The 66,686-nt window shown below is 37.4% G+C and overlaps 1 protein-coding gene across 1 annotated transcript; it reads left to right on the top strand.

The window, feature by feature from the left end:
* The first annotated feature begins 14,987 nt into the window (after nt 1–14,987).
* LOC111157919 (acid sensing ion channel subunit family member 5) lies at nt 14,988–54,150 on the top strand. Its single transcript, XM_022519659.1, has 11 exons — nt 14,988–15,004; nt 23,935–24,044; nt 26,587–26,893; nt 36,074–36,311; nt 37,879–38,004; nt 40,484–40,633; nt 42,026–42,173; nt 44,514–44,570; nt 46,835–47,003; nt 52,386–52,477; nt 53,960–54,150. Exons 2-11 carry the CDS (start codon nt 23,990–23,992, stop codon nt 54,148–54,150), a joined length of 1,533 nt encoding a protein of 510 aa, XP_022375367.1. The 5' UTR covers nt 14,988–15,004; nt 23,935–23,989.
* Nucleotides 54,151–66,686: the final 12,536 nt, after the last annotated feature.

Below are 66,686 nucleotides of genomic sequence, written 5' to 3'. Positions count from 1 at the left end.
GACACACTGGACCAGATGGACATCACAGATATATTCAGAACATTCCATCCCAAAGCAACAGAATACACATTCTTCTCTAGTGCACATGGAACATTCTCCAGAGTAGATCATATCCTGGGTCACAAATCAGGTCTCAACTGGTACCAAAAGATTGGGATCATCCCCTGCATATTTGTAGACCACAATGCTCTAAAGCAAGAACTCAATCACAAGAGGGAAGTTGGAAAGAACTCAAATACATGGAGGCTAAATGACATCCTACTTAAGAATGAATGGGTCAACCAGGAAATTAAAGAGGAATTGAAAAAATTCATGGAAACAAATGAAAATGAAAACACAACTCTTCAAAATCTTTAGGACACAGCAAAGGCAATCTTGAGAGGAAAGTATATAGCAATACAAACCTTTCTCAAGAAACAAGAAAGGCCTCAAGTACACAACCTAACCCTACACCTAAAAGAGTTGGAGTAAGAACAACAAAGAAAGCCTAAACCCAGCAGCAGAAGAGAAATCATAAAGATCAGAGCAGAAATCAATGATATAGAAACCAAAAGAACAGAGGGACAAATCAACAAAACTAGGAGCTGGTTCTTTGAAAGAATTAATAAGATTGATAAACCCCTGGACAGACTTATTAAAAAGAAAAGAGAAAGGACCCAAATAAATAAAATCATGAATGAAAGAGGAGAGATCACAAACAACACCAAAGAAATACAAACAATTATAAGAACACATTATGAGCAACTATATGCCAGCAAATTTGACAGTCTGGAAGAAATGGAAGCATTCTTAGAGAAATATAAACTACCAGAACTGAACCAGGAAGAAATAGAAAACCTTACAGACCTATAACCAGTAAGGAGATTGAAACAGTCATCAAAAATCTCCCAACAAACAAGAGCCCAGGGCCAGAGGGCTTCCCAGGGGACGTCTACCAAACATTTAAAGAAGAATTAATACCTGTTCTCCTGAAACTGTTCCAAAAAATAGAAATGGAAGGAAAACTTCCAAACTCATTTTATGAGGCCAGCATCACATTGATCCCAAAACCAGACAAAGACCCATCAAAAAGGAGAATTGCAAACCAATATCCTTGATGAACAGGGATGCAAAAATTCTCACCAAAATACTAGCCAATAGGATCCAACAGTACATTAAAAGGATTATTCACCAAGATCAAGTGGGATTTATTCCTGGGCTCAACTTTGGTTCAACATCTGCAAATCAATAAATGGGATAAAATACATTAATAAAAGAAAGAACAAGAACCATGTGATACTCTCAATAGATGCTGAAAAAGCATTTGACAAAGTACAGCATCCTTTCTTGATCAAAACTCTTCAAAGTATGGGGATAGAGGGTACATACCTCAATACCATCAAAGCCATCTATGAAAACCCCACTGCAAATATCATTCTCAATGGAGAAAAACTTAGAGCTTTTCCGCTAAGGTCAGGAACATGTCAGGGATGTTCACTATCACCATTGCTATTCAACATAGTACTAGAATTCCTAGCATCAGCAATCAGAAAACAAAAAGAAATAAATAAAAGGCATCCAAATTGGCAAAGAAGAAATCAAACTCTCACTCTTTGCAGATGGCATGATAGTTTATGTGGAAAACCCAAAGCCTCCACTCCAAAACTGCTAGAACTCATATAGGAATTCAGTAAAATGTCAGGATATATAACCAATGCTCAGAAATCAGTTGCCTTTCTATACACCACCAACAACACAGAAGTATGAGAAATTAAGGAGTCGATCACATTTACAATTGCACCCAAAACAATTAGATACCTAGAAATACACCTAACCGAAGAGGCAAAGAACTTGTACTCAGAATACTACAAAGTACTCATGAAAGAAATTGAGAAAGACACAAAGAAATGGAAAAACATTCCATGCTCATGGATTGGAAGAACAAATATTGTGAAAATGTCTATGCTACCTAAAGCAATCTACACATTTAATACAATCTCTATCAAAATACCATCACTTTTATTCAGAGAAATGGAACAAATAATCCTAAAATTTATCTGGAACCAGAAAAGACCCCAAATAGCCAGAAGAATGTTGAAGAAGAAAGCCAAAATTGGTGGCATCACAATTCCAGACTTCACACTCCATTACAAAGCTGTCATCATCAAGACAGTATGGTACTTGCACAAAAACAGACGCATAGATCAATGGAACAGAATAGAGAGCCCAGAAATAGACTTTCAACTCTATGGTCAACCAATCTTCTACAAAGCAGGAAAGAATATCCAATGGAAAGGAGACAGTCTCTTCAACAAATGGTGCTGGGAAAATTGGACAGCCACATGCATAAAAATGAAACTGGACCATTTCCTTACACCACACACAAAAATAGACGCAAAATGGATGAAAGACCTTAATGTGAGACAGGAATCCATCAAAATCCTTGAGGAGAACACAGACAGCAACCTCTTTTTTTTTTTTTTAATTAAATTTATTTATATTTTTTTAATAAACATATAACGTATTTTTATCCCCAGGGGTACACATCTGTGAATTGCCAGGTTTACATATTTCACAGCACTCATCATAGCACCTACACTCCCCAATGTCCATATCCCCACCACTCTCTCTCATCCCCCCTCCCCCCAGCAACCCTCAGTCTGTTTTTTGAGATTGAGTCTTTTATGGTTTGTCTCCCTCCCAATCCCAACTTCATTCATTTTTTTCTTTTCCTACCCCCCAACCCCCCCAGATTGCATCTCCACCTCTTCATATCAGGGAGATCATATGATAGTTGTCTTTCTCCGATTGACTTATTTCGCTAAGCATAATACCCTCTAGTTCCATCCACATCGTTGCAAATGGCAAGATTTCATTTCTTTTGATGGCTGCATAGTATTCCATTGTGTATATATACCACATCTTCTTTACCCATTCATCTGTTGATGGACATCTAGGTTCTTTCCATAGTTTGGCTATTGTGGACATTGCTGCTATAAACATTCGGGTGCACATGCCCCTTTGGAGCACCACGTTTGTATCTTTAGGATATATACCCAGTAGTACAATCGCTGTGTCATAGGATAGCTCTATTTTCAGTTTTTTGAGGAACCTCCACACAGTTTTCCAGAGTGGTTGCACCAACTTGCATTCCCACCTACAGTGTAGGAGTGTTCCCCTCCTTCTGCATCCTCACCAGCATCTATCATTTCCTGACTTGTTAATTTTAGCCATTCTGACTGGTGTGAGGTGGTATCTCATTGGGGTTTTGATTTGTATTTCCCTGATGCCGAGTGATGTGGAGCACTTTTTCATGTGTCTGTTGGCCATCTGGATGTCTTCTTTGCAGAAATGTCTGTTCATGTCCTCTGCCATTTCTTGATTGGATTCTTTGTTCTTTGGGTGTTGAGTTTGCTAAGTTCTTTATAGATTTTGGATACTAGCCCTTTATCTGATATGTCATTTGCAAATATCTTCTCCCATTCTGTCAGTTGTCTTTTGGTTTTGTTAACTGTTTCCTTTGCTGTGCAAAAGCTTTTGATCTTGATAAAATCCCAATAGTTCATTTTTGCCCTTGCTTCTGTTGTCTTTGGCGATGTTCCTAGGAAGAAGTTGCTGCGGTTGAGGTCAAAGAGGTAGCTGCCTGTGTTCTCCTCAAGGATTCTGATGGATTCCTTTCTCACATTGAGATCCTTCATCCATTTTGAGTCCATTTTCATGTGTGGTGTAAGGAAATAGTCCAATTTCTTTTTTCTGCATGTGGCTGTCCAATTTTCCCAGCACCATTTGTTGAAGAGGCTGTCTTTTTACCCTTGGACATTCCTTCCTGCTTTGTCAAAGATTAGTTGACCATAGAGTTGAGGGTCTATTTCTGGGCTCCCTATTCTGTTCCATTGATCTATGTGTCTGTTTTTGTGCCAGTACCATACTGTCTTGATGATGACAGCTTTGTAATAGAGCTTGAAGTCTGGAATTGCGATGCCACCAACTTTGGCATTCTTTTTCAATATTCTTCTGGCTATTCAAGTCTTTTCTGGTTCCATATAAATTTTAGGATTGTTTGTTCTATTTCTTTGAAAAAAATGGATGGGATTTTGATAGGGATTGCATTAAATGTGTAGATTGCTTTAGGTAGCATAGACATTTTCACAATATTTGTTCTTCCAATCCATGAGCATGGAACATTTTTCCATTTCTTTGTGATTTCCTCAATTTCTTTCATGAGTACTTTATAGTTTTCTGAGTATAGATTCTTTGCCTCTTTGGTTAGGTTTCCTAGGTATCTTAGGGTTTTGGGTGCAATTGTAAATGGGACTGACTCCTTAATATCTCTTTCTTCTGTCTTGTTATTGTAAAGAAATGCAACTGATTTCTGTGCATTGACTTTATATCCTGACACTTTACTGAATTCCTGTACAAGTTCTAGCAGTTTTGGAGTGGAGCCTTTTGGGTTTTCCACATATAGTATCATATCATCTGCAAAGAGTGATAGTTTGACTTCTTCTTTGCTGATTTGGATGCCATTAATTTCTTTTTGTTGTCTGATTGCTGAGGCTAGGACTTCTAGTACTATGTTGAACAGCAGTGGTAATAATGGACATCCTTGCCGTGTTCCTGACCTTAGCAGAAAAGCTTTCAGTTTTCCTCCATTGAGAATGATATTTGCAGTGGGTTTTTCATAGGTGGCTTTGATAATTTTGAGGTATGTGCCCTCTATCCCTACACTTTGAAAAGTTTTAATCAGGAAGGGATGCTGCACTTTGTCAAATGCTTTTTCAGCATCTATTGAGAGTATCATATGGTTCTTGTTCTTTCTTTTATTAATGTATTGTATCACATTGATTGATTTGCGGATGTTGAACCAACCTGCAGCCCTGGAATAAATCCCACTTGGTCGTGGTGAATAATCCTTTTAATGTACTGTTGGATCCTATTGGCCAGTTTTTTGGTGAGAATTTTCACATCTGTGTTCATCAAGGATATTGGTCTGTAATTCTCTTTTTTGATGGGATCCTTGTCTGGTTTTGGGATCAAGGTGATGATGGCCTCATAAAATGAGTGTGGAAGTTTTCCTTCCATTTCTATTTTTTGGAACAGTTTCAGGAGAGTAGGAATTAATTCTTCTTTAAATGTTTGGTAGAATTCCCCTGGGAAGCCGTCTGGCCCTGGACTTTTGTTTGTTTGGAGATTTTTGATGACTGTTTCAATCTCCTTACTGGTTATGGGTCTGTTCAGGTTTTCTATTTCTTCCTGGTTCAGTTGTGGTAGTTTATATGTCTCTAGAAATGTATCCCTTTCTTCCAGATTGTTGAATTTGTTGGCGTAGAGTTGCTTATAGTATGTTCTTATAATTGTTTGTATTTCTTTGGTGTTGTTTGTGATCTCTCCTCTTTCATTCATGATTTTATTTATTTGGGTCCTTTCTCTTTTCTTTTTGATAAGTCTGGCCAGGGGTTTATCAATCTTATTAATTCTTTCAAAGAACCAGCTCCTAGTTTCGTTGATTTGTTCTATTGTTTTTTTAGTTTCTATTTCATTGATTTCTGCTCTGATCTTTATGATTTCTCTTCTCCTGCTGGGTTTAGGCTTTCTTTGTTGTTCTTTCTCCAACTCCTTTAGGTGTAGGGTTAGGTTGTGTACTTGAGACCTTTCTTGTTTCTTGAGAAAGGCTTGTACCACTATATATTTTCCTCTCAGGACAGCCTTTGTTGTGTCCCACAGATTTTGAACCGTTGTGTTTTTATTATCATTTTTTTCCATGAATTTTTTCAATTCTTGTTTAATTTCCTGGTTGACCCATTCATTTTTTAGAAGGATGCTGTTTAGTCCCCATGTATTTGGGTTCTTTCCAAATTTCCTCTTGTGATTGAGTTCTAGTTTCAGAGCATTGTGGTCTGAAAATATGCAGGGAATGATCCCAGTCTTTTGATACTGGTTGAGATCTGATTTATGTCCCAGGATGTGATCTATTCTGGAGAATGTTCCATGTGCACTAGAGAAGAATGTGTATTCTGTTGCTTTGGGATGGAATGTTCTGAATATATCTGTGATGTCCATCTGGTCCAGTGTGTCATTTAAGGCCTTTATTTCCTTATTGATCTTTTGCTTAGATGATCTGTCCATTTCAGTGAGGGGAGTGTTAAAGTCCCCTACTATTATTGTATTATTGTCAATGTATTTCTTTGATTTTGTTATTAATTGGTTTATGTAGTTGGCTGCTTCCATGTTAGGGGCATAGATATTTAAAATTGGTAGGTCTTCTTGTTGGACAGATCCTTTGAGTATGATATAGTGTCCTTCCTCATCTCTTATTATAGTCTTTGGCTTAAAATCTAATTGATCTGCTATAAGGATTGCCACCCCAGCTTTCTTCTGATTCCATTAGCATGGTACATTGTTTTCCACCCCCTCACTTTAAATCTGGAGGTGTCTTCGGGTCTAAAATGAGTTTCTTGTAGGCAGCATATTGATGGGTTTTGCTTTTTTTATCCATTCTGATACCCTGTGTCTTTTGATTGGGGCATTTAGCCCATCAACATTCAGGGTAACTATTGAGAGATATGAATTTAGTGCCATTGTATTGCCTGTAAGGTGACTGTTACTGTATATTGTCTCTGTTTCTTTCTGATCTACTCCTTTTGGGTCTCTCTTTGCTCAGAGGACCCCTTTCAATATTTCCTGTAGAGCTGGTTTGGTGTTTGCAAATTCTTTCAGTTTTGTTTGTCCTGGAAGCTTTTTATCTCTCCTTCTATTTTCAATGATAGCCTAGCTGGATATAGTATTCTTGACTGCATGTTTTTCTCGTTTAATGCTCTGAATATATCATGCCAGTTCTTTCTGTCCTGCCAGGTCTCTGTGGATAGATCCACTGCCAATTTAATGTTTTTACCCTTGTATGTTACAGACTTCTTTTCCTGGGCTGATTTCAGGATTTTCTCTTTTTCGCTAAGACTTGTAAATTTTACTATCAGGTGACGAGGTGTGGACCTATTTTTATTGATTTTGAGGGGCATTCTTAGCATCTCCTGGAATTTAATGTTTGTTCCCTTTGCCATATTAGGGAAATTCTCTCCAATAATTCTCTCCAATATACCATACCTTCTGCTCCCCTCTCTCTTTCTTCTTCTTCTGGAATCCCAATTATTCTAATGTTGTGTCATCTTATGGTGTCACTTATCTCTTGAATTCTCTCCTCGTGGTCCAGTATTTGTTTGTCTCTCTTTTGCTCAGCTTCTTTATTCTCTGTCATTTGGTCTTCCATGTCACTAATTCTTTCTTCTGCCTCATTTATCCTAGCAGTAAGAGCCTCCATTTTTTATTGTACCTCATTAATAGCTTTTTTGATTTCAACTTGGTTAGATTTTAGTTCTTTTATTTCTCCAGAAAGGGCTTTTTTCTCTCTGGAGCGGGTTTCTCTAATATCTTCTATGCCTTTTTCAAGCCCTGCTATAACCTTGAGAATGGTCATTCTGAACTCTAGATCTGTCATATTAGCAATGTCTGTATTGATTAGGTCCCCAGCCTTTGGTACTGTCTCTTGTTCTTTTTTTTGTGGTGAATTTTTCTGCCTTGTCATTTTGTCCAGATAAGATTTGCTTTCTCCTCCTCTGGAATTCCGCTGTTCTTCTTGGTGAGTTAAGTTGGTCTTGGCTGAGTTTCTTGTTGATCTTCTGGGCAAGGGGCCTGTTGTAGTGATTCTCAAGTGTCTTTGCCCCAGGTGGAATTGCACCACCCTTACCAGGGGCCGGGCTAAGTAATCCACTCGGGTTTGCTTTTGGGAGCTTTTGTTCCTTGAGCACTTTCCGTAGATTTCCAGAGGACAGGAATGAAGATGGCGGCCTCCCAATCACCAGCCCAGAGGAGCCGAGAGCTCAGGGTCCCGCTCCTCAGTGTGCCCTCAGAGAAAACCGCCCAACCGCCACCATCTCCCTGGCCTCTGGTCCCGCTTGTAGGAAAGCGCTCAATTGGTCACACTGGGAGAAAAGCGCCCGGTTGCTTCCGTCTCCATGGCCTCTGGCCATGCTCCCAGCTCACCCAGCCTGCTACTGGTTCAAGGTAACCCCAAACTGAGAGCTCACTCCTCGGCTTTGTCACTGTAGCCAGCTTCCCTGCTCTAATACCTGCAAGCTCTGCAACACTCAGACACCCCCGGTCATTCTGTGACCATGCGGGACGTGGGGTTATGCTGACCTATGTGGGCTTCCTCCCGGTTTAGCCTCTGGAGCGATGTCCCTCCGTGGAGCAGACTTTTAAAAGTCCTGATTTTGTGCTCCATTGCTCCACCGCTTGCCAGGAGCCGGCCCCTCCCCCCGAGGTCTATCTTCCCGTCACTTTGGATTCACTTCTCCACAGGTCCTACCTTTCAGAAAGTGATTGATTTTCTGTTTCTAGAATTGTTGCTCTTCTTCTCTTTGATTTCCCGTTGGATTTGTAGGTGTTTGCAATGGTTAGATAAGCTATCTAGCTGATCTCCTGCTACCTGATGTAGTCTCAGCCTGCTACTTCTCCGCCATCTTGACTCTACTCTCTGAGGCAGCAACCTCCTTGACCTCAGCTACAGCAACTTCTTCCTAGAAACATTGTCAAAGGCAATGAAGCAAGGGCAAAAATGAACTATTGGGACTTCATAAAGATCAAAATCTTTTGCACAGCAAGGGAAACAGTTAGCAAAACCAAAAGACAACTGACAGAATGGGAGACGATATTCACAAATGACATATCAGTTGAAGGGCTAGTGTCCTAAATCTATAAAGAAATTATTAAACTCAACACCCAAAGAACAAATAATCCAATCAAGAAATGGGCAGAGGACATGAACAGACATTTCTGCAAAGAAGACATCCAGATGGTCAACAGACACATGAAAAATTGCTCCACGTTATTTTGCATCAGGGAAATACAAATCAAAACCACAATGAGATACCACCTCGCACCAGTCAGAATGGCTAAAACTAACAAGTCAGGAAATGACAGATGCTGGCAAGGATGCAGAGAAAGGGGAACCCTCCTACACTGTTGGTTGGAATGCAAGCTTGTGCAACACTCTGGAAAACAGCATGGAGGTTCCTCAAATGTGTATAGAAGCACTGTCCACAATAGCCAAACTATGGAAAGAACCTAGATGTCCATCAACAGATGAATGGATAAAGAAGATGTGGTATACATATATACAATGGAATACTATGTAGCCATCAAAAGAGATGAAATCTTGACATTTGCAATGACATGGATAGAACTGGAGGGTATTATGCTGAGCGAAATAAGTCAATTAGAGAAAGACAATTATCATATGATCTCTCTGATATGAGAAATTTGAGAGGAAGGGCAGGGGGTTGTGGTTGATAGGGAAGGAAAAAATGAAACAAGATGGGATCAGGAGGGAGACAAACCATAAGGGACTCTTAATCTCACAAATCAAACTATGGGTTGCTGGGGGTGGGGTGGTAAGGATAAGGTGGGTGGGTTATGGACATTGGGGAGGGTATGGCCTATGGTTAGTACTGTGAAATGTGTAAGCCTGTACAGACCTGTACCCCTGGGACAAATAATACATTGTATGTTAATAAAAATAATTTAATAAAAAAATAATAGCAAGTAGGAAAATCACAAAATGTTAAAAGGAAGGAATTCTTAAAAAACAAACAAAAGTGATGGCAGCTCTAAACTTTTTTTTTTGTCAAGTTATCATTTTGACTTGAAAGAATTGTGGCTTATTTGAAGCAAAAATTTCCTGTCATCTCAGTCTAAAAAGCCTATCGTAGAAGAGCCATGGGCTCTAAAAACCACAGTTGTTGCCACCAACCAAGGATAGGTGTAATTTTTTAAAATATTTATTTATTTATTTATTAGAGAAAGTGAGGGCATGAAGAGATTGGGGAGAGAAAGTATCTTAAGCAGACTCCATGCTGAGCACAGAACCCGATGTGGGGCTCAATGCCAGGCTCGATCTAGCCACCCTGAGACCATGAGGCAAAACAAAAGTCAGATGCTTAACCACTTGAGCCATCCAGGAGCCCCTGGGGAAGATGTTATTTTACAGAAGAAGAACCATTGCTCTCTTACTGATTGTTTGGGGTTGGGGGCAGCTGCAGGCTATTTCATTGTTAAATCCATTTCATACATCAATAGCAATTTCTCAGCAGCTCTATAAATACACTTGTGCCAACTGATACAAGATTTCTTTTAGCTGCCTGCCTTGTTTAGTCTGAGAAACACATTGTCCTTGGGAAGGTTGGCATTTGCTTTGTATACACTGAATACTTCGGATTGTCATCCTAATTGAGGAAAAAGTTTTCCTCCACTCTCTTAGGGTTTCTGGCTGTGTCTGAAAATTAAAATGACAGGCAGATTAATGAGAGAAAAGGGTACAAATGTTATTGAATTTGTACATGTAAATGGGAGCCTTCATTAGAGAATGAAGACCAAAACTAACCAGTATGGGAGGCTTTTATACCTTAAAAAGAAAGAGAGAGAGAGACTGAGGAAGGAAAGGAAAGAAGGAAGGAAGGAAGGAAGGAAGGAAGGAAGGGAGGAAGGGAGAAAGGGAGGAAAGGAAGGAAGAATGAAATGACAAGACAAAGGGGTTTGGACCAAAGGCTATATATGGTGAAATAACTAGTAGATAGTTTAACAATTCATTTGCAGATTATTCTGGTGCCTTCTCAAAGCTGGTAAGAGTCTATTTCCAGTAAAATGAGAATTTATTTCTTGTCTTTAAGCAGAAAAGAGGGAACCTTTTCTGCATTTACTGCGCTTAATTGCCTTCAGCTTAAAATAACTTTTAAGACAAAGAAGTATATTTTGAGGTGACATATTCTGGTTTCCTTCATTAATGACTGCTTGTTCACTTTGGTTGTTCATTGTATTTTTTTTTAAAGATTTTATTTATTCATTTGACAGAGAGATCACAAGTAGGCAGAGAAACAGGCAGAGAGAGGGGGGAAGCAGGCTTCCGACTGAGCAGAGAGCCCAATGCAGGGCTCAATCCCAGGACCCTGAGTTCATAACTGGGCCGAAGGCAGATACTTAACCCACTGAGCCACCCAGGTGCCCCTGTTCTTTGTATTTTTATCTAATTAGGTATTTAATGCATATACACACACCCCAATCTTATTCACTTAGCAATTCTTTTGAAAACCCCATTCTCTCTTCAGGAGAGAGGATATATCAAATTAAAAGACCTCACGGAGAGAATAGGTCTTTGAATTTTTTTATTCAAACAGAAATATACGTATCATAACAACACATTAATACAAAAATGCACCAAGTCAAAAACGAAAAAGTCACTGGAGGTCTACTTCCCAGAAATAACCAATCATTAACTTGAATCATATGCTCCCTGAATTTTCCCATCCAGAAAAACAATGGTTTTTATTTATTTTTTTTAAAGATTTGATTTATTTTTTTGAGAGGGAGATTGAGTGAGACAGAGTGAGCATGAATTGGGGGGAGGAGCAGAGTGAGAGGGAGAAGCAGACTCCTCACTGAGCAAGGAACCCATGCAAGGCTCGATCCCAGGATCTGAGCAGAAGATAGAGGCTTAACTGACTGAGCCGCCCAGGCTGAATCCCAATTGTCCTTAATATTATAATTTTAGGCAAAGCTTTCTTTGCTTCTGTTGAAAAATAAAAGTATATTTACGAAAACGTCTATTACACAATTCTTCAACCTCAGCCAAGACACGTTCATATCCTAAGCAAACTGGTATTTCTTGCTTAGCGGATTATTCTCCCCATACTGAAAACCTCTGAAGACACTGATTCCCAAAGATCTCTCCAGTGATAGCTGTTTCTTCTCTCTCAAGCCCTTGTACCATGAGGAGGGATAGAAATTCTACTCACTTGTTTTCAGACTTTTCTACTTTTCTCCCTAGAAATTCCATTACTCACCACTATCATTACTATCTGCTGACTCCTCCTTGTTTCTCTCTGATTTTACCCACCTGCTTATTGTCTTTCTCTTCAAAAGTTCTCCTTGTTAGTTCTTGGAATTTTCAATATATGTAAAGATTATCCTACCAACAGCCTGGCCATTTAGTTCCCTGAACTCTCCTCCTCCCCTGAGGACCTTGAACTCCAGTGTCTCTCAGCCAGTCACTCCTGTACTAATCACTCAGACCCACATTGCCGGTGCAGGAGCTATTAGCCACCTGTAGCTACTGTACCCTTAAAATGCGGTTGGTCCAAACAGAGATGGGAGTGGAAAGCATACAGCAGATTGCAAAGACCAAGCACTAAAAGAAGAATGGAAAATGTCTCTTTCATATTTTAAGTTGATTATGAGTCAAAATAATACTCAATTTTGTTACATAAGATTTATTATTGAAATCAATTTCACCTGTTACAGCCCAGGAAACTTTGTACTTGCCTGGTGCTAGTACTACATTACTGGACTCATTTTAAATTCTAACCATGAACCTCAAGTGGGCTCTTTACATTGCCAGAAGTCTTATGATACTATCCCAGGACGTTTATTCTATTAATGTCCACAGCTTCCCCTCTTCCCCAACTGCTATATCTATTGCCCATTGATGATTCTGATTTTATTTTCACTGAAACATTTGAAATAATCAGAGTAATTTCCATTTTAACTGTGTCATCACCTCCTAGCATGGACCACCAAATACTCTGTGTTCCAGCTCTTTTACCATAAATGAACTATCCATACCAAACTCTCTACTTGTGTATTACATCATGGTCCACCCTGACACAAGAGCTTTGCTTCAATTATGCCCTCCTTCTCCCATATATTTGCACTTTCACTCTTAAGTGCATCGTATCTATAAGCATGCAAACTTGCTGTTATATTTGAAACTTGTGAAAATTTTTATTGACCGCATTTTGCACATCAGCACAATTTTATTTTTCCCTTTAATAGTAAAACTCCTCCAGAGAGTTGTTTCTATGCACTGTCTCAAACTTCTGTTCTTGAATTCTCCTTTCAGCCACTGGAATACCCACCCATAACTTCTCTATCACAGCCACAGTGCCTAGCACCCCATGTCAAATTTCAGGCCTCATCTTGCTTGAACCATCAGCAGCATTTAACACTACTGATTACTCTTTCCCTATGATTCACCTTCTTCATTTGGAGACAAGAATATCCCCCTCTCTTGGTTTTCCTCCTGTCTCATATTCACTGGTCATTCCATATTATCTTCCCTTTTCCCATAGCTTTTAAAATTGGAGATCAGGGGTCAGTCCTTGGTCATCTCCTCTTCTCTAGTTATGCTCCCCAGGTTGGTGACTCACTCATTCTAATGATTCTAGATTCTAATCTAACTTTAAATACAACCCAGTTGCCACTCATTCTCAAATGCCTATCTCCAACCCAGACCTCCTTTCTGAACTCCAGACTCCTATCTCCAAATGCCTATTGAACATCTCTACTTGGATAGCTAATAGACATTGCAAACTCAAAAGGTCCAGAACTGAGCTAATCTTACCCCGTCTACAAAATCAACTCTACAAAGAGTCTTCTGTATCTCATTTGATAGTAATTACATTCTTCTGATTGCTCAGATCAAAACTCCTAGAGTCATCCTTGACTCCTATCTCTTTCTCACAACCCACATGTAAGCCACAACAAAATCCTCTTGGTTCTACCTTTAAAAAGAATCCAACAGTTTCCTGCAACCTCCTCCAGCACCCATTCCCTCGTCCCACCCACCCACCATGCACGCATTATTCCCAATACCTGAAGCAAGAATAAATGTAAATTGGATCATGTCATTCTTCAGACACCTACAGAAATTCTCCATTTTATTAAAAATAAAAGATAAAACCTTCACAGTGGTCTACAAGCCCAGCATTATACATCCTCTCATTACCCTTCTGACCCTCTCTCCTCTCTTTCTCTTACTATAGTCCACCTACTCTGGCTACTTTGCTCCCCATCAAAAGCAAGTAGCTTCTACCCAGGACCTTGGCTCTAGCTAGGCAGAATGTCTAGAATGTTCTCCTCTCTAGTAATTCCTTAGCGCTCTCAAGACTGTTCAAATTTGACCTTTCCAAGTATGTCTACCCTGCCTACCCCACTTTTTACAATAATTGACACCCCCTCCTCAAACTGAGAACTCTTGATCTCTCTTGTCATGTTTTATTTCTTTTTTTTTTTTTTCCATAGCACATTTACTATTCCATCTTGTTAGGTAACTTACTAGTAATTAGGTTTATTGTCATCTCTACTAAACTAGAGGCTCCACAAAAACAGGGATATTTGTTTTGCTCATTGGTGAAGCCTCTACAGCTGGAGGCAATATCTGGGCCATACTAGTTATTTTATCTTTGTTGAATGAAGATAAATATCCCTGGGAGTTCAATGCTAACCCCAAGTACAATGTAAAAATATTTTTCATTATTCTTGATTTACAGAAAATGTTACAAAGAATTTGGCCTTAGACTATGACACAGATGTTCATGAATTTTCTTGCCATTGCAATAACATTTATTTTGAAAAACTCTATCTATTCTGGCATTCAACTTGGTTGTCACACTTTTTTTTTTTTTTTTTTTTTGTCATAGAGCTGCACAAAGGTTTCATCCCACATACCACCTCAGCGGTCACCTTTGAAAGACATAGCTGAACTAGGCTATATCATCAGGCTTAAAATTCTTGTATTTGCCAAGGAAACTCACAGCTTTTTATAAATTCTCACTTAAAATTCATCTGATTTCTCTTCAGCCTATGTGCTAAGATAGCTATTACAAATCACCACAAATGTGGTCACTTAATACAACAGAAATTTATTATCTCACAGTTCTCTAGAAGTTTTAAATCAAAGCATTGTGAGGAACATATTCCCATTGAAGCTTCCAGGGGAAAATCCTTCCTTGCCTCCTCCAGCTTCTGGTGGCTCCTGGAGTCCCTTGGCTTGTGGGCATGTCACTGCAATCTCTGCCTCTGTCTTCACATGGCTTCTTCTGTGTATATCTCTGTGACCACCTCTTCTCTTCTCTCTATAAAGACACAGAATATTCAGGGCGCCTGGGTGGCTCAGTGGGTTAAGCCTCTGCCTTCAGCTCAGGTCATGGTCTCAGGGTCCTGGGGTGGAGGCCCGCATTGGGCTCTCTGCTCAGTGGGGAGCCTGCTTCCCCCTCTCTGTCTGCCTGCTGCTCTGTCTACTTGTGCTCTCTCCCTCTCTGTCAAATAAATAAAATAAAATCTTTTTAAAAAATTAAAAAAAATTTTAAAAGACACCAAATATTGGATTTAGAGTCCCCCTTAAATACAGAATGATTTCATGTTGAGATCTTTATCAAATAACATCTACAAAGACTCTATTTCCAAATTAAGGTCCATTAAGGTTCCAAGTGAATAAGAATTTGAGAGGAAACTATCCCACTGTAGTGTATAAATCCACATGGTTAAAATTTTTATAATCATTTATATTATATTACTCATCATGATTTGTGCCTCTTGAATGTTCAACTTTTAAATTTTGCCATCTTTGAGTTTGTTTTTGTTTTGCTTTGCTTTATTTTTTGTAAGATACACTCTGCACACAACTTATAACTGTTTTTTAGAATAGTCCTTGAAGGTATGGAAACAATGACAAATAAATATTTTTGTTCTAAGTAGTTGGAAGCAAATTCATTTCTCTCAAATGTTCTGTTGCACAAAAAGATAAGCAATTAGAGAAAAAAAAAATAAAGGAAAAAAAAACATAAAATTGCTGCTAAAATGTTTGTATAATTGGACCCTGTCCAGATTACCTTGACCCATGTGCTGTATGGACACAGAATTTTGCAACTCCCTGGCCCTACCAGTTAAGCATTAGTGGAGTCCTTCCCCTTACCTCAACCAATAACAGGAACATTTTCAATACTGTGAAGAAAACCACAGAGGTGTATAAACAGGGGCTGTTTCACTGACAGTCTGCTGTAGCAGAGTGACCAACAGAAACCTCCCACAGACTGAGCCAATAGTAGACCACAGCAGAGAAATTGAGTAAGAAAATCACAAGCAGATTCTCAAAAGTCTTTCATTTTCAAAGTTGCCAGCTAGGGATGGGCTTTTTTTTTTTTTTTTTAAGATTTTATTTATTTATTTCACAGACAGAGATTACAAGTAGGCAGAGAGGCAGGCAGAGAGAGAGAGGGAGAGACAGGCTCCCTGCTGAGCAGAGAGCCTGATGCGGGGCTCCATCCCAGGACCCTGGGATCATGACCTGAGCCTAAAGCAGAGGCTTTAACCCACTGAGCCACCCAGGCACCCCAGGGATGGGCTTTTTAAATACATGGATAATTAGAATAGATCCACGGTACATTTAATATATGTCTGTTAATGATAATATCGTAGATATGTAACATTTTCTTGTGTATATTACTTCTGCATAAATTATAAAGCAGTTCCTTCTTATATTTGAAGATCAAGGGTGAACATTTCATTCAATCAATATATGAAAACATACATCAGAAGAATTCTGTTTGGAGAACAAGTTCAACATCTTATTAGACAGCGCCCAGGTAACCAGAAAGATTAAAGAAATACATAATATGCTCTTCACTGTTGTTCTGATCCAAGAAGTTTGGTTTCTAGTACACCTACTAGAAAACTATAAAATAAATAAGGCATAAGCAAATTGTTGAGTTATTTAAAAGGAACATCCATAAGTTAGTATATCTATATGTTGCTTACTTATACTTTTCGTAACAACCCAAATAACTGAGAGCTGAGATGACCTTGAACCCTACCTCTTCTTCTACAACTATTGATTTTATTGCCTTTAATTGATTAATCTGAACCTAGAACATCACAACTTTGCCTTCTCAATTTGACAGTGTTTTTCTTCTAAAATATATTTGAGTTACTAGCTTTTAATTGAAGATTATAGAAAATGAGACATCAGTAAGCACAGTAACATTTAGTTAGTCCTTCCAGAAAAGGTGCCAATTTAAAGAATCCCTTCAATGAGTAACCACAGGACTATGATTTCATGTATAGATCAATAAAACAATCCATTGGTTAAAAAAGAAGCAGGGAAATCAGAAATTAATACTCTTGTTTCCAGAAGAATGCCAACAAAAATAATGCTAGAAGGAGGATATCATCATTTCGGAAACACCATAGCAATAATTAATTCAGACAAGAGTTGTTGATTTATGTTAAAACTCATTCCATGACAAGTTGGGAACAAGACATCCTAACCTCAGAGAATAGCTCCCAGGATTACTCATTAATTATAAAAGGGAACAAGTACATTTACAAAGGACAAATCTGACAGCGCCTTAACCAAGAGATCAACTGTGCTGCCACCAGTAAAGGAGAAACTAAGATCACGTGCTTCTTGATGTGATACTTTGTGAAGAACACACATTACAGTTGTGGCTCTCCAGTGGCCGTTCATTATTTGACTTGAACCTGATCAAGGAGAAGAAACTATACTTGCAAGAAGTGAGAGGAGTTCCACAAGACACCTGACACCGATTCTTCAAAAATAGCAATGTAACAAGAAGACAAAATAAACTGATGTCCATGGGGGGGCCCCTGAGTGGCTCAGTGGGTTAAGCCTCTGCCTTTGGCTCAGGTCAATATCTCAGGGTCCTGGGATTGAGCCCCACATCAGGCTCTCTGCTCAGCAGGGAGGCTTCTTCCCCCTCTCTCTGCCTGCTTCTCTGCCTACTTGTTAACTCTCCTTCTGTCAAATAAATAAATAAATAAAATCTTTAAAAAAAGAGAAATTTTTAAAAATTGATGTCTAGGAAACTGTTCTGGATTACAGGAGACTAAATAGACATGAAAACTGAATGCAACCCATGATCCTTGATAGGATTCTGGATTGGGGAAGTAAAACATTATAAATTAAATATCTTCTGTTTGGAGAAGCAGTTGGAAATTCTGAGAATGGAGTGCATAATGAGTAATGGTGCTGTATCAGAGTAAAGCTTCCTGAATGAGATTTCTATATCATATTGCTGCAGGAGGATTGTCCTCCCCACCTCCCCCCCCCCGCAAGAGATAAAGAAGATGATGCATTTAGAAGTGAAGATAAAGCAAATGTGGGAAAATGTTCACAATTATTGAATTCTAGTAAAGAGTATTTAGGTATCCATCACACAATTCTTGCAACTTTAGTGTAAGTTTGCACTTTTATTTTTTATTCTTTTAAAGATTTTTTTTTAATTTATTTGAGAGAGAGAGAGAGAGAGAGGAAGAGGAGGAGGAGGGGGGACAGAGGGAGAGCAACAAAGAATCCAAATGGACTCTGCACTGATCGAGAAGCCCGACAGTGGCTTGATGTGGGGCTCCATCTCTCGAGCCTGAGATCATGACCTGGGCAGATACTAAGAGTGGGATGCTTAACCACCAGACACCCCAGTTTGTCCTTTTAAAAACAAAAGGTTGGAAAAAATTACACTAATTTTCTAATGTTAATGTGCATCATGAAGAAAGGCTGGGAAAACTTTCTATACATTCACAATATTTATTGACTGCCTTCTACCTGCCAGGCATTTTTCCAAAGTTGGATAGATAAGCAAACCAAATAGACAAAGAGCCCTGCTTCTGTGGACTTCTGTTCTCTTTCCTCATGTCTGAGCTCCCTCCTCTGTTACATGGGTGAGGGTGGGGATGGCAATAGGGTTAGACTTGGTGATGTATATCGCGAGGTCCCTTTCTACACTAAATGCTGTCATTTAAGATGCATGAATTTATTTGTGTTGAATAGATGTGATACGGTGGCTAATTTTTTTTTTCAATTAGTGTTTTAGAAAAGATTACAGTGCATTGAATACAAAAACACTAACTCACAACACTTACACACAAGGTGTAACAGAAAAATAGCCATATCACTTCTGCTTTTTGTGTTATTACCAACCAAAGCAAGACACCAGCAGAGTATTTACTGAAAATATGCTAAGTTGTGGGTTGGCTTTGGTTTTTCTTCCCAAAATTATTAAGAAAAAATATCTATTTCTAATAAAAGAAAAAGTATTCTTCACCTTCTCTTCCTTTGCAGATCCTGTACTCTTTTCCAAATCTGTCTAAATATAAAAAGAAAAAAATGGATCCCTATTAATGGTTATGCACTGTCCTAAACAAAACATAAAATCAGAGTTTTTTAAAATTTTTATTTTTTAAATTTCTTTTCAGTGTATCAGAATTCATTGTTTATGCACCACACCCAGTGCTCCATGCAATACGTTCCCTCCTTAATACTCACCACCAGTCTCACCCAACCTCCCACCTCCCTCCCCTCCAAAACCCTCAGATTGTTTTTCAGAGTCCACAGTCTCTCATGCTTTGTCTCCCCCTCCAATTCCCTCCAACTCCCTTCTCCTCTCCATCTCCCCGTGTCCTCCGTGTTATTTCTTATGATCCACAAATAAGTGAAACCATATGATAACTGACTCTCTCTGCTTGACTTATTTCACTCAGGATAATCTCTTCCAGTCCCGTCCATGTTGCTACAAAAGTTGGGTATTCATTCTTTCTGATGGATGCATAATACTCCATTGTGTATATGGACCACATCTTCCTTATCCATTCTTATCCAACCATCTTGGTTCTTTCCACAGTTTGGTGACTGTGGCCATTGCTGCTATGAACACTGAGGTATAGATGGCCTTTCTTTTCACTACATCTGTATCTTTGGGGTAAATACCCAATAGTGCAATTGCAGGGTCATAGGGAAGCTCTATTTTTAATTTCTTGTGGAATCTCCACACTGTTTTCCAAAATGGCTGCACTAACTTGCATTCCCACCAACAGTGTAAGAGGGTTCCCCTTTCTCCACATCCTTTCCAACACTGTCTTGTTAATTTTGTTGTTTACTGTCTTGTTGATTTTGGCCATTCTAACTGGTGTAAGGTGGTATCTCAATGTGGTTTTGATTTGAATCTCAGTGACGGCTACTGATGATGAACATTTTTTCATGTGTCTGAGAGCCATTTATATGTCTTCATTGGAGAAGTGTCTGTTCATATCTTCTGCCCATTTTTTTGACATGATTATCTATTTTGTGTGTGTTGAGTTTGAGAAGTTCCTTATAGATCCTGGATATCAGCCTTTTGTCTGTAGTATCATTTGCGAATATCTTCTCCCATTCTGTGGGTTGCCTCTTTGTTTTGTTGACTGTTTCCTTTGCTGTGCAGAAGCTTTTGATCTTGATGAAGTCCCAAAAATTCATTTTCACTTTTGTTTCCTTTGCCTTTGGAGACATATCTTGAAAGAAGTTGCTGTGGCTGATATCGAAGAGGTTACTGCCTATGTTCTCCTCTAGGATTCTGATGGATTCCTGCCTCACATTGAGATCTTTTATCCATTTTGAATTTATCTTTGTGTATGGTGTAAGAGAATGGTCGAGTTTCATTCTTCTACATATAGCTGTCCAATTTTCCCAGCAGCATTTATTAAAGAGACCATCTTTTTTCCACTGTATATAAAATACAAAATTTTAATTCACAGCTAAATTTAAAAGTAGTATCCAAATATAATTTTAAAATAACTTTAGATATAGGCCAGTTCAATAGGATCAACATTTTTATGAAAAACACATGAATTTTTTTAAAAAAATAGAATTTATAGGAAATATTTGAAAAAGACACATTTGTGTGTTTATATAATTGATACTGGGCCAGAATATACTTCTCTAGACATTGAATGAAATTCTTAATGTGGTTTATGTTCTGGATTCAAATTCAGGGTCAGATGAGAGATTTTGTGGTTTTTTTTCCCCTCTTCTCCATTCTCTTTAATCACACTCTTTGCATTTATCGGTAATCATGAGTAACTTTTCTGCCATTGATGCTACTTGTGCTATGACAATTCAGAACTCTCTAGATCCTAAATGCATTTGGTCTGCCATTTAATGTCCCACCTTTGTGTGTGTACATGCTGTGGGGTGGTGTCAGAAGGGATCTGAAAACCTATCTTTTACCAAATGTACTCGTTAGGCAAATCAAGTGCAAGCAGCCCAGAAAGTAGGAGGGAGGAAAGTGGGAGCAGCTGTATTTTTAATGAGATCCCTCAGAGAGTTAAGGAAATTCAGGTGAGGCAGAAGATATAAGGGATAACTGTGGAAAGGATCCTTGGCTTCGATTTCAATCAAACAAGGACGAACAGGGCAGATGAGTGGGAGATTTTCTCACTAGACAGAGAAGATGGAATTTGTTTACCAGAATTGCTAATAGAGTGGGGGAGATGGTGACATAATTGTAAGCTGAAGAGAGAAGGAGAAAAGAAAGCAGCAGTGAAGAGTTCATTTTAAACTGGAGAAGAGATGAGGATCAGCGCCTGATGATGAGTGCAAGCAGGAGCAAATACTTTCATCGTTTTTATTTTTTTAAATTAATTAATTATTTTCATTATGTTATGTTAGTCACCATACAGTGCTTCATTAGTTTTTGATGTAATGTTCCATGCTTCATTGTTTGCGTATAACACCCAGTGCTCCATGCAATCCATGCCCTGCTTAATACCCATCACTGGGCTAACACATCCCCCCACCTCCCACCCCTCTAAAATGCTCAGTTTGTTTCTCAGTATCCAGAGTCTCTCATGGTTCACCTCCCTTTCTGATTCCCCCACTCTTCATTATTCCCTTCCTTCTCCTAATGTCCTCCATGTTATTCCTTATGTTCCACGTGTAAGTGAAACCATATGATAATTGTCTTTCTCTGCTTGACTTATTTCACTCAGCATAATCCCCTCCAATTCCATCTATGTCGATGCAAATGATGGATATTCATCTTTTCTGATGGCTGAGGAATATTCCATTGTACATATGGATCACATCTTCCTTATCCATCCATCTGTTGAAGGGCATCTCAGCTCTTTCCATAGTTTGGCAACAGTGGCCATTGCTGCTATGAACACTGGGGTACAGATGGCCCTTCTTTTCACTACATCTGTATCTTTGGGGTAAATACCCAGTCGTGCAATTGCAGGGTCATAGGGTAGCTTATTTTTAATTTCTTAAGGAATCTCCACACTGTTTGCCAAAATGGCTGCACCAACTTGCATTCCCACCAACAGTGTAAGAGGGTTCCCTTTTCTCCACATCCTCTCCAACATTTGTTGTTTCCTGTCTTGTTGATTTTGGCCATTCTAACTGGTGTAAGGTGGTATCTCAATGTGGTTTTGATTTGATTTCCCTGATGGCTAATGATGATGAACATTTTTTTCATGTGTCTGTTAGCCATTTGTATGTCTTCTCTGGAGAAGGGTCAGTTCATGTCTTCTGCCCATTTTTTGACTCAATTACTTCTTTTTTGGGTGTTGAGTTTGAGGAGTTCTTTATAGATCTTGGATACCAGCCCTTTGTCGTTAGTGTCAGTTGCAAATGACACTGCCAATGTAAATGATACCTTCATGATTTTTAAATGTCCTGGAAGAGAGGGACGAGTTTGAGCAAATACAAAAGAACTTTTCTTCTTTATTAAGTAAAAGACTTCCCCCCCCCAAAAAAAACATAAGTCTGCCTGCTTGCCTTCATTTCTGTTTCATTCTTTTTTTTTTTTTTTTTTCCTCTCTCTCTCTCTCTCTAATGCACAAAGGCATCGTGGAGGAAATTAACTAAAGGTATGGGCACCAAGAAAGTGGAAATGAAGTGGAAGTGAAAATGTAAAGAAACTTTAAGAAAATTGGTAATTATTTCCAAGCCTTGGTTAAATCGTAAAGCAGATGAAATATAGCTTTGGAAGACTGTCTTTCTCTTGATTTTATTTCCCTCACCCCCACTGCCCCCAACACAGGAATCCCTCTCCCTTCCTTCTTCATTATTGTTCTCCACCTGACCTGTTCTTCCTGGACTGGCCCCCCCGTCCTACAAGTCTATTCCCTTCTTGAATCAGCTAATGACTCTGCCCGGTGTGGTGCATAAACAATGAATTTTGGAACACTGAAAAAAAACTAAATTAAATTAAATTTTAAAAAATCTGAAACAGTGGATAACTGAAAATTAGGCCTACTTAGCACTCTAATCTGTTATCTGGTTCATCTGCGAGGTCCCCAGCAGCTCTGGAAAGATGGTAAGATGAAGAAATGAGTCAGAACGGGAAGGGAAGGTGATTAGGTAAGTCAGCTGTTATTACTTTCAGGAATAACCAAATTTTAAAATACTCCCAAAGAAGAGCTCTTTCACAGAGAAATCTATGCATCATGAGATTGACCCTCTTCCTGAAATCTTTAATTTGTTGGGGAAGCCACTCCAGGACTTTCATTTACATCCCTTGAAATTTTTTAGTTTGCTTCCATATAACTCTAGTTTTAACTTATAGTACTGAGTTTGCAAGGAAATGTGTAAAAAATATATCTAATCATGTTAATGGTCAGTGTTGTAAAACACACTATGGCAACTCTGAAAGGCTCCCAGAGACACATGCAGTTCCTCCGTTGTGTCAACATGTGGTGCCACTATACACAATCGTGTATTTTCCAGTTTATTTTTTAAAATAACAAATTCTAGGAATTTCTCAAAAATGTTAATATGAACAAATAATTGGCCTTTGTGTTTTATCGAATTTGTATGCTTCTGGCAATCATTACTTCTGGAGTAGAGATTTTCTAATGTCTTATTTTGTCATTTTCACTGATTACTATTTCTGTTTAAAACATCTTCATTTGTATACAAAGTAACTTCAACCAGAAAACGGTATCTTTACCCCCCAAATTTCATTTCAACTGCATTTTGATTCAGAGTGGTATAAAGAGAGAGAGAGAGAGATAAAAGCAAAGGCGATTCTCATCCAGGTGCATCACTAGGCAGTTCAGGGGTAGTTCTAAAACCACAGATTTCTGTCAGGATTCTCTCTTCCATTCTGAGAAAACGATTTCCAAATTATATTTTTTGGTTTCACTCTGAGATGGCTTCTCAACAGTCCATAAATACCCATAGCCGGTTCTGCCAGCATTTTTGGTTTGCAGATTATGAGTTTAATGAGACAAAACATAGCAACACAAACATTTAAATTGCCCCCATGTTTTACAACCTCAAGTGCTGTATTTTATATAAAGGCCACAAAATGAATATAGTTATTGGTGAAAATTGGATATACCCCAAGGACTCTGCATGCTGAACTTGAGAATGGAGCAGACTGGGAAACCAAAAGCATCCTCTGAGAAAGGTGGGTAAGGAGTCAACTCCTCAGAGCAGTTAACATGTTCATTCCTACAGGCTGGACATTAGCCAAGGGAAAGGAGAAAATTTTTTTTTTTTTTTCATTTGGGAAGCCTGATTTCCAATATTACTTGGATATGAGTAACATAGTTTTTGTTACATAGGAAAGAAGCAATTTGTATGAGGGAGTCAAGCAAAAATAGTTTTAAAATATTGCTATGTGCTAGAATCTATTTTTTGGTTTTATTTTTTTCAGGTTTTTTTGTGTGTGCTTTTGAGGTTTTTTGGGGGGGGTCTATTTATCACGTGCCTACAAGTTTTATTTTTAAAATACAACAAAACATGTTTGACGTTCCTCAAAATGCTTCTCTAAAGATCAGTGTTCAATGCAAGGGCCACTTGGCATAATTACGTAGCGTTTACTTCAGTCAGGAAAGTAAGACGTTTCTTTGTTTTGCCTGCCTGCAAAGCCATTTATTAAACCAATTTTAACCTTTCTCATGGTAATATTTCACCTTGTTTCATTCATGTACAATAATAATTATTTACAAAACTCTTTTAAAACCTTAGCAAATGATTAAGAATATGCCAGTAAAACCAAAGCAATTGTCAAGGAGTAGATCTATATTAAACAAGCTGATTTTCAATAGATAAGCCTGAAACATATTTTTCAGGGTAATTCTTGCAAACAGAAATACTTCGGTTGGCCAGTTACTGGTCACTAGATTACTCTTCCCCTTCTAACAGCTTTGGGCTCTATACTAGGAAGGGTACCAGATGCCCAGAGACTTTGTCCTTCAGTAGGTCAATCCTTCGTGTTTGTAACTAATGGCTAAGTAATACACGAAATAACATTGTTAAATTTATTTTGCTAAGGAATAATAATAACAACAGCTTTTCTTATATTTCCGGTTTTGCCCAGGGACAGTGTCTGTTACTTCATACATACATTACCTAATTCAATATTAAAAACAACAGAATGTGGGAATATTACAAAATTCTCTTCTAAACTTGAGCTAATCAGATGAATACAAAATTTCCTGCTAAGTGTATAGTCTGTAAAATAATCATAATATAATTTGTATTTCTGTCCTAACACTCTACAAATGAAATGGAGTCTCTTAGAAAACATTTATAGGTATCTTTTATATATCATGACGTAAGCTCAGCTAATTAATGGGACCTATGAAGAATTAAATCATGATTTAATGATAAGCCACACTTGAAAACTTTTAGAAATAAATTGATGCTGATCAAATGACAGAAATAATGCTTCTTGAAGCAAAAAAAATATAAAAGTCAATTCATTTAATTATGGCATTTGTGAGACCATTAAGAACTCAATGTTTAAAAATCCCTTACTATTTTGCCACTTGCCGAGTCACTACTAAATTAGCAGAATAACAAAAATAGTTAAAAAAAACTGGGTACTTAGCATGGTTCAGATGATGTGCAAAGCCAGCCCCAAGTATTATTTTATTTAATACTCACAACAAACTCATGAAGCGAAGACTGTTCTCCCATCCGATGGAAGAGGAGCCATGTATTAGATAGATTAAGGAACTTGGCACAGTGTAGACCAGGAACCTGGTATTTCTGTTTCAAAAACCATCTCATTCTCTGAGCTGTTTGCAGCCTTCTTTCAGTAAAGAAATTCTCCATGTCTTCTACAGAAAATAAAAACAAGTGAAACCAACAGAAAATTCAGAATATGTTATATATTGCCAGGTAAAAATATGGTCTACCTTTGTCAGTCCTTATCAATCAATATAAATAAACGTGAGTTAATTGATTATTGATAGTTTGGAAAAAATTCATTTTCTCAAGAGTCTGAAGATAGACTGCTTCACTGATGACACAACTTTAAATATTCCAGACTAAATTAGCCAGCTGAAGTAAAATAGACGTGTTTTGAAGCCTATGGAGCTACAGAAGATCAGCCTCACAATACATTACTGTAGGACCCAAATTAATTGAAGGTCAGGTTGCCTTTTAACCCCACTTATTACCCTTTAACCCCACTTATTAGCTTCGTTGTGCTCATGACATCTAAGGGACCTTGAGATTCTTCAATGAGAAACTGTATTTTGTTTATTCATTTATTTATTTTTAACATTTTATTTATTTATTTGAGAGAAAGCGCACACTCACGGGTCACTCAAGTGGCAGGGGAGAGGCAGAGAGAGAGGGAGAAACAGACTCCCTGCTGAGCAGGGAGCCCAACTGGATCCCAGGACTCTGGGATCTTGACCTGAGCTGATGGCAGACTTCAGGTCTGTTTCTCAGGTGCCCCGAGAAACTGTATTTCAAAAATGAGAACTAATTTTTTGAAGATTATGAGTTGCAAGCCACCCATTCGATCAGACCCATGCTATCAATTCTTCTACTTCCTGATACCTAAAGAAACCAAGGTAGATTTTGAATATTGATGTATTCCAACCTAAAAGGGGTAACCTGTTTGAACTTCTTAGAGTTGTGTTTCTCACAGATAGCATTAAGGATTTCTGACTCATTACTTTTGTTTGGTTCAATATTTTGGTAAACTTAAGGACTCATGGAAAAGATAAAGCTATGCCTTTCAAAGAAACCGCTGCCCTCTCCCACTGATCGAAAGAAGTTTGACCATGACTTTGCCATCTCCACTTCCTTTCACGGGGTGCACAACATCGTTCGCAACCAGAGCAAAATTCGCAAGCTGATCTGGTTGGTGGTAGTCTTGGGCTCAGTCTCACTCGTTGTATGGCAGATCTACAGTCGCTTGGTCAACTACTTCACATGGCCCACCACGACATCAATAGAGGTTCAGTATGTCGAAAAGATTGACTTCCCAGCTGTGACATTTTGCAATTTAAACAGGTAAAAATTCTTCTTTAAGTAGTAATAAGTCTCTACAACATTGCTCATATAACCTTTCATGTGTCACTGATGATAGAGTTTTATCATGTGATAGTTATTGTACCTATACCCATCAAGTTCTTAAATTATACCTAAAAATCCAAATATAGAAGGGTAAAGAAGCTTATTTGGTTTCTTCTTTCTTTTATTCTGTCTTTCTTTCTGTAATTATTTACTAAACATCACACCAAACCCTGTGGCTAGATCAATGTAAAAGTCTGGATCCTTGCACTTAAAGAATTTGTTAATTAGCAAAAAAGGAGAGAAGCATATACAGTCCCAATGCAACATGTATGGTCGTTGCACTGAAAGCACAAGGGACAGGCTGTGCCCGGGGTGTCATGGAAGTCCGAGTATCAAGGATGCCCTAGACATATGCTTAATAGCAGTTTCTAGGTGGAGATGAGGAAGAACCTGAAGAGAGAACAATGGTACAAAAGTAATTTGGAGACAGGGAATGTTCCAGTGCATTTGTGATTAGACCCTTAATATAACAGAGGCAGACCAGCTTCACAGACCTGGGACCTGTGCAGTCACACAGGGCCCTGAGCTCAGGGCAGTTGGCATAATGCTCTGCTATTCTTGAGTCCTTAACTACAACTCCCTCCAGAAAATAGCAATTCAACAACTACACTAAGTCTCCTGTAGGAGCGTAGCTGTTCCCCTTGAGGCCTTCAAGAGAAAACCCTATGTTTGCCTATGGATGAGCCTGAAAGGTCACATGTAGGATTTTTCGGGGGGGTGGGGGTGGTGATTTCCTAGAACCACCCCTGATCAATCTTCTGAGCTTCAACTTTTGTATGTATAAATTATAACTATATAATATTATATACACATGTTTGCTGTTACATTAGATGAGATAATATATACACCATTTTGTCTCATTTCTGGGATCTTCCTCGGACAGGTGTTCCATATGTATTGGATATTATAGCACATTTGTGTGACTGCTAGATAGGTGTCAAGATGTGTATCAAGGTCCCAAAGAGTAAAAGCAAATCAACTGCCCCCCAGAGATTTTCAGTACTATTGCCTATGTTAAATGGTCTGTGTTCTAATACAAGCAAAGATTAGTGGAAGAGATCTGTTATTAAAATAAAACGTATATACTATTTTGAGAATGGTAGTATGAGGAATTTCACAGATCTTCTCTTTAGAGAAACAATCATCACTGGTAAAATTTTTTTTTTTGGAAAAAAAAATTTTTTTTTGGAAAAAGCAATCATTAAGGAGTAAATCTTCAAAATATCAAGAACTCCTATACCTCAAAAGCAAACAAACAAAAATCCCCATAAAACTTAATGACCCAATTTAAAAATGTACTAAGGATTAGAATAGACATTTCTTCAGAGAAGATATACAAATGGCCAGCAGGTGTATGGAAAAAAATTCTCAATGTCACTAAACATTAGAGAAATGCAAACAAACACCACAATTAGATACCACCTATCAGGATGGCTATTATTAAAATGGACAAACAAATAAAAAACAAACAACCAAAAACCAAAATCAACAACAAAAACAAAGACAGCAAGTGTGGGTGAGAATGTGAAGAAACTGTAATCTTCATACTCTGTTGGTGGGAATGCACAAGGGAGCACCCACTATGGAAAACAGTGCAGAGGCTTCTCAAAGAATTAAAAATAGATTTACCGTATAATCCAACAATTTCACGTCTAAGTATACATCCAAAAGAATTTAAAACAAGATATCAAAGAGATACTAACATTCCCATACTGATTGCAATAGTATTCATAATACCTAAAATGGGGAAACAATCTAAATGCTCATTGATAGATAAGTGGATAAACAAAAATGTGTTATATGCATACACTGATGCATTATTTAGCCTTAAAGAAGAAGAAAGTTCTGCAATAAGAAACAGCATGGATACACCTTGAGGATACTATGCTAAATGAAATCAGCCAGTCACAGAAGGGCAAATGCTATGAGATTCCACTTTTGTGATGTATCTGAAATAATCAAATTCATAGAACCAAAGAGTAGAATAGTGGTTGCCAAGAACTGAGGGAAAGGGAACGGAAATGGGGAGTTAGAAATCATTATGCATAAAGTTTATATGACTGTAAAAGATGAAGAAACTTTAGAGACATGCTGGGCAGCATTGTACCTATAATCAACAATACTGTTTTTTACACTTAGATTTGTTAAGAGAGTAGATTTCATGTTGAGTGTTCCTACCACATGAAAGAAAGAAGAAAGTTTTTGTTTTTTTAATTACATAAAAAGCTTCTGCACAGCAAAGGAAACAGTCAACAAAACAAAGAGGCAACCCACAGGATGGGAGAAGATATTCACAAATGACACTACAGACAAAGGACTGATATCCAAGACCTATAAAGAACTCCTCAAACTCAACACTCAAAAAATAGATAATCACATCAAAAAATGGGCAGAAGACATGAATGGACACTTCTCCACAGAAGACATACAAATGGCTACTAGACACATGAAAAAAATGTTCATTCATCAAAACACTTTGAGATAACCACCTTACACCAGTTAGAATGCCAAAAATTAACAAGACAGTAAACAACATGTGTTGGAGAGGATGTGGAGAAAGGGGAACCCTCTTTTGCTGTTGGTGGGAATGCAAGTTGGTGCAGCCACTTTGGAAAACAGTGTGGAGATTCCCTAAGAAATTAAAAACAGAGCTACCCTATGACCCTGAAATTACATGACTGGGTACTTACCCCAAAGATACAGATGTAGTGAAAAGAAGGGCCACCTGTACCCCAGTGTTCACAGCAGCAATGGCCACAGTCATCAAATAGTGGAAAGAGCCAAGATGCCCTACTATAGCTTTTCTCAATTCAGAAAGTCCTAGCAAGGGCTCAAACACCTTGTGTCTAACGCCAAGCTTCACCCTAATCAGAAATATGTGCATGACAAAGCAAGAAAAATTTAAGGAGACTTGATTAATTCTTAGTCTTTTCTGAAGTAAGGTACAACTTAATTGTGTATGGGTCTATTAGAAGCCCTGAGTTTAACAGACACCAGAATGAATTATTATAGGCTAGGATTTGATGTGTGACAGGTAAAAAGTCTTTCATAAATGGGAAAAGCACAATTGTGAAAGCAGCCTCTTTTTGAACCTTAGGTGAAAGTTGAAGATCTGGAAATTTATTCCCTTAAAATTGTCTGTGCACGTGTATCCTCAGGTCTATATACATCCCAGTTTGAAGACCATTATTCTAAACTGCATTGCCTCCAATTCACATGAGAGAAAGTAAGGTGTACCGTTGCAGTTTCCTTAAAGTTACTAGTTAGGGACTGAAAAAGATGTCTGCTGTTCGCTCCTAATGTCTGTACTCTTGCTAAACTACCTTATTAGCAGGAATCAATACCTGAGTTGAGAAAATTTTGCCAAGGGATCTCAGATTATTAGGAAGGATTTAATTTTTTTTTAATTTTATTTATTTATTTGACAGAGAGAGACACAGAGAGAGGGGGAACACAAGCAGGGGAAGTGGGAGAGGGAGAAGCAGGATTCCCACTGAGCAGGGAGCCTGGTGCAGGCCTCAGTCATAGGACCTTGGGATCATGACCTGAGCCAAAGGCAGACGCCCAAAAACTGAGCCGCCCAGGTGCCCAGGAAGGGTTTACTTTTTACCATGGGTACCAGGGGCCAGTGCAATGTATATGACAGCCTAGAGTAGATAATTTTTGTAACATTCCCCTCCTTTATATAACAAAATTATTTTCAGTTACAATATGAAATTAAACATACAGCAATAATGGCCTATATGTATTTGTTCTAAAATTTTAATTAAGTAAATATAGTACAAAAATAGGAAAGAAATAATGCACTGATAATTTTTAACATTAATGTATTTTTGAAATAAAAAGAAAGACCTTTATTTTGGATCTGTCAATGTGATGAATAATTATAGCACTGTAGCTTCCATTTTTCAGCCTTCTGCAAATTTATCAATGGTTTCATCAAAATTGCCTTCTTTATATATTCTTGTTCAATATTCAACACAGCTGGACTTGTTGATATTGTTTCATTCGCATTTGACTGAAAAATACTTATGAATTTTAAGCCTAAAAATTTCTTTCCCACAAAACAATGACTTGAACTCATCAGGATATATTTGCCAGAGATTTATAAAAATCACACCTCACAATACATTCCAGGAATTTCAAGACTGCTTTTGGTTTTGTTCCTGTGGGACCTATTCTACTGATTCTCAGATGTTCCTGTGTCAAACGTGTTCACTAAATGATCTTCAGCATAAAATTAATCACGGATTTCCATTATATTATATTTGAGGGAAAAAAACACACCTCTGAAATTTGTTTTCTTCTACTAAACACAGAGATAAAATAAATAAAGAATAAAACCAGAAATAATGATGGGATAGAATGAATACAGATGTTATTTGAGCTATTGTATTAGACTGAATAACTTAAGTTCTGTTTATCTTCACAGTAGTCACTGTGCTTCTTTGTTTATTCCAAACCTACTGCTTAAATATGAGGTAAGGGATTTTAAAGGTTTTATTTATTTATTTGACAGAGATAAAGAGAGCACAAGTAGGCAGAGTGGTAGGCAGAGGGAGAGGGAGAAGCAGGCTCCCTGCTGAGCAGGGACGCAAATGCGGGCTGGATTCCAGGACTCTGGGATCATGACCTGAGCTGAAGGCAGCTGCTTAACTGACTAAGCCACACAGGGGCCCCAGAGATTTTAAATAAAAGATAAAATCATGACTTTTATGCAAATATGAAATGGACACGTGTCAAAGATTTTATTTTCATAGAGTACTGTAAGATACTTAAATTTTCTCATAGAAGAATCCAAGCAGACATTCTTCTTTATTTTTCCTCTCCATAAAATGATCTGCAAAATATACATTTCTTGCTAACACATGCTAGACTTAGATCAGTTTTGGTGGGATCCAATGAAGGTCTGAGTCAAGCATCAATTTGGACATCAGATGAAATGTATGCACTTGGGTCACAAAATCTGGGGATGTGTAGTTAGAGGCATTAACACATGCATTCATTAACTGGCTATCACTTATTAACTTATTGAAACAAAGCAACACATTCTTATTACTATTTTCTTAGCCTCTTAGCAGTGTATGTTAAATAAAAGAGCAAGGCAAACTCTAACTAAGCAAGATTTCTAAAAGAATAGACTTGGGCAGGTTTAGAAATTTGGGTTTAAGTCAAAAATACACTCAGAGCAAGACACTTTGGTGTTACACTGAACGATATGTCTCATAATTTTTTTTTACTTCCTTTGTTCCAAATATTGTTAGCTTTATCCATTAACTCTAGTTCATCACCTAGATCACCCTCATGGTCTCAACTATTATGGTGTAATAAAGTTTTTTTTAAAGAAAACATTCCATGCTCATGGATCGGAAGAATAAACATTGTTAAAATGTCTATGCTATCCAGAGCAATGTATACTTTCAACACCATCCCAATCAAAATACCAACGGTTTTTTTTTTCAAAAAGCTGGAACAAACAATCCTAAAATTTATGTGGAACTAGATAAGACCCCAAATCTCCAAGGAAATGTTGAAAAAGAAAAATAAAGCTAGGGCCATCACATTGCCTGATTTCAAGCTATATTACAAAGCTGTGATCACCAAGACAGCATGGTGCTGGCACAAAAACAGACATATAAACCAACAGAACAGAACAGAGAGCCCAGATATAGACTCTCAATTCTATTGTCAACTAATCTTTGACAAAGCAGGAAAAAATATCCAATGGAAGAAAGACAATCTCTTCAATAAATGGTGCTGGGAAAACTGGACAGCCACATGCAGAAGAATGACACTGGGCCATTCTCTTACACCATATACAAAGATAAACTCAAAATGGAAGAAAGACCTCAATGTGAGACAGGAATCCATTAAAATCCTAGAGGAGAACATAAGCAGTAACCACTTAGACATCGGCCACAGCAAATTCTTTCAAGACACATCTCCAAAGGCAAGGGAAACAAAAGTGAAAATGAACTTTTGGTACTTCATCAAGATCAAAAGCTTCTTCACAGCAAAGGAAACAATCAACAAAACAAAGAGACAACCCACAGAATGGGAGAAGTTATTTGCAAATGACACTACAGACAAAGGGCTGATATCCAAGATCTATAAAGAACTTTTCAAACTCATCATCCAAAAAACAGATAGTCAAGTCAAAAAATGGGCAGAAGACATGAGTAGACACTTCTCCAAAGAAGACATACAAATGGCTAACAGACACATGAAAAAATGTTCATCATCATTAGCCATCAGGGAGATTCAAATCAAAACCACACTGAGATACCACCTTATACCAATTAGAATAGCAAAAATCAACAAGGCAAGAACCAACAAATGTTGGAGAAGTTGTGGAGAAAGGGGAACTTTCTTATACTATTGGTGGGAATGCAAATTGGTATAGTCATTTTGGAAAACAGTGTGGAGGTTCCTCAAAAAATTAAAAATAGAGCCTATGACCCTGCAATTGCACTACTGGGTATTTACCCCAAAGATACAGATGTAGTGAAAAGAAGGGCCATATGAACCCCAATGTTCATAACATCAATGGCCACAATATCCAATATGTGGAAAGAGCCAAGATGTCCTTCAACAGAGATTGGATAAAAAAGATGTGGTCCATATACACAATGGACTATTTCTCAGTCATCAGAAAGGATGAATACCCAACTTTTGTATTAACAGGGATGATACTGAAGGAGATTATGTTAAGTGAAATAAATCAAGCAGAGAAAGTCAATTATCGTATGGTTCACTTATTTGTGGAGCATAAGGAATAGCATGGAGGACATTAAGAGAAGGGGAAAATGAAGGGGGAGATATCAGAGTGGGAGATGAACCATGAGAGACTATGAACTCTGAGAAACAAACAAAAGGTTTTAGAAGGGGGGTGTAGGAGGATGGGTGAGCCTGGTAATGGGCATTAAGGAGGGCATGGATTACAGGGAGCACCTGGTGTTATACGAAAACAATGAATCATAGAACATTACATCAAAAACTAATGATGTACTGTATAGTGACTAACATCATACAATTAATAAAGTATTTTAAAATGTCCTCCCTTTAACCCCCTTTGTCTATTGTATTTATCTTCCTACACGTGTGAAAGTTACTTCATTTCTCTGCGTAGCTGTTTTGAAAAGAATCCAGTGAACATCGTGGGAAGTAGTATTGACTCTCAGCCTGGGTAGAAACCCCAAAGTTGCAGGGTTTTGGAGCAGATCCTTGGCATAGTGTCATCATTCAGAGAGATGGAAAGCTGAGGGAAGTTCAAGGTCCATCCCTCAATTAGGGCTACCACTGTGATCCCCCTCCCAAATAGCTTGCAAATGTAGACTGTTAACCCCTCAAAGATTACTAGGAACACTGCTGACCAAGAAAAGCAAGGTTTTGGGGTATACTCTTATCAGGTAGAATACCACCATAGGTTAATAGTGTCTGTAAGGAAAGGGGAAGTCAGAGGAGGATATGCATAGGAATCTAGAACCTGGGCTGGTAGATTTAAGACAAGCCTTCAAGGCTCAAAGCTGGTTAAGTAAGAGATTCTACTCAGACCTGATGGTGAAAATAGTTTCTCACCTCTAAAAGGATGTATGATGCTGGTTTGGGTGTGTTTTTTTATTTTCCATGTTTTGTTTTATGTATACTCTACCTTGACTGAGAAAGGGTTTAATGTGGCTTATAGGAGAAAGCAAAATTACATGAAAGATAATAGAAAGTGAAGATAAAATATAAAATCTGGGACAGAAAGGAAGTCCAGGAGTGAGGTCACATTTACACAAACCCAGCACCACATGGCTCTGTGTACGTAGCAAGAGAGAATACACTCCTCGTTCTATGCTTTCTAACAACAAATTTGAATGAAGAGTGTTTGTCCAGTTTCAAGGTTTATAATACCCAAAATATGAAAATATTAATCATATTTTGGAAAGGATATGGTTTATGCAACTAAACAACTATACACAAGGCAACGTGGAAATTGCTCAGCGAAAGAAGGGAATCACAGATTACTTATTGTAGTTAGGGCGAATAGATTCCTTCTCCTTTAATTGCCAGGAAAATACTTGGACAGTGATGGGGGGCATTAATTTCATGAATGTTTACATAACTTACACTATATTCCAGACACGCTTCTAAATGTTTTAAGAAAAATAACTTGACCATCAAAATAACATTTTGAGGTAGGCTTTTAACATACCCTGATTTTACAAGTGAGAAAACTGAGTCACAGTGAGATGAAGTCACTCACTGGCTGTAACAATCAGGGCTTCCTTGGAGAAAAAGAGCCCTATGAGTGACACAGAATAAATTTAGTACAAGGATTAAGTCCACTACACGCTGGGGTTGATTAAGCAGTCTTTGTAAGTCTCTTGCCTCTGTTTCTGGTGCTGGGCTTGAAATCAGCAAGATCAGCAGTCAGAAAGGAAAACAGATCTGAAGCGAAGGAAGAAATAGGAACTCGGAAGGTGTGTCTCTCTTCTTCGCCACCCCTGATCTCAGTAGGGTAAGCCACCTGGAGGATGAACTGGCACCTTCTCCAGGTCGCACTCTGATTTGATCCGGGAGTTGAAGAAGCCGAAGGAAGCAGGAAGAGCTCCAGTCCTGGCTGTTGCCCCATATCAACAAGTTGAGTCAGGAGATGTACCGCAAAATACGTCTGAGGCTGAAGTTCTTACTCTACTATTGTAACCAGATATACACAAGGAAGATATTGGAAAATAATTCCAACATAACCGCTTTGGCAGAGTACAAAGCCACAGTGACAGAGCTGGGATTCGAACCTGGGAAATCTGGCTCCTGAGTCTATATTCTTAGCGACTTTACATTTCCACTTCTCTCTTCATGTTGGGTCTTGAAGATCCATTAGGATGTATCCAGATCTAGGTCTGTAAAGTCTTCTAGGTAATTGAAATGACAAGTACAAGTGCAAGGCAGATTTCAGATGTGGCAAAGACCTCTTAGGAATTCAGTTTTCCCTGAATGTATTATATGAATGAAGGAGAATGTAACTTTAGATAAGCTGGAAAAGCTGATAGGGCCCCGATTTTTGGTGTCTGTCCTCTAGATAATAGACAGTCTTTGCTATTCTAAATATTGCCTTTATTTTCCTACTAATAGGTTCCAAACAGAAGCTGCAGCCAAATTTGGTATTATTTTTTTCTTATGGAATATTGTCTACAAAGTTCTCCATCTTCAGGAAATCAGGTCCAATTACACTGGCTTTAAAGATGCTATTGATTTTCTCACAAGTCATCAAAACTTCAGCATTACAGAGTTTGTAAAAAAAAATGGTTTTTATCTCAACAGTAGCACACTGTTGGAATGTGACTTTTTTGGAAAGCCATGTGGCCCACAGGTAACAATTTGATATTTCTTCAAATATCATCAACATAATAAACTACTGCACTGTACTGTTTCACACGGAGATGAAGTTTACTTCCACAGAGAATCGATCAAAATTTGCTGAAAGAGGCTATTTCATTAGTTCAGCCTTATGACATCATGGGGTATGGAATACACATGAAACATACTTCTTTTTCCAAGTGGTTAGGTAAGAGAAGCTAGAGAACAGAAATCTTTGATTAACTTTGTTGCAGGATAATCTCCAAAAAAAATTAACGCAAGGTAATATTTTAATATTTCCCATTCTTCAATAACATATTCCAAGATAGCATTTTTATTATCATTAAGGAACTAACATTCAGATTTTTTTTTTTGGTTGAAGGCTGTAGAAAGCATTTCACAGCATTTGACTGTGCAAATTACATATATTTCTCTAATCACTCATAACATCCTATTTTTGTCTTTTATGTAATTAGTCTACATTTCAGAGAAAGTGTTGGATATCCCTGGAAACTATTAGTGAAGGGATATGTAGGGACTCTGACACCATGTTTCTAGTAGGAGCAGTTCTGTAACAGGTGTTGCTAGGTGATTCCAAGTAAATTTCACAAATTCATGATTCTGAGACACAATTCCTTATTCTTCTGGTAGGCTTCCTTAGTGCACAGACCAAAAAAAAGTCCTGACAGACATCTGACTGAGATGAAGCCCTTTTCAAACTCTTAGTGTAGGGAAGAATTTCTCCTATGCTGCTTGTTATTTACTAAACAACATGTTCAAACTTGTCACCAAGAAAGTTTGTATTCGACATGTATTAGACAGGAATTTTTCAGGTGCAACTTACAGAAACCCACCTCTGGAAACAAAAGAGTAGAAAGAATGCATCGGGTTAATTAACAGGGAACTCTAGAGAATAGGACTGGCTTCAGAATAGGCTCAACCAAGATACTTTGACAATATCATTAACATTCTCTCTCTCTTTCTATCTCGTGACTCACGTTGGTTTTTTCCCGTGTGAATTCTCCTCACAGAGCCATGATGATTGCTGACAAACCTCACCTCTCATTATCATATGTTAACACTCCAGTATCCTCTTAATAATTCCATGCAAGACTGATTAGCTTTGTGTAGGACAAATGTCAGTTCCTAAACCAGTTACTGAAGTGAGGGAATAGGGTATTCAGATTGGCCCAGTTTTTATCATATGGGTGCCTATGTGGTATTGGCATTTGGAGGATGCCAATGGTGGTGGCAGGGGGAACCTTCAAAGAGCCTTCTCCCTAGGTAAGAATACATGCTTCCATGAATCCTTACTAAACACACAACAAATAATTTTTAAAAACATGTTTATTTACATAAAAAATCTCGGATAATAACATATAGATTGACACAGGCATATTAAAAAATAAAAAAACCTGTTAATGAACAGAAACCAGAATCACCACTTTACCTCTTCTTTCTGATATTTTTGCATTCTCATTTAGACATCTTATTTTTTTTAAAGTTAGAACAACTTCAACTTTAAAAGTCGCCAAAATACCTAACTAATTACATTTCATTTGGTTCATTTTCATATTGAGGACTTTGCACATGTCTTCACTGAATATGGAAATTGTTTTACTTTTAATCATGGTGAAAATATTCAAGCAAAGGAAAAAGTGAGTGTCTCTGGAAGAGGCTTAAGCTTGCTCTTCAATGTCAATCAGGTACTGAATTTTCTTAAACCTTGCCAGGCGTCAAGACAAATAAGAATGTGCAGAGGTTTCAAAAGATTTGATCAAATATTTTGCCCTGTCATATTGGTCCCACAGTTGGTATTATTTCAGTTTTTGTTAACCTAGCCTGGAGTCCCATGGATGCAAATATTGACATAGATATTAAAAAATTAAAATTTAGAGGCATAATCTGGACATTTTAAACTATACTACTGACCATCATTTTTGTGGCTCCAGAAATGTTCATACCACAAAATAAGGAAGCCAGAAGTTTCTCAGCCACAATGTATATAGTAAATTTAAAATGACTTTATGTATTTTAAGAATATTTTTAGAAAGACTTTTATATAAAAAAGGTAACATGTTTTAGAAAGAAGTCATGCATGCACATTTGACAAACCATGGAATCTATAGTCCAAAGGATGACTAAAAAAATACTCATTGTATAAAGAATGCTGTATAAATTGACTGCCTAAGCCTAGTTTTTACAAATTTGTAATTGGTCCAAGAAGTCTTTAAGTGTTTAGGCCTGAGAGGCAGATGTCCAGACACCTAAGGAATACAGTGGTTGTCAGCTTTCAAGGGTACTGGGTGTAGCTCACCTCCAAGAGTAATTCTTACGTTGTATCTTACACAACTGTTTTTAGTATTATACACTCAGAGATATTCTGCTTCATTATTATGGTTTTATATATGAAGATTCTGAAATGCTGATAAATTAGGCATCCAAAGTTATATGATTAATGTGAAGTTGAGAAGTAAACCTGGTTTCCCCAAATCCCATTAAACTATCGTACCTCTCAATCCAAATGAATAAGGCCATGGGCTAATTTCAAAGAGTTTTTCTTTAAGGCATGTTTCATAACTTCCTCTTGTATCCCACTCAAGATACTTTTTTCCTAACACAGTACTGCAACAGTATAGTGCATATATATATATATATATATATATATGTGTGTGTGTGTGTGTGTGTGTGTGTGTGTGTGTGTGTGTCTGTGTGTGTATGGTGTGTGTGTGTGCATATATATACACACACATATATATAGTCTTATCTATAAAATATATATATATATATTTACTTGTACTTATATTTTATTTATATTTGCAGGACATTTAAATACTAGCTATATAGTCTGTTTAGATATTATATTATGAATTTTACAAGCTAGAATTTCCCAAATATTTTTAGAATGCAATTAAAATCTGCAAACGCAAAGTAATATTCCATAAGTAAATGGCTCTTAAATACTTACCCACACTAGCCAGTTGAATGTTTCTTAGAGAGTCATAACAGACTGGGGAGAAACAGGGTCCTGAGCTACAAATAGAATATTAAGCATGTTTATTAAGTGTAATTACATATGCAGTTGATCCATTCACAGAAAAAAAATCATCATATTCCCAAACCCTTTCTTTCGCCTTATAATCTGAAATTATAACTACAGACAGTCCCTGATTTAACAATGTCTCAATTTATAATTTTTCAACCTTACAAATGGTGCAAAAGAGATATGCATGCAGTCAAAGTCATACTTCAAATTTTGAATTTGGATCTTTTCTTGGTCTAATGATATGTGGGACAATCTCTTATGATGTTGGGCTGAGGCAGCTCTCAGCTAGCCACACTATCACCAGTGTAAGTAACTGATACACTTGCAATCATACTACACCCATAGAACCATTCTGGCTCTCGTTTTTGGTTCCATATGCAATAAATTACACAAGATGTTCAACATTCTACTAAAAAATACGTTTTGTGTTAGATGATTTTGCCCAGCTCTGGGCTAAAGTGAGTGCTCTACACATGTTTAAGATAGATTAGGCTAAGCTAGATATTCTGTAAATTAGGTGATTAAATGCATTTTTGGTTTATGATATTTCTTCTTTACAGTGAGTTTATCAGTATGTAACCTCACTGTAAGTCAAGGAAGATCTTTAATAACAAGATACCACAAGTTTAGGGTTCATTTTTTTTTTCATCTGGCCTAGGATTTATTGACGAGCATTGGTGTTAAAAACATAGTATATGTCTTCACTCTTGGGGAAATGAATTTCAATTTTAAATAAGGCCAGAGATTTTAACTGCAAGAAGAAGAAAGGAGCCAAATGATTTTCTAAAACAAACAAAGTGAAGAGAATAGGCAAGAAAGAAGCAACCAAAAGACCACAAGGGGAAGAGGGAGCCCTGGGAAATCAGACAATTAGCAGTCATGATATGTTCTATGGTATTCATCTAAGGCGAAGGTAATCCATGGAAACTGTTAACTCCTCGACATGTGATTCAACCATGAAAAGTACATCTTAGGGGGTTATTTTTCAGTTTTCATATAAAAAGAAATTGGATATTGTTAGGAAATATTTAATTTTAAGTAGATCAAATGCTATTACGAGATAATAAAATGAAATCTTGAACTTGTGTAAAATTGATATCAGTTTGTCACTGGGGAAAACTTGGGGTCGTTTCTTTCAGGAGGAATTCACTGACGACCCAGCCCTTGGTTTTGTTGATGCTGGAATCATCTTTGTTATCCATTCACCAAAGAAGTTGCCACAGATTGATGGCTTAGGCTTGTCGTCACCTGTAGGAATGCATGCCCGAGTAACAATCCGCCAAGTCAAGGTAAATAGATGTATAAGGTCTAGAATTTGAGGGAGTCAAGTAGGGTAGTAAATGGATATACACCTAAATAATTCTTCCACTAGAAACCTCTTTCTGCCGTGTCATTAGAAGACCTCTGGAAGTTTTACATTTCGTTTCATTTCAGATTCTTCCCCATTACTAGGAGGTACCTATGTAGTAATATCAGTGAATTCACATGTACAATATAAATAAAAGCTGGGAAACCTGGAAAATTCAAGGTAACTTCAAATTTCATTAGAAATGGAAAGGATCAGTAAATATGAAGAGAACCCCAAGTTGTTGAATTGTGCTTTATCTCAATGGGATAGTCTGGGAAGAAGAAAAATAAGTGGGAAGAGCAAGGAATCTTGGAGTCAGGCATGTCTGGCGGATTCCCATTTGCCAGCCGCTTGCTCTACAATTTCCTTAATTACTGTCCTGAAATTCTATCTCCTCTCTCTGAGAAAAAGACCTCTTTTTCATAGTTATTATAGTAACTACAACGTTTAAGTGAAACAACATCAAGAAAGCACTTACCAGGGCACCTGGGTGGCTCAGTGGGTTAAAGCCTCTGCCTTCAGCTCAGGTCATGATCCCGGGGTCCTGGGATCGAGTCCCACATCTGACTCTCTGTTCTGTGGGGAGCCTGCTTCCTCCTCTCTCTCTGCCTGCCTCTCTGCCTACTTGTGCTATTTTGAATTTTTTGATCAAAAAACTGATTAGCAAAAAAAAAAAAAAAGAAAGAAAGAAAGCACTTACCAGGATGCCTAGGTGGCTCAGTAGGCTATGCATCTAGCTCTTGATTTCAGCTCATGATTTCAGGCTCTTGAGATGGAGCCCCATGCTGGGCTCTGCACTCAGGGGGGAATCTGCTTGAGGTTCTCTCTCCCCACTCCCTCTGCCCCTTCTCCTGTGCTCTCTTTCTCTCAAATGGATAAATAAAATCTTAAATATTTTTTTTTTTTAAAAAACCACTTACCATATTGCCTGGAACATAGTAAGTGCTCAATAAAAGATTTTTTCCTGTCATTTTGGTTGGTGTTTTGTGGGTGGACCTATGAATATGCTAACATGTTATTTCCATAAATGATACTATTTTTTATTACGTGATTTAATATTTAGAGCAGTCAGTCTGTCTGATTTTATTGATTCATTTTAGGTACAGAGCATTTGGGATATGTGTTAAAGGACCACTGTTATATTTACCTTTGGGGATTTTCAGGCTAAAAGATTAAGCAATGCAGGCAAATGTAGTCAATTGAAAAAAAAAAAAAGAATCAAAGAGCTCCAAGAGAAAAGTAAAAAAGTATATATTAGCTTCTCTTGTTGGAATGGAAATGTGTGGATTGTCTCAGATATACCTCCTGAACCACGTGTTTGTTTTCTCTTAAGACAGTTCTTCAAGAATACCCCTGGGGAGAATGTAATCCTAACATCAAGCTACAGAATTTTAGTAGCTATAGCACTTATGGTTGCTTGAAGGAATGTAAAGCTCAACACATACAAGAACAATGTGGATGTTTACCTTTTCTGCTTCCTGGTAAATAAAGAATGACAAATTTCCTCTTATGCAAGCTTAACTTGAATCATGGAAAATAACATATCATAAAATTGTTTTCCATTCTTATGAAATCTATGTCAGAAAGTCGTATGCTTGACACGTATAACCCCCACCAACAAATCTTAAATCGTGGAAACAGGCCAGAGATTTCCAGAAAAGAAAAGAAAATCAAGTTAGTCTCCAATTCTTATTTTCAGGATGTAAAATTGGGTGCTCCCAAGTATCTAAAATTGATCATCCCCATTTTCTCAATTTGAAGGAAAAATTAGATCATCTATAAAAATATTAATCAACCCTGAATATGTCATTATTGGGAAATTCTTTTCTTTATCGTCAGAAAACAAACAAACAAACAAACAAACTCCAGGCTCCCTTTGGGAACAATCTGGAACATTTCCAGAGCCAGGGACATCAGCAGCAAACACTGAAGAAGGCCGTAGAGCAGAGTGGGTGGGTCAGAGCTGGACTCTGAACCAGGCTGCTCATCTCAGCTACGCAAGTTCTCCTCTCCATGACCTTAGACTAAACCTCTCGGTACTTCTTATAAAATGGGGGAGAATCCTAACAGTGTCCTACCTTAGAGGATTGTCATACAGATGAAAGAAGCATGTAAGTGGTTTAAAACACGCCTGACACAGACTACATTCTATATAAGCCTTGGTTATTTTTATTCAGATTTGCCTCATACCCCCTGGCCAGCAAATACATAAAGAAAGACAGAGTGGGTCAAAGGCAATGCCCATTTAAATTTTTTTAAATTGGCTGTTGTGACCTATCTCACACACACAGGTGCGCACACACATACACACGCTATCTCTCACACACAGATAGACTAATGCCACGCCTAGTTAACAAATTGCTTCTTAGAATTTGGAGAATCATCACTTCCTTTTTTCTAGAATTCTGGTTATTCGAAACTGTCGTTCTGTAAAACGCTCATGCTGGATCTGATTTGTCAGGGCCAATTATCTTTTCAAAGTTTCTGGGGGGAAACATCTGAATTGGTGGATGGATTATAATGTTTAAAATTTTAAAATGTATTATTCCTTGCAAATAGAACTGGATAACAAATATGGACCAGAAACTAGACAAGACAAACTATAAAATACAAAGCATGGCATTTTTATGAACTTTAGCATATACCAAGTGCCTTCAAAATGATATCTTATTTAGTTTGATCCTCACATATCCTTCTGAATCTACTTATAGATGATGAAATTGAGATCTATAGACATTAATTGAAGTAACTAAAGTACCTCTACTAACAATTTGCAAAGGCAATCCCCAAAATCTGCTTTTTGGATATGGATTGTTTCCAAAATGTCATTGTTCTTTGTAACAGGACAAATATCATTGGAAGAAGCAAAGCATACTTTGGAAAAGAGAAGTTTTTTAAATAAATTTAATGCTGGAAGTAGATTTCTTTTCTTTTTGCTTCTTTCATTTCCCTTACCAAGAAATGTCCTCATAGTAAGCCAAGTTTATCTACAACTTGTAAATAGACAATCCCTCTTGGTTATTTGCAATAGCACTGAGTAAACACTGTGACTAACCCTAGGGACCACAAGGGTTATAGCAGTAGACAAGTATCTGTGTTAAGGTGCAATGACTAAAGCTTTAGAATCAGCCTAGGATCAAACTCAGCTCTGCTCCATATTGATTTTACAATTTCCTCTCAAGGTCCACAGCCAGTGATTAATAATATTGGTACTTATCTGACCGCTAGAAAAGCAGCCCACCAGGTGTACGAGTTTGTGTATATATATTTAAATCAATGGATGTTAAGTGTTGAATCACTAAATTGTGCACCTGATGTTAATATTACACTGTATGGAAACTAACTGGAATTTAAATAGAAATAAAACAAGAAAAAGAAAGCACACAAAAAGATGTTGTGCATCCTTCAACTAATACCGTAAAAAATAAAAATCAATCAATCAATGGATAGAGGGAGAAGGACAGAAGGTGAACCAAACCCTACTCCCCTGCAGCTACTTGAACAGATGAGATGATAAATGTGAAAACAATTATAAATTTCCAAGCTACATTTTTAAAATTAGTATATAGGCAGAGAAAAAAAGAAACATGGACATAAAAACATTGTTATTTTTCCTCCCAATGTATATTTTCTTTAGATATTAGCATGTTTGCATAGTTTTTGTCTTGTTTTGTTTTGCAAAAGAATGGACAGATGGATGGATGGATAGATGGATGGATGGATGGACAGACTGACGGATGGATGGATGGAAGGTATTTTTGTCATTATACACTTATTTCATAAAATATAAAGTCTCTATGTTTACACTTATTATTTTTAAGGAAATGGGATAGAATGTGACCTACAAACGTTTTACAACTGTGTTTCTCCTACACTTGGTAAGTGGTTTACTTTACTTCTTTATTCTCAGGACTTATATGAAAGATGTTCAAAGTTATATAAGACATTATTTTATTTTTTTAAGATTTTATTTATTTATTTGACAGAGAGAGAGCAGGAGAGCACAGGCAGGGGGAGTGGCAGGGAAGAGGGAGAAACAGGCCCTCCACTGAGCAGGAACCACGATGTGGGGCCTCATCCCAGGATCCTGAGATCATGACCTTAACCAAAGGCAGATGCTTAAAAACTGAGCCACCCAGGTGCCCCTGTACAAGCCTCTAAATTATATTATAGCTAGTCCAGAAATGAAACAGAATAGAGATTGTAAAGAGGGAGTTTTTCAGTATTCTTAAAATTAAGTAGCTTTTATAGACGCAGTAAAACAAAACAAAGAAAACAAAACCCTCTGATTTCAAGATAAATCTGAATTAAATATTTTCAGTGCCAAAGTAACAGCAAGACAGTTTTGATTTTTATTTATAACTTTTATGTTTTTTAATTTGATACTTTTGTATAATCAAAATAGCTTTGTTGTATTTTTCTTATTACATAAAGCATGCATATTGTGACTAGTTCAAACATGCAGAACAGAGAACAATCTTGTGGAAATCAGTAGAAGTTGCATCACTCTGAGAATTACTGTCGTTATTTATGTGACCATTCTTTCATTTATCCGTTTAATTATACACATATCATATATAAATACATATGTTATATATATAGGTATACATAAAATTTTATGCAAATGAAATAAAAATCATACATGCCACCTTTACTGGGGAGTTTCTTCTTAAGCAACATTTTTTTTTTTTGCTTTCATATTGTTTATCTTAACCCCTAACCAATATTAACACTCTCGTATAGTCTACCTTTATTTTTTTCCACATATATAGCTCCATATTTATGATGTTAAATCACTGGGGTTTTTTTTATTAAAATGGAATATTATATACTCTCCTATAAAACTTGCTATTCTATCCCATTGTGGAAATACCTTCAGTAAACCAGGAATAGGAATTCACAGTTTCTAAAAAAAATTAAAAATTTTTAAAAAATGTAAAAATAATAAAAGAAAATAAAAGAAATTCACAATTTCTTTTCCGTTGTTGTAAAGTATCTCATGGAATGGATATGGGTAGAAGGAATCACATATATTTTTTTAACAGCTTCCAAGCTGACTATGCAGAAGTCAGATTAGTGACCAGTGGAGTTAAGAGATACATTATCAAATTTCTTATAATTTCCTACTCCCGATGGGGGCTGGAGAGAGAGTTTGGGAAAACAAACCATGCATGTAGTTCTTCAGAGAGTGTTGTAGGATAAGCGGTACACAGACAAGTGTGTGTTTGTGAGAGTATGTGTGTGTGAGTGAACCGTGTCTGTGTGAGTAGAGGGAAAGAATGGTGGTTTTAACCAGTGTAAACAACTAGAGGGTGTGTGCGAATGTGATGTCCTAAAGGAGTATCAAGGTTAGATTCTGGGGAAAAAAAACTCCCAAGTTTATCATTAATCAGGGGGTCTTGGTGAACAAAGGGTTCACAAGAACAAAGAGTTTCAGTAACAAAGCCACAGGGAAAATAAGAACTGGAATATCTACCAAGAGTGGGGAGCAGTGGACTGGACACTGGGATGTGGTCCAGAGGAACGCTGGAGACATATATCACCTCCTGTAGGGGATTTTTTCAGTATACATTTGCATAGATAGTCTGATTGTTCTACAGAATTCTAGAGAAGACAGAGGAGGGAGAACCTCTGGCTGATTTAGAAGTCACTGGGTCCACAGGTGCGAGAGAAATTCAACACCCAGCCACATATTTCAGTTAGAACTTGGGATAAACCCAAGGGTAAGTTTACTTTAAACCTGCGTCATTGGCTTTCATGATTGTGTTTGAAATTTCTTCTCAGAGTGACACAATGTCACATAAACAACTTTCCAACGTTTTCCTGTCCAAATGGATACTATTTTATGGAAATAAACCCAGAAACTTTTCGAGAAAGAATTTCTGATTTCTAACAAAGATTAGACTCCAATGACTCAATGAATTTAAAGGATAACAACACCTAAATGTTTCATTTTCCATCTCCTTTGCTATATTTACACTGAAATCTAAATAAAATATAAACACCGTTTGCCAAGAAAGCAATGATAGAACTTGTTAGCCACTTTTTTAGCATTGAAAGTAAAATAATAAAATTTGTAACAGCTCTGTCCTCCCAACTATGGAGTAGTCTTCTTCTTTGAATACCCTGATTTTCATTCCAGACCTCATTGAAGATAAGGGATTATGCACAATGGGAACACATAATTCTAGCTGTCCTGTTCCTTGTGAAGAAACAGAATATCCTGCTACTATTTCTTATTCTACTTTCCCAAGTCAAAAAGCTTTGAAATATCTTTCGAAGAAATTAAATCAAAGTCAGGAATATATCAGGTAATCTTTTTAGTCTTATAAATTATTTGTAACTAACAGGAACATTTTATTTACTCAAAAATTTCTAAAGACCAAGGAAACAAAATTCTGAACAATCAAAGGAGGCAGTGGCTTACATCACGAAATTAACCATGAAAATCTAGAATTTTAAAAGTGGATAAGGTCATGTCTTTCAGTCCTTCAATTTCATTGTGTGAAAAGTAAAATGAGGCCTGCTTGAGGAATTTGTTCTCACCTTTGTGGACTGACTGGGGAAAATAACACGACTGACGAGTATCAACTGATGCTTTAAAATAGGAAAATTCCTCACCTGAGTATCACATAGTTTGAATGTTTTAATAACTGTAAGGTTGATGGAGCACAAATTATTATTCTCATTTTACAAGCAAGGAAACTGACACACACAACATCTCAAGTAACTGTCCTAGGAAGGTAGTCAGAGACACAGAGAGAACTTGGGCCCAAGACCTAGGACTCCAGTCGCCCTATATTTTTCCACAAAGATATATCCTTCCAAGTTTGATTAGCCAAAGATTAACTTAGGTCTCTTTCTACTACACCACGCTGCCGCTTCAAAATCACAAATCAAACTTCATAGAGAGCTCTTTGTTCTAAAAGGAGGGAGCAACCTTAATGTTTCTCTTTGTTTTTTGTTAATATTTTTAAGCAGAGTGCCTGAAACAGTAGTCCATGGGAGATTGTACTTTAGTAAAATGAATATGTATTAACTCATTAAAAGTCAGGTATCTAACATTGAAAGCACATTTTGATTCCACTTTTAGCCTGGTGTTTCTTTTCACAAAATAAATAAAATACTTTCCCCATGGAAATGCCCAGACAATGAAGTGATCTTTACAAATCAGCAAGAAAAAGTACTTTCTTCAAGACAGGGTTGATAGGTATGATTTCAAACACTTAGCAGTTACAAAGATGAAGGGCATGAAAATTTGAGATTACCTCTTTGTTAATGTTCTTGTGTCCAGAAGAGATGTCTCTTTGTATTCCATTTTAATATGGGAATGTGATTTACTTACGGTATTATTTCTGTTAGACTTAAGTATGACTGAGAGGTGCAGTCTGTGTGCCTTTTGGCAGATCGAGGTCTCCTGAGTTACATCATTACTTAATATGCCCCATGATGGATTGAAATTGCTCAGGACTTAAGTCCGAGAATATCTGTTTGTGTCAGGAGAGTTGAAATTATAAAATATCTGGATTTTAATAATGGTAAGGAGATCAAGGAAAAATGGAGTGTTTATTGCATTTAAAAAACACTACGTAAATACTTTCAGCTACTTGAGTATGAATGCTATATTAAGGGGAATGAATGCGTTTTGCATAAAACAAATAATTTCATATGACTTTTCTTGAAAATGTTAAATTCAAATGGAAAAATTTAAAAAGTTCATTTGTTTTACTAATGAAACTGGCCAAGAATCAGCCAAAGTTTATCCTCATATTCAGTTCCATACTACTGCCTTCCTCAGGCCAAGCTTCCTATCATCTTTATAATGGGGAGTCAGCAACAGCCTCACATGGCATAGATTCAATGAGACCCAATTACTGGGGAAGTCACTTGCCTGAGAGAAATTGAGTAAATATCACACTATTTTTGTAAGGTATAAATTTATCATCTCTCAAAAATACAGATGGTTAATGATTGGAAATGTTTATGAGGTTTGTGCTTAGGAAATTAAACAGTATTATCAATGTACATGCAAATTAGGAGCACGATGGGGGACAAAAAGATTGCAATATTACTAAAATTACTGGACTTCCAAGACAACTTTATTATTTTCTTCAGTTTGACAACTATTTTATTATTTGTAAATATGACAGTACCCCCTGATTATCTACTTACACCTAGCACATTCTCTTGTTACCGTGGGTTAAACCAATGGAAATTAAGTAAACATATTAATGATATATTTTGAATTAAGTGTACTTGAGGATATTGATTTCTAAAACTCTGAATAATTAGAAGAGTGATTTACAGCCATGTTTCTAAGATATATTGGAGGACACCACGTAATTCTAGGAAACACTGTGAATAGGAATCATTTTCATGACAATTATTGTTGCTCTCTGAAAATCATCAGGTGGTTGGTTTCCACCTCAGCTTATAAAACAGACAGGTTAGTATTTACTCCTTTGTTCATTTGTTTCATCTTCAGTTTGTTCCCCTATTTGTTCATTTTACAAATATGTAATGAGCTCCTATTATGTGTCGGGATTTGGGTGTTCTAGACATTAAGGATTCCTCAGTGAACAAAAGACAAAACTCTGATTTGTTGCACTTATTTTCACTGGGGAGAAGATGAACTCTATGTATATATAGTCATGTCAGGGAGTGCTAAGTGCTATGGAGAGAAAGGAAGCAGAAAAAGGGCCTTAGGAAGCCAAAGTCAGGGAGGGTTGTTCTCAGTGTTGAGGATTGTGATCAGGTAAGATCTACCAGAGAAGCTGACAATTGAGTAGAGACCTAAAGCGGTGGTCCTCAAACTTTCTGATCTCAAGGTCCCTTTGCATTCTTTAAAGTCACTGAAGAGTCCAATGAGCTTTTCTTTGTGTGAGTTGTGTCGAATTTTGTCACACTGGAAATTTAAACCATGAAAATGCTATATATTAACTCATTTACAATCACAATAATAAATGTACTATGTGGCAATATAGATAAAAAGCTTTTTACAAACTGTTTTTGGAAACAAAAAATAATTCAAGAAGAGGAATGGTATTATCTTGGAATATTGTAAGTTTCTTCAGTGTCTGGCTTAATAGACGACAGCTGGATTCTCACTTTTGCACTTAATCTGTTGATTTATGTTATTTTGCTTGAAGAATGTAAAGAAAATCTGGGGTCAAACAGATATATGACTGGGAAATAGAGACATATTTTAATAGCCTTTGTAGATACGTGACACTTTTCTTTGATAACTCATCAAAATGCAACACGTGTAGTTTCTTAAATGTTAATTGTAAATTGTACCATATGGTTGCCCCGTGGGGAGTGGATTGTCTCTCCATTCAAAATTTGATTTGGGTGTTGGGACCTATGATGCCACAGATGCATCAAGGGGGTATGAAAAAATTTCAGTGGTCATGTAATGAGAATTTCTGGAAGTCTCTGGGATCTCCCAAGCAGAGCCTCTCTTAGCTTAGAAGAACCAGGAGAGACAATTGACTTTGCCTTTCACTGTGGTCATGAAGTAGGATTTGGATGAGATATCTCAAGCGTTTGAGCTTTTCCAGGTGTCAAAGGAAAAAGTACATGGACTTTCTTATCCGCTTCTCTCTTATAGGACAAAAAGAGGGAACGGTGTCATTTGAAGGTTGCCATTTGAAAGTAGTGAAATATCAAAACATACCAATGAAGTTTTCATATTTAAAATATATATTAATATCTATTAAATATATTCATATCTACTGATCTTGTACTTTCAATGGATCTTTCATCCATAAATGATTTTGAACACTATTTGTTATTAGAAAAATTCTCCGAGTTGTGCAGATCTTCCAATATTGATCCATTAATTATATAATGTACATTTTATTTTAATATCATTATTTATCAGAAAAGGCTTTAAAAGTTGGGGAGTTGTCAAGCTCATTTTAACAGACACAAATTTTCCAAAATTATAAAAATAGCATAAAAGCTAAGCTTGAAATTTATTACTAACTGCAAATATTATCAGTTATTTCTCTTGAAGAGACAAGGCATTTCCTCCATTTTTGTGACAATGTCTACCAAATATTATAGTCTGGATAACCGTAGTTTGCCAGTCATCCTTTCAAGTACAAATGATGTTCCACGTAAATGTGGCTACTTCCTTGAAATAACAATCACAGTGAAAATGTCAAATAATATGTTCATATATTATGAAAATAATTTTGACTTTATGAACCCCCAAAAAGATACTGGGGACCCCTAAACATCTGTGATTACACTTTGAAAACTGCTGATCTCAAGGAGATATAAGAACTAGCCTCAATAATAAATGGTGGAAGAATATTCCAGAAAGAGGGAAATCAAATGTAGAGGGAGATTCTAAGTCAGTAGCATGCCTCATGTATGGATAGAACAGAATGGAGACTAGTGTGGCAGGAAGCAGTGTAAGTAATAGCTAAGGATGGTAGGGCATGAGTTGAGAAAGTTCGAAGTGAGAAGGTAGGTGGTAGAGATAGGGTCATGGAGTTTAACTTAGAGTATACTAGGACGTATCTGGGAACTTTTTACATTAAAACTGAAAGTGGAAAGACCAATCAGAAAGCTATTGGGAAAATCCAGGTGAGATGTTGAGAGCTTAGGCAATGATGGTAGCAAAGAATGGGGTGAGAGGTTGTTGGATTCTGTATGTATTTTGAAGGTAAGACAAATATTTATGCATGGATTTGGCTCTCAGTGTCATTACGTTATAAATGACAAAACAGCAACAGCTTGGCTTGGAATATGTTCCATTTGAAATAACTATTGTAGATTCAAATAAAAAATACCATGAGACAGTTGGATTTTTACTGCAGTTCAAAGTAAGTTCTGAGCTGGAGACAGAGCATGTGAGTGCATCCAAGACTATATGAAGACTTATTTTATTTTTATTTTTTTAAAAGATTTTATTTGTTTAACAGAGAGAGAGATCACAAGTAGTCAGAGAAGCAGGCAGAGAGAGAGGAGGAAGCAGTCTCTCCGCTGAGCAGAGAGCCCGATGTGGGGCTCGATCTCCGGACCCTGAGATCATGACCCGAACCGAAGGCAGAGGCCTAACCCACTGAGCCATCCAGGCGCCCTTGAAGAGTTATTTTAAAATAGTTTTTATTCACTCTGGTCTCATAAAAAGATTTCTAGAAGGCACTAAGAAAGCAGAGTCTCTGCCTTGATATATCAATGTTATAAAGTAAATGACTACATTTATTGAATACCCAGGATATACCAGATTCTGTGCCATTCTTTACACACATTATGTAATTTCTCCTCATACAACTCTAAAATCCTGACTCTGAAATTCTTACTAGAGATGAAGAAACCAAAACTCAGGGAAACCATGTAGTTTCTCCAGATTACACCAGGACAGATTTAATTCAAATTAGACACCCATTTACATGTTTGTACATATGCTGATCTACTCAATAGATATTTACATGTAATGTCTTTTTCCAATTTTCTTAAGAATAAGGCATAGAAGTATTAGATCTGGGGGAAAATTCTTCTTCCTAAATACCAACAGAGGTATAAGAGTACCTTCCAAATGAAGCTGTTGTGATCACAGTGCTCTGTTTCATTCCACATTAAATGACATCTGAATTAAAAATGAATATTACTTTCATCAAAGAGGAATTAAAAGTAGTGCTGACTATCCTGAGCTAGATTAACTTTACTTTTATCCCCAGGGAGAATCTTGTGAACATTGAAATAAACTATAGTGACTTAAACTATAAGATAACTCAGCAGCAAAAAGCAGTGAGTGTGTATGAATTACTTGGTAAGTGTTCTTTAGTTGTTCCTCACTTTCTAAGACATTTTCTATCAGGGTCTTTTTTTTTTTTTTCTTTTGTACTTAAAGTTTTAGCTTATCAATGGAGGAGAAGAGATAGTGGCTGTCTTTCGTCTATCATTTAAATCTGGCACTTTCCCACTTTCTAGACACTTCTCCAGCAAACCTCACACCAGCTTTCACAAAGAAAAGGCTGACACTCCTATTTACACACAGCATCTTACTTTCCCTTCAGATGCCACCCCGCCCCCAGCAAATGACCACTGTAGAGTAGTCTATTTGTAGGGTGTTTCAGCAATCCTCCCTCTGAGTGGACTATCAGGCATCTCAGACCTCCTCGCAGAACTCCACCCAGACTAGACTGAAGAGACCCACCAAGCAAAATTCAACCTTCCATTTACAACCCTTCTCTGTTTACATCCTTAACAAATCGAATTGCTGATTTCCTAGATCTCATTGAATATTTAGAGGAAGTCATGTCGGAGACAGTAAGGAGTATCAGATTTAGGCAAAATGACAGCAGTCACACACTGGCAGCTGAGTCCCGGAATAGGGAGGAAATGTACATATTCGTCAAAGCTCTAGGGGCAACCTACACTGCATTACCCCTCTTTAAAAAAATAGCAGGACCCTAAGAATGGCCCCTTGCACCGAGAAAAAGATGAATAATGTATTCTATTTAAGAAGTTAGTGCTTCAGTAGTCAAATTCATAGAGACAAAAAGTGGGATGGTGGTTGCCAGGGGTAGAAGCATGGGGGATTGGGTAATTTATTTTTAACGGGTATGGGATTTCAGTTGAGGAAGTTCTGAAGATGGGTGGTGGTGATGGTTGCACACAGTGTGAATGTACTTAATGCCACAGAACCACAGCTTAAAATCTATTAAAATGGTAAATTTTATGTCACTTTTTACTACAAAAGAATCACAAACAACAAAGACAAATACAGGTTTTAAAACTTTCTTACACACAAGGCAATATCGTGTAACGTGCCTTTATTGGATAAAATATTACAAATGCTTAAAAAGATAGTTTTCCAAATTGCTTAGAAATTTGTTTCTGGAAAACATCGTCCCTCAATATAACCGTCTAAATATTACATTTCTGTTCTTCATTCAACACAGGGAAATGAATTTGTAATTGTCTATGATGTTTTATTAATTTCCCTAGATTTAATATCTTCCTAAATCTTTGAGTTACATTCTTGGAAACAGATTTTATAATTGCTTTCTCTCCCTCTCTCTCTCTCTCTCTCTCCTTTCTCTCACTCAAGGCATCAGTTTGTTCTTTCTTTATAACTCTCTCCTTTTTGAGATGACGCCAAACTTAAAAATGATATAATTAACTCATCTTCGTATAGTATCAGCTATGATGAACTTATTTGTTTCAAATATTTTAAATTTCAGTAATGTTTAATTTGCTTTTTATAAAAAACATGATTTATTCAATTTCGTTGTTGGCTTTATTACAGCAGATGTTGGCGGTCAACTGGGCCTATTTTGTGGGGCCAGTATGATTACAATTATAGAAATTATTGAATATATATTCACCAATTTCTACTGGATATGCATTTTGTTCTTGCTGAAGATACCTGACATCATGCTGGGGACTCTTCCACCTCAGGATCGTCTGGGGAAGAGAAATCACATAGAAGAATGCTAATGTTCATGTAGGACAAAAGCTTTTGCTCTTCTCTTCATAATACATTCAAATTTATTCACAGCTAATTCATTGTTATGTAACTTACTTGATCTTATAGTTTAGGGATTCAATAAAAATCATTGTAGATATCTATTTGTTTATGCATATCTTATCTCTGTCCATATTTAGGTATAAATATTAATTTACAAATATAAAAAAAAAGTGCCATTTAATTTTTTTCACCATTGAATTCCCAGCACCTATAACAGTAGAGGTTGTGTGGTAGGCATTTCATAAATATATTTTTTAATCAATGAGCGTGTAATGCAAAGACATTCTTTATGACTGGATATGCAAATTGGACCTGGTAAATGAACTGTATATAAGGAGAGAAGATACTTTTTTATTGAGAGAATAATATGTGTAATTTGTGCTTTACAAAATTTCAGAGAATTTTTACTTTCACTAAAATGCAACATAATTTTATTTTGTCTGGAGAGTTCTACTGTATGTATGACTTTTGGAGGATCAGGAATCTCTATAGCCTATCCAGGCAAATACCTAAAATAAACTTATTTATAAATAGAGTTAAATTTATGGTATACTAGGAGTACATAGTGTTTTGTCACCTTCTCCAAGTATCTCCATGTACTTATTTAAGTGCCCTGGAAATGAAGCTAGTGCAATTAGACAGGACTCAAGCAAATCAGAAATATGTCTATCCCGTGACCTGGAAATCCCAATCATGATAAATACTTCAGGGAAATTCTCCAACAGAAATGTGACAAGCTAGGAGTTTCCTCAACTACATAGCTGTCAGTGAGGAGACCTATGTTAGTGGTGTGGGGACATGCTCTCAAAGACAAAGCAGCAGAGACACACTGTGGGTTAAATGTGATCACCTCCAAATATTGATATATTGATAAATCTTTAAAAAAATAAAGTGTTAGATAAATAAAAAGCTTAAAGGACTCCTGAGTGGCTCAGACAGTTAAAGTCTGCCTTCAGCTCAGGTCATGATCCTGGGGTCCTGATGGAGCCCCTGTTGGGCTCCCTGCTCAGCACTGAGTCTGCCTCTCCCTCTCACACTACGCCTCCCCCAGGCCCATGCTCTCACTTCCATGTGCTCTCTCTCTCTCAAATGTATAAATAAAAACTCTTACAAAAAGAAAGAATAAAATCCCTTAAAAAAAAAAAGAAAAGAAAAAAGCTTTATTAAAAACATAAAACCCTCCCAAAAGCTATCATGCGAGAATTTGCATAAATGGAATACACATGTACACAGAACAAGTATATATGTCTTTAAAAAGTAAATAAAAATATAGTATTAAATATTTACATAAAAAACACATTAGAAAGATTGCCTGTAATGAAAAAGGGAATGAGAAGTGGGAAAACAGAACAAAAGGAAATAAACAAGGTGAATGAATAAACAGGAAATATAAGAATGATGACAGTGCAATGTGAAAATCAACTCATTTCTTTGTCCTGTGGACCAAAAAATAGAATAAAATATTTGGTTGAAAAGCCATAGTTTTTTTGTTTGTTTGTTTTTGTTTTGTTCTGTTTTGTTTTGACAGTTGTGAAAAATCATTTGTTGTGCTAATAGTACGACTGAGTCTCAAGCTTAGTGCAAGGCAGCTTCTCCCTTCTTATATTACAATTCTTTTCCCCTCTTCTTATCCAAATCTGTGAAGCTCAACCAAGGAGGTACTATTCTTAATCATTTTTAACACATTGAAAAAAAATTTTAAACAATTTGTAATGTGAGTGATTCATAGAAGAACGACTCTGCAAATATTGTATGCCTAACATAAAATGAGAAAGTAGTAGAATATAATCGGGATGACTCCTATTTTTTGGACTTGATGAATCCTGAATTGTAAGAAATCCTAAATATTTCACATGAATTTCACTAAGTTATCTTCTGATATTCTTAACAATTACAAATATAGGGGCACCTGGGTAGCTCAAACGGCTAAGCATCAGCCTTCAGCTCAGGTCATGATCCTGGGATCCTGGGATGGGGCACTGCATGGGGCTCGGTGCTCAGCAGGGAGCCTGCTTCTCCCTGTGCTTCTCCCCTCCCTGCTTATGCTCTCTCCCACTCTCGCTCACTCACAAATAAACAAACAAATAAATACATAAATAAAATCTTTTTAAAAATTACAAATATATATTTTTTAAAACAAATTAAATAAGGATTGCTTTAATGAAAACAGCAACTGATTAAGAATGGAGATTCTTAGAATGTAAGCTTCACTTCTCTTAATTCAGACCCAAGATCCTACACTCCAGACTCTAGACCCTGGAACAATAATGCCAGTCAAGAGAATTGGACAATGCAGAGCAATATAAGGAGTAGCTTTTGGATTCCTGAATCAATAGATCAGAATTACTTTGGGGAGACAATAGGTATTATGGATTTCATGAGATTCTGATGCCCAATGGTTGTTACCGTAACCTTGGTTTAAAGTTGTAAAAACTTTAAAAACAGATTACCAGAGACCAGTCTTATCCACTTACTTTACATGATATAGCTTTGACCCCTGCAAGATTGGCAAAATTAATCAAAATAAAGAAGCTGAATGAAAGGGGAAATGAGGGAAAATAGAAGACTGCTGTTTCTGTTAATCGCCTTTGTAAAAGTGAAATTACTGATGAGGAAAAGGAAAGAAAATGAAACACAAAACAAGGTAAAATTGAGACTGGTATAAGGAACAAACAAACAAATAAACAAACAAGCGAGATGGGCCTCAGTTTTTGTCCAAAGTTCTCCTGGGAACTTGGAAAGACAGAGTGCTCCCTTGTGAGAGTACTTCTTTATGACTATGTTCCAAGTGCACCGTGCCAATACTATATGGTAACAGGCCAGAGGAGAGTTGGACCACGTGGCTGAGAAGTACCATCAATTGCCAACTGAATCTTTGCTATATTCATTTTTTTTTTTTTTTTTGCTTAAATGATCAAGGGGCTAAATAATTGAATAGCAAACACAATGAAATGGAGGAGATTATTCGGGATGAGTATTAATCTTTGGTCGGTTGCCATGTTCGGCATCCAAACGATTTCCCAGAATTTTAAATATACAAGTGTTACCTCTTTGGAAATTGAGGAATATGGGAATACAGAGAGTCTGGGCTTTGAAAGTCAAAGTTACACCACTGTCACCTACAGAGAAATGGAATAGCTCTGAAGCATTTGAAATATTGTGGGTAAAAACAACCTTAAGCTTGTGACATGAGAACCAACAAAGAATCAACCTCCAGTGACACAACCCTAAGGCAAATAACAGTAGATGTTATAAAGGTTGGGGCCCCTACATAGCCCTCCTATTAAAAGGGGACAAGACCATGTAGGAACTCAGTTGAAGCTGTGAAGGGCAGCACCCAAAAGCTGAAAGAGCAACTTGGAAGGTGCAGTGATGCTACAGGGATGACATTAGTGTTACTAAGAAACTGAAGATCGGGGAGCAAAAAAGAAAAAAACAAAAACAAAAACAAAAAACCCATCTTGTTGTGGCCTTACCTATACCTGAACCCATCATGGAATGCACTTATTAGATAAAATAGAGTGCTTTGCTATTACTGGCTTCCAGCTTAAGTAAATTAATTTCACCTCTTGGGCAATTTAATTTGTTATGCTAAATGGGAACTTTAGGATCACCCAATTTTCATCCACAGTTACTATTTTAACTTTAAACAACACACAGATGCCTTTGGAAGTATTGTCAAATGGATGTTCGAAGATTATCGTCCCCCTGACAGAAGTCTAGTATTGCATCTTAGCGTAGAGTGGTGGAGATTTAGGCCTGCAAGTCACTAAATGCAGCAACTAAAGATTGTCCTCAGAGGAGTCACTCATTGATCTGTTACCTGGCTTTGGTGGAGACAGATCCTGCCACTGAGACATCAAATAATTCTAAACCCCAATACAGTTGCAATGTCAGAGAGACCTTCCAACAATGACAGAACAACTCAGAAGGACTCACTGATAAGATGGAAAGGATACTTACAGAAGTATATTTGCTAACTACTCTTAAGTAAGGGAAGAGTGGGAGTATATTGCATTCAAGAACAGGTTGTAGCTGTGCAGTTAGGGCCAATGACAAAATCCCCCAAATGGTGAGCTCCTATTGCTGAATGGCACAGACATCATTATTTCCCTTCTGTTTCAGCAAAGCAAGCTGCCCAATGTGCTGACGGAAAATTCTCCGCTGACAGACATAAGTCAGTTTGGAAATCAACCCCCATTCACCTTCTGAATGGTAAATCTTTGGTTGAAGAAGGCAGGGTAAGTCCACACAATGGATATAGTAGAATTCCCAAATTATATTTGGGAATAATGAAGCTTGGGACACCCACCCCCAGAATAACATTTGGATATTTGTAGACTAATAGATTAATCAATAGCCTTGCTATTTGGCCAACCAAATAAGCCCTTGGTAACTGGACAATTAGGAATACCTCTCTGCAGGGAATGCAATTTAAGAAATATCTGTAAGCGTTTTGAATAAAAGTCTAAATGGGCTATGTAGATATCCATCTGGAAAGCCTAGCATTTGACTCAAACAGAATCTGGAATGCAAAGACTGAGGCTTATTCTGGCTCTTGGAGTTAGCGACTTGGTGTATGAAATATAAGAACACAGAAGTGTTCAAACTATGCGATGATGGGTAGAAAAGTGATCTATTCCTTTCTCCTGTGTAAAACACTTCCCAAAATGCCAAGGGGAAAGAAACTGACTTACAAGGCTCTGGGTAAGATTCTCAAGGGCAGGATGCCTGGGTGGATCAGTTGGTTAAGCGACTGCCAGTCCCACATCAGGCTCCCTGCTCAACAGGGAGTCCGCTTCTCCGTCTGACCCTCCCCCCCTCATGCTCTCTCTCTCATTCTCTCTCTCTCTCTCAAATAAATAAATAAAATCTTAAAAAAAAAAAAAGATTCTCAAGGACAATTCTCAAGGACACGGGCCTATTCCACTAGTTTGGGCTTTATTACCCTTTGACTGAAGCCAATCCCCTCAAGGGTTTGGAACAAGAGAGTGTGTTTCTTTTTGATTCTACCAAATAGATCAAGGGGACACATCACTGTTGTTATTGTACCGAAACGAGGTGAGAAACTTAACACCATATGCACTCAGTAATCTCCTGCCACCCTCAAACTGAAATCAAAACACGTTTATTGAAAATGGGGAGAGGGGGGAGGAGTCAAGATGGCAGAGAAGTAGAAGGCTGAGACGACATCAGGTAGCAGGAGATCAGCTAGATAGCTTATCAAACCATTCCGAACACCTACAAATCCAACAGGAGACTGAAGAGAAGAAGAGCAACAATTCTAGGAACAGAAAATCGACCACTTTCTGAAAGGTAGGACCGGCAGAGCAGTGAATCCAAAGCGATGGGAAGATAGACCACGGGGGGAGGGGCTGTCTCCTAGCAAGCGGCGGAGTAAAGAAGCACAAAATCAAGACTTTTAAAAGTCTGCTCCACTGAAGGACATTGCTTCAGAGGCTAAACCGGGGTGAAGCCCATGTGGGGACAGGGTGGCCTCAGGTCCCGTGGGGTCACAGAAGGATCAGGGGTGTCTGAGTGTCACAGAGCTCACAGGTATTAGAACAGGGAAGTCAGCTACAGAGACAGAGCTGAAGAGTGAGCTCTCAACTCAGGGTTACCTTGAAACATAATCTGTGTCACAGGCCACTGCTCTGGGAGTGGGGTCCCCACAAGATCTGGGGAGAGCCTCCTGGAAGAACTCAGGGATCTACGGGGCTCAGAGACTCCAGACGGAGCTGTGTGCCAAAGACAGAGATGCTTGGTTGGGTGAACTGGAAGTGCAGCCAGAGGCCAGGGAGACGAGAGTGATCGAGCACTTTTCTCTGAGGTCGCACTGAGGAGTGGGGCCCCGAGCTCTCGGCTCCTCCAGGCGTGAGATTGGGAGGCCGACATTTTCATTCCATCCTAGAGTTCCATCCGGAACTCTATGGAAAGCATTCAGGGAACAAAAGCTCCTGAAAGCAAACTCGAAAGGATTACTTAGCTCCTCCCTTGGTAAGGGCTGTGCAATTCCGCCTCGGGCAAAGACAGTTGAGAATCAACTACAACAGGCCCCTCCCCCAGAAGATAAACAAGAAATCCAGCCAAGACCAAGTTCACTTACCAAGGAGAACAGTGGAATTCCAGAGGAGGAGAAAAAAAAGCATGGAATCCATTGCTTTCCCCCCATGATTCTTTAGTCTTGCAAACTTAATTAATTTTTTTTAATTTTATTTTTTTTCTTCTGCTACTTTTTTTTAACTTTTACCCTTTTCTCTTTTAATGTTTTTTAACTAGTTTATCTTAACAATACCTTTCATTAAAAAAAATATTTTTGAACCTTCATTATTATACTCATATTTTATCCTTAATTGTATCTAACTTTATTTTTTGTATACACATAGGTTTTTTCTTCTAAAAAATTTGGGGTACAACTTCTTCTAATACATCAAAATACATCTTAAATCACGGCTTGTTCTAGTCTCCAGCCCGAGCAAATTCTCTCCACTTTCTTTTTCTTTATTCTCCGAACCAATTTATCTTATCAACTCCTTTTTTAGAAATTAAAAAAATTTTTTTTCATCTTTATAGTCATATTCCATCCCTTCATTGTGGTTACCCTTATATATGTTTTTCACTCTTTAGACTTTTGGGAGGTAGTTTCTTCTAAGAGACCAAAATACTCCCAAAATTAAGTGGGTGACCCTGTTCTAGTCACCAGTCTAATATATGTATTTTTTTTCTTTTTTATATTTTGTCTTTATTTGTTTTCTTTTTTTTATATATTTTTTTTTCTTTTCAGTGTAACAGTATTCATTGTTTTTGCACCACACCCAGTGCTCCATGCAATCCATGCCCTCTCTAATATCCACCACCTGGTTCCCCCAAACTCCCACCCCCCACCACTTCAAAACCCTCAGATTGTTTTTCAGAGTCCATAGTCTCTCATGGTTCACCTCCCCTTCCAATTTCCCTCAACTCCCTTCTCCTCTCCATCTCCCCTTGTCCTCCATGCTATTTGTTATGCTTCACAAATAAGTGAAACCATATGATAATTGACTCTCTCTGCTTGACTTATTTCACTCAGCATAATCTCTTCCAGTCCCGTCCATGTTGCTACAAAAGTTGGGTATTCATCCTTTCTGATGGAGGCATAATACTCCATTGTGTATATGGACCACATCTTCCTTATCCATTCGTCCATTGAAGGGCATCTTGGTTCTTTCCAGTTTGGCGACCGTGGCCATTGCTGCTATAAACATTGGGGTACAGATGGCCCTTCTTTTCACTACATCTGTATCTTTGGGGTAAATACCCAGTAGTGCAATTGCAGGGTCATAGGGAAGCTCTATTTTTTTTTTAAGATTTTATTTATTTATTTGACAGAGAGAGATCACAAGCAGGCAGAGAGGCAGGCAGAGAGAGAGGAGGAAGCAGGCTCCCTGCTGAGCAGAGAGCCCGATGCGGGGCTCGATCCCAGGACCCTGAGATCATGACCTGAGCCGAAGGCAGCGGCCCAACCCACTGAGCCACCCAGGCGCCCCAGGAAGCTCTATTTTTAATTTCTTGTGGAATCTCCACGCTGTTTTCCAAAGAGGCTGCACCAACTTGCATTCCCACCAACAGTGTAAGAGGGTTCCCCTTTCTCCACATCCTCTCCGACACATGTTGTTTCCTGTCTTGTTGATTTTGGCCATTCTAACTGGTGTAAGGTGGTATCTCAATGTGGTTTTAATTTGAATCTCCCTGATGGCTAGTGATGATGAACATTTTTTCATGTGTCTGATAGCCATTTGTATGTCTTCATTGGAGAAGTGTCTGTTCATATCTTCTGCCCATTTTTTTGATATGATTGTCTGTTTTGTGTGTGTTGAGTTGGAGGAGTTCTTTATAGATTCTGGATATCAACCTTTTGTCTGTACTGTCATTTGCGAATATCTTCTCCCATTCTGTGGGTTGCCTCTTTGTTTTGTTGACTGTTTCCTTTGCTGTGCAGAAACTTTTGATCTTGATGAAGTCCCAAAAGTTCATTTTCTCTTTTGTTTCCTTTGCCTTTGGAGACATATCTTGAAAGAAGTTGCTGTGGCTGATATTGAAGAGGTTACTGCCTATGTTCTCCTCTAGGATTCTGATGGATTCCTGTCTCACGTTGAAGTCTTTTATCCATTTTGAGTTTATCTTTGTGTACGGTGTAAGAAAATGGTCGAGTTTCATTCTTCTACATATAGCTGTCCAGTTTTCCCAGCACCATTTATTGAAGAGACTGTCTGTTTTCCACTGTATCTTTTTTCCTGTTTTGTCGAAGATTATTTGACCATAGAGTTGAGGGTCCATATCTGGGCTCTCTATTCTGTTCCACTGGTCTATGTGTCTGTTTTTATGCCAGTACCATGCTGTCTTGGTGATCACAGCTTTGTTTTCTTTTTTAATTTTTTTTTTTTCTGAACTGCTTTTTACCTCCTTTCTCCCCCAGTGATTTGGGGTCTCTTCTAATTTGGTTAAAGCACATTTTCCTGGGGTCATTGCCACCCTTTTAGTATTTTATTTGCTCCTTCATATATTCTTATCTGGACAAAATTACAAGGTAGAAAAACTCACCACAAAAAAAAAAAAAAAAAAAAAAGCAAACAACAACAACAAAAAAAAACAAGAGGCAGTACCAAAGGCTAGGGACCTAATCAATACAGACATTGGTAATATGTCAGATCTAGAGTTCAGAATGATGATTCTCAAGGGTCTAGCTGGGCTTGAAAAATGCATTGAAGATATTAGAGAAACCCTGTCTGGAGAAATAAAAGCTCTTTCTGGAGAAATAAAAGAACTAAAATCTAATCAAGCTGAAATCAAAAAAGCTATCAATGAGGTGCAATAAAAAATGCAGGCTCTTACTGCTCGGATAAATGAGGCAGAAGAAAGAATTAGTGATAAAGAAGACCAAATGACAGAGAATAAAGAAGCTGAGCAAAAGAGAGACAAACAACCACTGGACCACGAGGGGAGACTTTGAGAGATAAATGATACCATAAGACAAAACAATATTAGAATAATTGGGATTCCAGAAGAAGAAAGAGAGAGGAGAGCAGAAGATATATTGGAGAGAATTATTGTAGAGAATTTCTCTAATATGGCAAAGGTAACAAGCATCAAAATCCAGGAGGTGCAGAGAACCCCCTTCAAATCAATAAGAATAGGTCCACACCCCATCATCTAATAGTAAAATTTACAGGTCTTAGTGACAAAGAGAAAATCCTGAAAGCAGCCTGGGACAAGAAGTCTTTAACATACAATGGTAAAAATATTATATTGGCAGTGGACTTTTCCACAGAGACCTGGCAGGCCAGAAAGAAATGGCATGATATATTCAGAGCACTAAACAAGAAAAACATGCAGCCAAGAATACTATATCCAGCTAGTCTATCATTGAAAATAGGAGAGATAGAAAGCTTCCAGGACAAACAAAAACTGAAAGAATTTGCAAACACCAAACCAGCTCTACAGGCAATATTGAAAGGGGTCCTCTAAACAAAGAGGGACCTTAAAAGTAGTAGATCAGAAAGGAACAGAGACAATATAGAGTGACATTCACCTTACAGGCAATACAATGGCACTAAGTTCATATCTCTCAATAGTTACCCTGAATGTTAATGGGCTAAATGCCCAATCAAAAGACACAGGGTATCAGAATGGATAAAAAAAAAAAAAACCATCAATATGCTGCCTACAAGAAAGTCATTTCAGACCCAAAGACACCTCCAGATTTAAAGTGAGGGGGTGGAAAACAATTTACCATGTGAATGGACATCAAAAGAAAGCTGGGGTGGCAATCCTTATATCAGATCAATTAGATTTTAAGCCAAAAACTTAATAAGATATGAGGAAGGACATGATATATCATATTATTAAGCCAAAGAGTTAATAAGATATGAAGAAGGACATGATATATCATATTCAAAGGATCTGTCCAACAAGAAGATCTAACAATTTTAAATATCTATGCTGCTAACATGGGAGCAGCCAACTATATAAACCAATTAATAACAAAATCAAAGAAACACATCGACAATAATACAATAATAGTAGGGGACTTTAACACTCCCCTCACTGAAATGGACAGACCACCCAAGCAAAAGATCAACAAGGAAATAAAGGCCTTAAATGACACACTGGACCAGATGGATATCACAGATATATTCAGAACATTCCATCCCAAAGCAACAGAATACACATTCTTCTCTAGTGCACATGGAACATTCTCCAGAATAGATTACATCCTGGGTCATAAATCAGGTCTCAACTGGTATCAAAAGATTGGGATCAGTCCCTGCATATTTTCAGACCACAATGCTCTGAAGCTAGAACTCAATCACAAGAGGAAATTTGGAAAGAACCCAAATACATGGAGACTAAACAGCATCCTTCTAAAGAATGAATGGGTCAACCAGGAAATTAAAGAAGAATTGAAAAAATTCATGGAAACAAATGATAATGAAAACACAATGGTTCAGTCTGTGGGACACAACAAAGGCAGTCCTGAGAGGAAAATAGATAGTGATACAAGACTTTCTCAAGAAACATGAAAGGTCTCAAATACACAACCTAACCCTATACCTGAAGGAGCTGGAGAAAGAATAACAAAGAAAGCCTAAACCAAGTAGGCGAAGAGAAATCATAAAGATCAGAGCTGAAATCAATGAAATAGAAACCAAAAGAACAGAGGAAGAAATCAACAAAACTAGGAGCTGGTTCTTTGAAAGAATTAATAAGATTGATAAACCCCTGGCCAGACCTATCCAAAAGAAAAGAGAAAGGACCCAAATAAATAAAATCATGAATGAAAGAGGAGAAATCACAACCAACACCAAAGAAATACAAAAAATTATAAGAACATATTATGAGCAACTCTACGCCAACAAATTTGACAATCTGGAAGAAATGGATGCATTCCTAGAGACATATAAACTACCACAACTGAACCGTAAGGAAATAGAAAACCTGAACAGACCCATAACCAGTAAGGAGATTGAAACAGTCATCAAAAATCTACAAACAAAAGCCCAGGGCCAGACGGCTTCCCAGGGGAATTCTACCAGACATTTAAAGAAGAATTAATTCCTACTCTCCTGAAACTGTTCCAAAAAACAGAAATGGAAGGAAAACTTCCACACTCATTTTATGAGGCCAGCATCACCTTGATCCCAAAACCAGACAAAGATCCCATCAAAAAAGAAAATAATAGACCAATATCCTTGATGAACACAGATGCAAAAATTCTCACCAAAATACTAGCCAATAGGATCCAACAGTACATTAAAAAGATTATTCATCACAACCAAGTAGGATTTATTCCAGGGCTGCAAGGTTGGTTCAACATCCTCAAATCAAACAATGTGATACAATACACTAATAAAAGAAAGAACAAGAACCATATGATACTCTCAATAGATCCTGAAAAAGCATTTGACAAAGTACAGCATCCCTTCCTGATCAAAACTCTTCAAAGTGTAGGGATAGAGGGCACATACCTCAATATTATCAAAGCCATCTATGAAAAACCCACTGCAAATATCATTCACAATGGAGAAAAAGTGAAAGCTTCTCCTCTAAGATCAGGAACACAGCAGGGATGTCCATTATCACCACTGCTATTCAACATAGTACTAGAAGTCCTAGCCTCAGCAATCAGACAACAAAAAGAAATTAAAAGCATCCAAACTGGCAAAGAAGAAGTCCAACTATCACTCTTTGCAGATGATATGATAGTATATGTGGAAAACCCAAAGGACTCCACTCCAAATCTCCTAGAACTTATATAGAAATTCAGTAAAATGTCAAGATATAAAATCAATGCACAGAAATCAGCTACATTTCTTTACACCACCAACAAGATAGAAGAAAGAGAAATTAAGGAGTCAATCCTATTTACAATTGCACGCAAAACCATAAGGTACCTAGGAATATACCTAACCAAAGAGGCAAAGAATCTATGCTCAGAAAACTATAAAGTACTCATGAAAGAATTGAGGAAGACACAAAGAAATGGAAAAATGTTTCATGCTCATGGATTGGAAGAACAAATATCGTGAAAATGTCTATGCTACCTAAAGCAATCTACACATTTAATGCAATCCTTATCAAAATCCCATCCAGTTTTTTCCAAACCCCAAAGAAATGGAACAAATAATCCTTAAATTTGTATGGAACCAGAAAAGACCTCGAATAGCCAGAGAAATATTGAAAAAGAAAGTCAAAGTTGGTGGCATCACAATTTCAGACTTCAAGTTCTATTACAAAGCTGTCATCATCAAGACAGTATGGTACTGGCACAAAAACAGACACATAGATCAATGGAACAGAATAGAGAGCCCAGAAATAGACCCTCAACTCTATGGTTAACTAATCTTCGACGAAGCAGGAAAGAATGTCCAATGGAAAAAAGACAACCTCTTCAACAAATGGTGTAAGGAAATGGTCCAGTTTCATTTTTCTGCATGTGGCTGTCCAATTTTCCCAACACCATTTGTTG

Source organism: Enhydra lutris, unplaced genomic scaffold (assembly GCF_002288905.1).
Source record: "Enhydra lutris kenyoni isolate GAN:26980312 unplaced genomic scaffold, ASM228890v2 scaffoldscaffold3, whole genome shotgun sequence".
Taxonomy (NCBI): domain Eukaryota; kingdom Metazoa; phylum Chordata; class Mammalia; order Carnivora; family Mustelidae; genus Enhydra; species Enhydra lutris.
The sequence above is the reverse complement of the archived record's forward strand: the minus strand, read 5'-3'. Positions and strand labels throughout refer to the sequence as shown.

Bases quoted from the DNA above. Each gene is read 5' to 3' on its own strand.
- LOC111157919 (XM_022519659.1), top strand. From the start codon at position 23,990: ATGCTGAACTTGAGAATGGAGCAGACTGGGAAACCAAAAGCATCCTCT. The intron at 38,005-40,483 runs GTACTGAATTTT...CGTTTCTTTCAG, and splicing joins TGCTCTTCAATGTCAATCAG to GAGGAATTCACTGACGACCC. The intron at 42,174-44,513 runs GTAAATAAAGAA...ATTATTTTTAAG, and splicing joins TTTACCTTTTCTGCTTCCTG to GAAATGGGATAGAATGTGAC.